At 37.4% G+C, this 71,425-nt stretch overlaps 7 protein-coding genes, 1 long non-coding RNA gene and 1 pseudogene across 8 annotated transcripts in view; 4 read left to right on the forward strand and 5 right to left on the reverse strand.

The window, feature by feature from the left end:
- Positions 1-14,609: 14,609 nt before the first annotated feature.
- On the reverse strand, positions 14,610-16,229 carry LOC131427026 (uncharacterized). Its single transcript, XM_058589899.1, has 4 exons — positions 16,041-16,229; positions 15,621-15,980; positions 14,897-15,565; positions 14,610-14,843 (listed from the first exon to the last, which is right to left on the reverse strand). The coding sequence occupies exons 1-4, from the start codon at positions 16,203-16,205 to the stop codon at positions 14,787-14,789; spliced, it is 1,251 nt and encodes a 416-aa protein (XP_058445882.1). The 5' UTR covers positions 16,206-16,229; the 3' UTR covers positions 14,610-14,786.
- A 10,183-nt stretch (positions 16,230-26,412) lies between these two features.
- LOC131430177 (proteasome subunit alpha type-1-like) lies at positions 26,413-27,858 on the forward strand. Its single transcript, XM_058594913.1, has 3 exons — positions 26,413-26,563; positions 26,689-27,309; positions 27,366-27,858. The coding sequence occupies exons 1-3, from the start codon at positions 26,561-26,563 to the stop codon at positions 27,573-27,575; spliced, it is 834 nt and encodes a 277-aa protein (XP_058450896.1). The 5' UTR covers positions 26,413-26,560; the 3' UTR covers positions 27,576-27,858.
- LOC131430178 (uncharacterized) lies at positions 27,846-28,598 on the reverse strand. Its single transcript, XR_009229495.1, has 2 exons — positions 28,498-28,598; positions 27,846-28,142 (listed from the first exon to the last, which is right to left on the reverse strand). It is a non-coding gene; the product is annotated as an uncharacterized LOC131430178 (long non-coding RNA).
- An 885-nt stretch (positions 28,599-29,483) lies between these two features.
- LOC131427028 (zinc finger protein 268-like) lies at positions 29,484-30,969 on the forward strand. Its single transcript, XM_058589901.1, has 3 exons — positions 29,484-29,700; positions 29,777-30,492; positions 30,565-30,969. Exons 1-3 carry the CDS (start codon positions 29,584-29,586, stop codon positions 30,839-30,841), a joined length of 1,110 nt encoding a protein of 369 aa, XP_058445884.1. The 5' UTR covers positions 29,484-29,583; the 3' UTR covers positions 30,842-30,969.
- Positions 30,970-31,415: 446 nt separating this feature from the next.
- LOC131430179 (large ribosomal subunit protein uL14) lies at positions 31,416-32,319 on the reverse strand. The gene is made up of 3 exons (XM_058594914.1): positions 32,197-32,319; positions 31,930-32,013; positions 31,416-31,848 (listed from the first exon to the last, which is right to left on the reverse strand). The coding sequence occupies exons 1-3, from the start codon at positions 32,207-32,209 to the stop codon at positions 31,523-31,525; spliced, it is 423 nt and encodes a 140-aa protein (XP_058450897.1). The 5' UTR covers positions 32,210-32,319; the 3' UTR covers positions 31,416-31,522.
- A 3,605-nt stretch (positions 32,320-35,924) lies between these two features.
- On the forward strand, positions 35,925-47,356 carry LOC131430180 (coatomer subunit alpha). The gene is made up of 3 exons (XM_058594915.1): positions 35,925-36,193; positions 36,254-38,216; positions 45,512-47,356. Exons 1-3 carry the CDS (start codon positions 36,114-36,116, stop codon positions 47,150-47,152), a joined length of 3,684 nt encoding a protein of 1,227 aa, XP_058450898.1. The 5' UTR covers positions 35,925-36,113; the 3' UTR covers positions 47,153-47,356.
- Positions 47,307-59,738, reverse strand: LOC131430181 (mediator of RNA polymerase II transcription subunit 16). The gene is made up of 7 exons (XM_058594916.1): positions 59,552-59,738; positions 58,863-59,482; positions 57,791-58,807; positions 57,537-57,724; positions 57,169-57,477; positions 56,880-57,109; positions 47,307-47,445 (listed from the first exon to the last, which is right to left on the reverse strand). Exons 1-7 carry the CDS (start codon positions 59,614-59,616, stop codon positions 47,412-47,414), a joined length of 2,463 nt encoding a protein of 820 aa, XP_058450899.1. The 5' UTR covers positions 59,617-59,738; the 3' UTR covers positions 47,307-47,411.
- LOC131430184 (aldo-keto reductase family 1 member C23-like protein) lies at positions 47,460-49,393 on the forward strand (annotated as a pseudogene).
- A 4,476-nt stretch (positions 59,739-64,214) lies between the features above and the next one.
- Positions 64,215-71,425, reverse strand: part of LOC131430182 (uncharacterized) — a 14,606-nt gene continuing 7,395 nt past the window's right edge. Inside the window, exon 2 of the mRNA XM_058594917.1 lies at positions 64,215-66,150. Coding sequence (XP_058450900.1) covers positions 64,215-66,150 — 1,936 coding nt within the window. The remainder of the gene's footprint in view (positions 66,151-71,425) is intronic.

The following is a 71,425-nucleotide window of genomic DNA, read 5'->3' on the forward strand; positions in this document are numbered from 1 at the left end:
TTGCTAAAACGAATCTATATGAAACGTATGTTCTATTCGATATTAACATTAGGCGCTTGCTAATCGTTAGAGAACTTTCACAGAGAACAACTCGAGCTTTTATTCTCTAGCTCAAGTAACGGGTCTCAATGCTTCGAAAAGTTTGTAGTTTTTGTAAAGTATTGGTTGAAATTAAAATCTCATTAATATTAGATTCAATGTGCGAACGTTTCTCTTAGACATCATCGAGAGGAATGATCGCTAGTGAGCTTTTCACTACTGATTTTGAGACATGTGAGAGCAGTTTCAGTGAGAATCGCGTTTGCAAAAAATAAGTAGTGTACGTTTCTTTAGTGAGTTCACAATTCGCTGATTGAAAGTTACCCAATAATACCCAAAATAAGACACTAATTAGATGACTACTGTGATACGATATAAGTGCAACTAAACACTTTTTTACACCATATACAAGACATACATACGCATACATATACAATACAATAACATAATATTACCCAACGGTTGCCGATAAAAAACTCTTCGATTTTTAATTTCTTTGTTCCGGATTGAAAATTTTGAGATTTTCAGTATAGGTCCTAGTTTCTATAACTATATACTGTGCGCATCAAAATGGTATGAACGTAGCTTAACCTACTGTTGACAACAACGCCACCAAAGTAAAATACGTTGGTTTCAGGAACCAGATTCCATAGCAGGGAGGTGATAAAAAGTAATATTGAATTGATTGTGGTATGTACCAAAATTAGGCCTTCAAATTATTTCGAAAGAAATCATTTCACTCGTAAAAACAAAATAAAATGAATAATTTTAACAAACAAAAGCGTGAGTTGAATTACTAATAATTTCATGTCTTATCATTCATTTCAACTGCCTAGTTTATAAATTCAAAGCACTAAAAATATTACTTTTATCCAAAATTAGTTCATTTTAAACTGAGTTTGCAAGTTGAATTTACTATGCAATTGTTTGTCAAGAAATTGACAGGAACGCACAAGTGAAATGTTTGTTGGTATTATCAAAATATTTATTGAAACAAACTAATCCACTGAGAAAAATCAAATATCTAGTTTTGTCACTATATCAATGAAATAAATCGTTACGTGAAACCGAAATTTAGTTACATTTACAATATTTTTCTCTGCGTGTGAGGCAATCGAATTCTGAAATTGTAAAATTAAAACCATTGACAATACCGGTCCCCGCTTTCCAGTTCCAGAAAAAGAAATGAAAAACTCCAGAACAGAACTAATCGGAGAACCCAACTAATCGGAGATGGCTGCATCTTTTTTCACAAACTGAAAAGTCATATGATCACATTTGTTGCGATTTAAAGGATGATTTTTTAAAAGGTATAAGATTTTTTTTTAAATTCAAAAATTAGAGAAAATTGATGAAATCTTAATTTGAAAATGATTTCATTCAAATGTTGTCCGCGGCTCCGCTTTAGACCTAGCCCATGCGCAAGGTCCTATTTTGGCACACTCTCTACAACATATCGGCCGGTATTTCACGAAGAGTGCCACTGGTCCATAAGCCACACCAAACAGTGAGCTACCACTTGCAATGCCTCTGGCTGGTCTTCACTCCATATGTGACAATTTTGCTTGTTGAAATATTCATTCAACCAGAAATGAGGTTTGTCACTGAACACAATTTTTCGATAAAAAAAAGTTTCTTCCTCCAACTTTGCCAGCGCCCATTCATGATTTAATTATAGACCAAACGACGATTCATGATTAAATAACTGAACAAGTTTGACAATGACACAAGATACGATTCATACTTGATCTATTAAAAACAGTGTTAACAAAAGGATACCTGCCTAAAAATCGCCCTTTAATTTCATCCGGATGCGACTTCTGGTGCCGAAATTACAGGGTTTAATATTGAAAATATCATTTATTTTTGCTGACATTTGTTTTTATTCTAGAGAAAATGAAAAGTATTTTGAAGAATCTGACAGTAACTTTGATGAGAATATCAATGAGAGAAACATAATTACACCGTTAGGAGGTTTAAAATATCTATCTTCAAATATTAAGCAAATGTCAACGGATGATTACGGTTCCACATTCTATTGCAGTGCCCAGGAAACATTGAGGAGAACAGTCCGGTCCACAGAGTTACACGTTCCACCACCAGTAACCGCAATGTTCATAATTAGCCTATCACCCGTCAGGATCGACTGATGGTAGGTTATCTAATCGATCGACCAGCTTCATTGACTGGAACCTTCCCAAGTTATCGACAACCTTTACTATAAGGTTCCTTGTGTGTAAGGTCTAACTGAATAGTCTAAGCATCTCGTCATTACTGACTGTGATGAGGGACCGGTGTTTCGAATGTCCAAATCAAGCTGGGTTACCCCGAGAAGTGCTGCTTAGCCACATCATGTCAGCATTCGCGAAAGTACATACCAAATGATGCTGTCGAGTTCGGGTAGCTCGTCGGGCTGAAGAAAAAGTGAATGTAATTAATTGCTTTATTTTATGCCTATTACAACAGAGTAGCGATGCCCTGAGCTAAGAGCCCTCCCAACATCTCAAACAGTTTAATGCTCAGCTCGAGGCGTTGGATGGTAAATGAAAAAATAAACTTTGCGGCAATTGGCTTGGAGAGGTAAGCTGGCACCGGCTCAAGGCATATAATCAAAATGTGGGGCACTGGGTATACGAAAAAATATAGGATCCGTATGGCTACAAAGCGCAATCGAAGAAGTATTTTGGAAAAAGCAACAATACGCCACCGGAGCCTTAAACGACGTTGACTGTCCAAGTTTATGCGGTTGGTCGCATTTCGCCGGCAGCGATAAAACTATTGTGTCGACCGTTGTCTGGGCGTTATAGTCAATTGGAGGGACTATTATTATTAATTGGTGAACGACTATGTGGTTGAGTGGGTTTTGAAGGGCTGAAGAGGTTTTTCGAATGGTTTATGATCGCCGATACTTGTGCTACTGACTGTGTGTGTCTGTTTACTCGCGGAGGCTGTAAAACTGATCGTCTGGAACCATTTTGTGCATTGGGTATTATAAAGTCATACAAAAAGTATGGGAAGACAACATCGGGCCAAATAATAACAGAAAGACAGACAGTGGCTTTTAAGTAATAATTAGTGAACATCTAATACTGATCAATCATCACAAATCGTTAATCCCCAAACGATGTTCCTAAATAAACACAGCATTTCGGTTGAACTATAGACAGTTGCAATCATTGGATTAGATAACTTCATTGCATTTGATCACGGTATTTAATGAGAAGATTACACCAACGCTAAGCAATTCACCAGGGAAATGATGAAGATGATGAGAGCAAAAAACAGTTAAAGCAAAACAGCTATATTAGAGCGGCTGCAGACAAGTCGTAATAAATTGATAGGAGATGTCAAATCGTGCCACTATGCGGACCTATGTTAAGACTAAGTATGACAGAGCAGTTATTTAACACGTTGTTTATGCTGTTCATGTTTATTCAGAAAGGATTACAATAATTCTAACGGAAGCTATGTGTTTTCCAAAACTGCAGCTATCAGACCTTTTTGTAGTTTTTATACGTTCGATCCCCAATCTTCAAAGATTCTTAGTGTCTATAGCTTCCTAACGTTAGTCATGCAAAGGATCTGTGCGCAAAGAATAGGCTGCGAAGTCAACTGAAATTCCTCAATTGGAATGTAGTATAGAGACTTTCCTTCGGCTGCAAGTTGGAGAAAACTGAATTAAAATCAAAAGTTGCTTTTTCGAACGATTAGTGAAATGAGATGTGTTACTGGATTAGTGAAATGAGATGTGTTATTGGAATTGAAATTCCAATGATTTGATCGGTGTTAACATATCTAGCAACTTGTACATTGCAATAAACTGAATCAAATTGAAACAGTAACACTAAAAATATAACAAATATTACACCAGGCTTGTAATAAACTAAAATAACACAAATAATACAAAATTACAAAACTCGTGACTACACTTCTGTTACTAAGCACAGCTGCAATAGATCTGTTCAAAATGAAACTAATAATTAATAAAACTATGGAGGTTTTTAGAGCAATCATCTTTTCGCGATAGACGGCCAAAAGGAACAGATGATCAAAACAAAATTGTGTTCCCGCCTATACTCCACATAATGATGCTAGCGAATTAAAGTTAATCACTGTCGGCAATCTAATTTTGTGTGGCACCGGTGAACCCAAAAAACTGTTTGATTAGAGGTTATATAATGTCAAAAATTTTCCAAATCACTTTTGTGGTGTATTTCTTTTGCTAGTTCATCCATAGGGTGTTGAAAATTTGCATCATTGCACAGTGGTCCCAATCATAGCACGTGGTGTAATCACGTCTTCAAATAAATCTGTGTTAATCCACCTAGTGGTGTCATGATGCTTTTCTCATTTTACTCTTATTCTTATGTATAATATGTTTTAGGTCGATATAGATTTTAAACGGTTTTGGCATCGTTTAAAATTTTTAACACTTATCATCGTGTTATTCTGGAACCGAAAGTCGCATCCGAAAAAAATTGAGGAGTGTTGTATGGGACCATAAGACCTTTCATTTGAACTTATGTTTGTGAATATCGGTCAAGCTGTCTCTAGGAAAAATGAGTGAGATCCATTTTTGAGTATATGATCACTATTTCCGGTGCTTCCGGAATCGAAAATCGAGAACCAGGATAATTTTAGAAACGTTTTCCGGAAATATACTGAAAGCTATCGGAATTTATTTTTTAATGTTTAATCAAGTGAACTTCAACGTACCAAACAAATATTCCTTATATTCCTTAGTTTCCTTATATTACATTTTGGTGGGGAAAGGGTTCCAATCAGCTTTTTACAGCCCTGTCCAAAATGTATTGCCCTCCCCGTTAATTTGTATCAGGCCGAATTAGCGCATGCGCGCCATATAAACGCCTCTTTCAATATGAGGAAATTACATTGTTACCCAGCAGTTTCTATTATTTCTTCATGTTGGTTTTCTTACCTTTGTTCATAGTTTGTATTCTGTTTTACCTTAATTCCAGTGTTCTATTCAGCTGTGATTCGTGTCTTTTGTTGTCATTTTTCACTCCGTACTTTTGCTGGCATGTTATGTTGCTTCCAATATTCCTTTCTAATTCTTTCAGCATTTTCGTATTTCTTGTTCCTCATCCAGTCATCCGTTTCCAAAAAAAAAAAAAAAAAAATTAGTGTTTCATTGATCTTTGTAGGGCAGCTCATCATGGTTTGACGGATAAGAACTGAGGACATGCGTTTTTATTTAAATGATAATAACACTTGGGTTTAATAGTATTGCTACAGCATGTTCACATTTCGTTATCTTCGGTTGATTCTTGACAGTATATTACCATCCGCTCAGGCACTTTTGAACATCTGGTACACTGACTCGCAATCGAAATGTGTCACAACCAATTTGATACAACACACCCGAGGGAACGGTATAATGTATGTTGTACACACAAAAACACTTACATACACACAGGCACATACGCATACACACATGCATACATACCTACATGTATTCCACAAGCAAGCATCACAACATTGAGTTACTATTTCTATTCTAATAGATTCTAACTAAAATTTGTGTGCCAATAGTCATCTCATTAGTAGAGTCACCATGTTATTTTACCGATTACTCGACTTTCAATAAATTTATTGAGATAAAATCGAATACAAAATCTTTGCCTCGTCTGTAAGAAGCAATGGAACATAAAAGTAGTTCAGAAATGATTCAATACTGCTGTTTTAACGAACAAAAAAAAAAGCTCCAGATTTCATGTTATTCTTGAAATTAATCTATCAAACAGAGATAACAGATCTCACTCTAACTAATGGTTTTCGTACATGAAATGACTAATGGATTTGAGATGAATGGGGGTACCGTTACCCAATTTCTATCTCTTCTATTGGTCGATCGTTAGTCCTGAGCTGAAACGGTGGCCTTTATTACCGTTCTTGCATGCACTCACTCTTACATTTCATTCACACATCATCTCACCCATCAGGTCCCAAACGATACATCCTCACAATATAAACTGGATGAACATCGTTTGACAGCTATCAGTGGTTTGCTCATTGGTTCGGTCATTATTATTTTATTATATTCTACAATATTCTATTTCATTCCACAGTATTCCATGGTACACAAACCACCAATAAACGTCAAAGATGGATTCGATTTACCGTTCATTTATTGTCATCGTGTGAAACCCAATTGGGATACATTTACTCTACTTAATTTTCACTTCACACTGGTAATAAGGGCCGGTAGTATGAAAATAAAACATAAAAAAGAGCTCAGTTAAGCCCTACCGGCCTCTCCAACCCCGGATGTTGGAGCGTAATGCAATCAACATCTTATTCAAGTCGTTCCATATATTATTCATTTAATTCAATTATGAAACTAAAAACTGTAACGCATATCTTTATCAAATTGTAACGCTAATTGATTGTATGTGATGATGTTTGCAATACCGTCAAGCCCACCAACCAAAGGGAGGGAACTTCAACGTACCAAACAAATATTGTTACATAATTCTGATAAAAAATAGCCTCTTCATGCGGTCATGCTGCGACGAGTTATCCGGGAGGTCCAAAACGAGCGAACCGGCTGTGTCTTCAAATTTAACGCTGAAACAAAAATCAATGTATTTTTTTAGTGTATATCTTAAACATAGTATACCACGTAGGGGATTTTGAAATTTTTTTTCGAAATACTGTAAGCATATAAGTGAAAGTTCAATTTTATACATGAAAATTCCATGTTTTATCGTTTATAAAAAACATTTCAAGAAACCCCTACCTTTTATACTAGATAATGTGTTAATAAAAGTTTCCTCAAAATTTGGAAACATTCGATAAAGTTTTTTAGCTGCTATAAGTTCGCCCGATTTTGAAGATCGTGTTTCGAGAAAAACGTTTGAACTCGTTTTTCTCGAAACACGATCTTCAAAATCGGGCGAACTCATTATCTCAAGATGCATTAAACGCGGCGCGAGGCACCTTCGTAAACAACTCACAAAAAATGATTTTTTGAAAGTTCTATGATGGCCTTATCCCTTAAATCCAATTCATATAAAGCGTAAGAAATTGCCAACACCCCAACATACACTCAGTCATACTCACATTTTCTGCATGACACGCAGTTTTGGAATCACCCTACTGGTGACCAAGAAAGTGCACCTTACACGCTGACAGAGTATATTTTTTCATCACACTGTTTTCGATGTCAATCAGCGAGTACATGTTTACAATATAGATGCGTCAACAAACGATGCAGATAATATCAAATTTCACGATGTTTGCACGCTGTGAATGCAATTAGTCACGTTGGCAAATACCTATAGTGTGCAAGTATTTGACTTACGCTGGTCGATAATAGTAGCGCCACCTGCCGGTCAATTGATGAATGAATGATGTAAGGCAAAAGTGACTGGCGCAGTATGCCGTGACATAGTGTGTTGAAATATTCCGACCCAAAACTCTGAATACAGAAACTCAATAAAAGCTGAACTGTTTTTTCCGAAACAAATTTTATTCTCTGCAAGAAAACTTTAAATGCTAGTACCGGATACAAACATTTGTTCCCGAAAAACCGTTTAAGTTTTTATTCGGTTTGTAAATTCTTTTTTTTTACCGAATCTTGTAGAAAAAAATGTTTTTAAACGAGTCAACGATGATCATCGTGCTTTCCCTCGGCTTTAAATGTATTTCAGGTATCTGAAATTAAATCAATTTTCTACTTCTATAAACTGTTGTCATCGTTGTCAAACAAATGTCATCGAAACAGTTTACGTCATTTCCAGAATCAAAATATCGTTTTCAGTCAATTTAATCAAATGTGTTTAATCATAACGGTTTAATTGTTGTCTGCTGCTAACCTTGAATGCTCACGGTATCAATGCTAAATAGTTTATGTAAAAATGCGCGTATACAGTGTTTACATAAATTCTCCGCCAAATCAATCTAAATCGAAGTAAAATTGGAGCATGCAAAAAAAAGCTTTCAGGTTAACATGTCAGCTATTTGTCATATCAAAAAACTGCCAGATATGTTTTGCTGTTCACCAAGTCATTTTCGTGCGAAATCGACTGATGACCAGCAATTTCAATAGCTATTGCACAACTTCATTGATGGTTGTTGAAGCAGAGGCGCCAAAAATATGTTTTGACGATTGTGTTTTTACGACTGACCCCTAAAGCTCAGTCAATGACTGCTCTGCAGCTCATGTGGTTGCAAAAACAGCATCAATGTGTGGCTTCGTCTGTTCAAGAAGTAGTCCACTTGGGACAGTTTTATCCTCAAATGAACAATCAAATGTTTATGCCACACTTCAGTAGATAGAAACACTTTGCTGAAATACTAATTATTTTAACGAATTTCGCTCAGTAATTCTCAATTAACTAATTCGATTGGATTACTTTCCGTTCTTCATTGATGTTATAACAAAAAATCAATTCTTAAACTTGTGCCTCCGGAATGTCCAAACTAAATCTCTTGGTCGAAACAAACTATAAATGCAAATTGTTCGAACTTCGTGTGTTTCATAACGGTCGGCAAATCAGATACCCATTGACCCAGCAAACGATCCAGTTTTGCTCCTTCGACTGTCTTCATAACAGCAAGCAACCGGTATGAGATTCGTAAGATTAATCGTAATATATACCCATTTCGCAAAGACAAATAAATATTCCACAATCGCGAACATAAAATTGGCCACAAACAACATGAAACTCGTGCCAACGGAACATATTCACGTTTTCATAATCAGTTAAACCCGATCGACCGCTTGACTGGACGAACGAATAGAGCACAACAAACAATCCCTCAGGGACTTAATCAGAGCAATCAACCAAAATACTGACTTTACACCGACTACTATGCCAATACTTTCACTGTCGTCGAAAATAAATACTCGCGCGTCAGTCGGCTATCACATAAGGACCTGTGTGTTTGCTTAGTATTTGACTAATTAACCAAAAGCAGTTTGTTTACTTTTGCTCATATCGGGTACTCGTATGAAGACTTCGTTATCTAATACACGCAGAAAAAATTTTAATAGTTTTTATCGTCCTGATTTTAACTCCTTCAGTTCCGGATTTAGTTTATAAAAACCTGTATTGATTTGTTTTTAACCCGGACATATTTTTATTTCAGGTTTTTATTATTTAAAACAATTGCTATTGCATTTCATCCAGATCCGACGTCTGGTTTCAGTGTGGGAGAAATTTATCACAGTTGATTGGTCTGATTTTCACTAACTTAGATTCAAATGAAAGGTTTTGAAGTTTTATCTAGATCGGACATCCGGTTCCGAGACTACACTGTGGTAAGAGGAAAATTTTCATTTGATTTCTGTAACAGAGTACACGCAGAGAAATTTATTAATTTTTTAATTTATTTATCTATTTCTTTCCATCTCACCTGGATTGATCTCAATGGAGTTTTTGGTGGAGTGGGAAAAACCCATTTGAAATTCATCAAATGCGCGTAAAACCCCATCATCTTTTTAACATTTTACATATTTGTGTACCTCTTTCAATATGAGGAAATTATATTATTACCCAATAGTTTCTATTATTTATTCATGTTGGTTTTCTTACCTTTGGTCATAGTTTATATTCTGTTTTACCTTAATTCCAGTGGTTCTATTAAGCTGTGATTCGTAAGTGTCTTTTGTTGTCATTTTTCCACTCCGTACTTTTGCTGGCATGTTATGTTGTTTCCTTAAATGTAAAAGTTAGCTGTATGCAGTGGTGTTCATGTTCTTACCAATATTCCTTTCTAATTCTTTCAGCTTCACATCCAGCGGGTTCAGTATTTTTTCGTATTTCTTGTTTTGTTTTTAGTCCGTGAATTTCTTGTTCCTCATCCAGTCATCCGTTTCCAAAGAAAAAGAGGATTAGTGTTTCTTTGATCTTTGTAGAGCCGCTCATCATGGTTTGACGGATAAGAACTGAGGACATGCGTTTTTATTTAAATGATATTAACACTTGGGTTTTATTAGTATTGCAATAGCATGTTCACATTTCGTTATCTTCGGTTGACCCTTGACAGCATTGCCATCCGCTCAGACACTTTTGAACATCTGGTGTACACTGACTCACAATCGAAATGTATCACGACCAGTGCGGTAAAATTTCATTTTCAATCGAATAATATAAGATGAAGATGATATTTATGGCCGCTGACCGTCAGCATATGCCTACTAGTTAATTTGACTTTTGCTGCCATTTTCAAGTGAAGCTCCCGGAATTCATTGTCAGTTGAATAATCGTACCTAGTCATTTGAAGTTTTGCTTGGTCGGTTTCGAGTGCCAAGTAGTGTAGCTTCTTCATTGCCTTCGCTCTTGGTAGTAAGCAAGTTCGAACGAATAGAATTATAAATGGAGTAAAGCATTAAAAATGAAAACTGAAGGAGGAAACAATTAATTTATGTGTATTCTGTAATTGATATTTCAGCTAACTGGTTTGTCTTTCATAAGTTATCTTGAACCAATTCGAATGTTTACATGAACCCCATTTGAAGGCCGCTCTCACACTATTGAAAGAGATATTTTGTTACTTCAAGATATCAACTGACGGTGGTTAAACTGAGCCTCGATTGAAGAGAAACGAGTGATGAACTGCATGCTGCCCGTTCGGGCCGTCAGTAAACATTGTGTGTGTCAGAGAGTGAAGTTTACTGCATTAGAGAGATCGTCAATGTTTTCCACATTCAGTTTCAATTGAATGGAATGAAGTTTTACTGCACTGATCACGACCAATTTGATACAACGCACCCGAGGGAACGATATAATGTATATTGTATTATTACCGTTCTTGCATACACTTACTCTTACATTTCATTCACACATCATCTCATCTATAAGGTCCCAAACGACACATCCTCACAATATAAACTGGATGAACATCGTTTGACAGCTATCAGTGGTTTGCTCATTGGTTCGGTCATTATTATTTTATTCTATTCTACAATATTTTTTTCATTCCACAGTATTCCATGGTACACAAACCACCAATAAACGTCAAAGATGGCCTCGATTTACCTTTCATTTATTGTCATCGTGTGAAATCCAATTGAGATACGTTTACTCTACTTAATTTTCACTTCACACTGGTAATAAGGGCCGGTAGTATGAAAATAAAACACAAAAAAGAGCTCAGTTAAGTCCTACCGGCCTCTCCAACCCCGGATGTTGGAGCGTAATGCAATCAACATCTTATTCAAGTCGTTCCATATCTTATTCATTTAATTCAATTATGAAGCTAAAAGCTGTAACGCATATCTTTATCAAATTGTAACGCTAATTGATTGTACAGAGTCCGGCACTCGAAGTGTAACCAATTAAAAAGTCCATAAATTCAGTTTGGAAAATTACTTTTACTTAATTCAAAGTACAAAATGTGTAAAAATAATACAAAATTCAGAATCAATTCACTTTTGCTCGATATGGCCACCTTTTGCCTTGAATATGGCCTTGAGACGGTCAAAAAACGAATCGCAAGCTGCCCGAATGTGACTTGCAGGTATTTTGGCCCACTCGCGGACAATAACTGTTTTCAGCGCCTCGAGACTGGTGTATCTTTTAGTTCGGACTTTGCTCTCCAAAATGGCCTAAAGAGAATAATCCATTGGATTCGCATCTGGTGAATTCGAGAGCCATTGTGTGGACGTGATGAGGTTCGGAATGTTGTTTTTCAGCCATTCTTATTTCACTCGAGCTTTGTGAGACGGTGCCGAGTCCTGCTGAAACGTCCATGGTCTGCCACCGAAATGTTTGTCTGCCCACGGCTTCAAAGCAACCTCCAGAATACTTTCCCGATAATATGTCGCATTTACCTTGACGCCAGGCTCGAAGGTCTGAAGTTTGTTACACTTCGAGTGCCGGACCCTGTATGTGATGATAATTGCAATACCATCAAGCCTACCAACCAATGGAAGGAAATTCCGCGCTCTTAGCGTTCTTGGTGGGACATTAATACATATTTGCGAGAGAATTTCATTAACATCAGTTTGTCCATTAAGGAATTTCGCTATAAATACAGCTCTGAGTATATTTCGTCGTTTGTCTAGTGTGTCCATGTCGAGCAAACGACAGCTCTCAATGTATGGTGGAAGCTCTGACGGATTACACCATGGCAGAGATCTAAAAGCAAATCGTAGGAATCAATTCTATTGATCCAAACACTGGCGTAAGGACACTAAATATGCACTGAGGCTTCAAGGGTAGACCGTACTAACGCGTAATATAACGCTCGCAAGCAGTATGGATCAGTTAACTCTTTGGCGATCCTCATGATGAATTTTGCCTGAGCAATTATATGCGAGTAGTGATGTCCGAAGGAGAGCTGAGTATCAAGAAGCACAGATTGTTTAGGTGCTGCTGAAGTTCCATGTCGATTGCACAACAAGAAACAGTTTCAAATTGTCCGCATACATAAGTCTGCATCCTGATTCATTAATGAAGTTGTGTGACTCGACATTTCCTAGCTTCACTGATAAAACTCGGCCTACGAGATATGAATGAAGCCACTGAGAAAAACTAGACGATGCATCTAGACGCTCCAGTTTCTTAATAAAAAGCGTATGATCTACACGGTCAAACGCATGTTTAAAATAACAAAACAGTTAGTAGATTTTTAAATTTAATTTATGTTGATTTCGTACTAGAATGTGATTCTACTATTCGTAGCCTTTCTTCTTCGACTCTGCAGTGCAGAGCAGATCAAATTAAACTGCTTAATGCAAACAAACAGTTCAACGTAAGTTAGCTTCTTTCAATTCCAACGGTTTTTTTAACGATTCAAGCGTATGTATTGATAAGCATAAATATTTTTGAAAATTGCATAACATTATACAATACATTTTCTGCACAAAAAATATTTGATGCAGGATCTCTATTGTGATCCGACTGATGCAGCACCGAATCGTTGGATACTATCAAAATTGAGGCTTGATTGTGGTATGTGAAACATTCGATCGTTTTACAACAAAAGGTCTAAATTTCTTAAAAGTTTCTAATTACAATCTAAGTAGAATAAAAAATTATTTGCAAATTAGTTTGAAAAAAAATCATTTAATTATTAAAAACAAAGAAAAATGTATGATTATAACAAACAAAAGCGCCAATTGAAATAACTAAATTAAAGTTAATTTATTTTACCTAGTGTTTATGAATTTAAATCGCTACAGTTATTAACTTGATCTAAAGTTCGCTAATTTAAACCAAATTTTTCAAATTTAATTTACTGTAAAATTGTTTGTCAATAAATGGACAGGAGCGCACAAATAAAATATTCGATTGAACAAACTAATCCACTGAGAAAAATTATTTATTATGTTTTATAGTTTCAAGCAGCAATATATGCTATATCAAACTAGATTGTGTGCGTGTGCCTGTTTTTATGTGACAAAGAATGACACTAAATTTTCTCGGAGATAACTAAAATGTTTTTCACAAACTCACAATGGAATGCTATTGAATTTTACTCCGATCCGACTTCCGGTTACGGAACGAAAAACATTGTCACTCACTTTTTCCAGAGATGGCTGAAATGATTTCCACAAACTTATATTCAAACGATAGGTCTTATGATCCCATAGCTTGCTATTGAATTCTATCTCTATCTGACTTCCGGTTTCGGAATTACAAGGTAATATGTGCAAATTGATGAGAAAATGTGCACTCAATTTTCTCGAAAATATCTTAACGAATTTTTACAAACTTAGATGCAAAAAAAATCTTGTAATTCTATTAAAAAGCACCCGAAAAGTTGATCCATTCGGTTCCGGTATTACAGCGCGATAAATGAAAAAAATTCATTATCATGAGTATTTTTTCACAAGTGATGGCGAAACGAGGTGCAAATTTTTATAAAACTTTATGGTATATTCATCTAGTTGGCCGACTTTGTTAGTTAATGGATATATAAACTTACTTTGGGGCAACTAGTCCTCTGTTTCCGATTCAGAAAGCAACGATAATAGTGAAGAAAAGCTCCAAAAACGGAACTCACATCGATTTCTCAGCAGCAGTTAAATTGATTTTTACAAATTAAAGTTCTCAATGTTTCAAAAGATACTGTGCAGTTTCATCCAGATCCGATGCCGGTTCCGAAATTATAGGGCGATGAGTGGCATTAAAAACGTCATTCAAAAAAACGATGCAAAACCAGTACGCGTCGGTACGTGCTAGTACGGAAGAAGAAAACACCATTGACTTTGATCCGTTGCAGCAGTGCATGGTTGCCATATTTAAATCTAAATTTTTCAGGTGAAAAATCTGTAAATCTACGTACATACTTGTTAATATTATCAAAAAATGACGATGACAATTCTTATTGCCTTTCTCATATTGAAAGTTTATGTTATCAAATAAAAATTGAAATATTGACCAATGAAAATTTGCTCAGAGGGCTAAGTGTTCTTATCCATTCGACACATATTACACATAATGAGATCTCTACTTTGATGTCTGTTCTCTGTGAATTTGGATTGTTGTAATAATTAGCTAAAGACGAAGTGAGCAGGACAGAAAGCAAATTATACGCCAGACGATTGTACTGCTATTATGAATTAGTATATTTCCAAAAAAAATCTTGTCGAACAAATACATCAGCTTTCCCGGTTCTGTTTAAGTTAAAAGTAGCACGCTTTTCGTATGAGTATAAATAAATCTTACACTTCATCAATTCATTATTCATTTTGTTTTCGGGTAAAAGTTCAAGAAGCAACGAATTGCACCATTGAATAATAGAGTGCAGATTTCTCTTCACGATTTTTTTTTTCAATTCGGAAAAATTGAAAGATTATTACAAGGATCCGCTATCGAACTGGCCTTTCTCTGAAAAATTCCGATAGTATGTACAAATTTCATTATTGAATAATATTTCGTACCTTTTTGGAATTTTTGTTATCTTTCCTGAAAACTATTTTTTCTTCGCGATGATTATGTTTGTAGATGCACGAGACACGTTGGAAATCACCGAAAATATTAACATACGATTTGCATCCATCTTCTTCGCAGGACCATACACTTTTTGTGTTGGAAACTTTTTGTTCGAATCGGTAGCGGTACGCATCGTTGTAGATAAAACATTGTCTTCCATTAGTTTTGACCAAAACGTACTGCATGGCTCTGCGATTTTTACCATTGAAAATGGTACCTTCACGAAGTACCTGCGGTCGATGTCTATGTAATTCTTGGTGTACCGATATTGCACCTCTGGTATCTTTTTCAAGTCTCGCGGGGCAATATACCAAACAACATGACCATACAGTGTTTCCGTTGTGACTTAGCTTAGGTCTGCTGTATTGAAAACCTTCGAAATATATTGTTGCTTTTCTTTTTGTTGACATTGGATTGATCAGTAACTTTGGTTGTTGAGGCTCCAATGTTTTCTCCGACTTTTCCGTATTGAATACATTTGGTTTGATATCAAGCATTTCAAGAGATATGTGACAACCTTCTTTTTGTTTAGCTAAGGCAGGTTTCTGACGCTCGAAGGCTTCTTTTACAGACCTCTTAATAAATATTCTAGGAGATCGGCGGGCATAACTCTCAAGCTAAAAATGTACAGTTAACAAGTAATCTCAAAAACATCATGATTTAAAACTTTACCGGAAAACCACAAAATGTTTCACTTGTACTTTCATCGCAGGTTTGAACTTCTTTATCCAAACATTCAGGAACATCCTGTACCGCAACAGCGATAGTTTCTTTCTTATCTGGAAAGAAAACATCTCGTGTTTGGTTAACCAAGGTTTCATTATCTGGCTCCACAGTGTGTTCGTGGCAGTCTTCCTTTCTATCGAAATCTGGAAGGCACTGCATTCTTTCAAAATCTGCTCCAATATTGCTTCGTTTTCTACGAACGTAACTATCATTTGACTGACACTGCTTTTTAAATGTGTAGAACGAATCTATCTTTTCTCGACATTCCCTACAAATAACGGAGCAAAAATCTTCCAGGAATGATACCTACGAAAAATTAATATTTTTTAAAACTGTCATCTAGGTGTCAGTTAACCAAACACTAACGTGAATTTCGAGACAATCGTAAATACGGCTCAGCCGTTCGTTAGCGGTGCAGCTTACTCCAAGCGGAAAAAGTTGTTGATGATCGGAGTCCGTCGATGAAAGACACAAACGACACCAGAAATCGTCCCGAGGACAGGGTAAATTTCTGATGGAATCCGTTTGCATTATTTTTGTATTAAGCTGTACTTTTTATATGAACTGTTCAAAACAATACAATTTAGTAACGCTTCGCAATACCAGAGATGCCAGATAACAATTTCTAATATTTTCAGGCAGGGTTGCACACGTGTGTGAATCCGAAAAAATGCGGGTTGAAATGGCAAACGGAGTGGCCATTTCAAAAGCATGTAAATTGTGACGAAATTCTGCTAGACTGCAAAAATGTGTTCTACAAAAAAAATCTCCAGTACTGAAACTAATCTAAACTACCTTAAATTAATCTAAACTACCGGCACGGTTCTGTTGACTGCTTGCATAAATTAAATAAACATAGATTTCCCAGTGCAATACTAATGTAGTTGAGAAACCCGTGACAGCAAAAGCACCGTCTGGTGGAGAATGGGTGCGTAAATGCTCCTAAAATGCATGCATAAAGTTGTCTGCGCATTTAACGAAACCACAGTAGCTAATGGAAAAAAGTACACCCGTTTCTCACTAGAGGTGCTGTTAGTGTCACCGTACAGTCGGAAATCTATGTTTATTTGATTTATGCTGCTTGTCTGAATCGCACTGAAAACCAGAGATGCCATATATTTTCTTAGGAAATCGGTATTAATCTCTATAAAAAAAATCTGTATTCTGTATCAATATAACGAGCCCAGGAGGTGTTTGACTAAGTGTTTGACGCTCTATTTCCTCCTTCTCGTTCTGGATCAATATCGAGTCGGCAGAGTTCAGTGAATGAACGGAAATATTTTTCAAATACTTAACTTGTGAACACAATTATCCGGGTCAGTAACGACACAACACGGTGTTGTACAAATTGGAAAACAGACATTGAAATATGTTGAAGAATATAAGCGCCAGGAACAGAGACGAACTGAAAATTATAACAGTTAAAATATAGTGAAATGAGTAATCTTTGTTTTTAAATTATTAGTTTTGGGATGTTTTTATTGGCAAAAACTGTAAAAATATTTGAAAGGCCGTGAATGAATTGAAAGAAACATTTAGGTTGTTTTTATCTTGGAAAATTACCTTAGAACTAGAGTCCAAGCTATGTAAAGTTAAAAAAATTGAAATATAGTTTCGGGGTTTCTAAAGCGTTTCAAGAAAGCGATTTTTGACGAGGATTGCTTGGGAATGTGTTAACGCAAAAATTTCAACATTCAACAAAATATCAGTTGTTCCGTTACACATTAGTGGAAGACAAAAAACTTATGTTGCTCGCAAATATTCTACTGGTCGAGGTATCAAACCAAATACAAATACTGTTTGATACCGCCGTTTTGGTCCTTGTGAACAAACGTTGGACTTCTGATACGATTCCACATTTGACCAGAAACCATTACCAGGCAGAAACTGACCACCAGAAATCCCCACATTTGTTTATCGTTGTTGCGTCGCAAGTACAAGTATCCTCCAACGAATGCGGTTAGCATCAGAACAGCGAATATTGTTATTTCAATATCGGTTTGCTCCTGTATCCATTTGCCGATCACTTCCGCAGAAACAGCTACTCGCTGAATATCCATAGTGTCCGCCGGTTTCGGTTTTCCTTTTGCCGAAAAATGAATGAACACTGGCCCTGTATTCAATCAAAGCATTTGGAACACATCAGATCCTTCGTCGAAATCGACGAACAGCTTATTCCCCTAAATAAAAACAAACTAAAATCAGGATGATAGATAAAGGGTGGGAGCATATGCGTATGTGGTGGTGTGGTTGTCAATTTTTCGGCAAAATTATAAAAAATACAACAAAAAATGTGTCGTCACAACAAATTTTCATCACAGAAGTGTTCATATTTAAATGATGATAAAAAGTTCTAAAACGTGAGATAATACCACTGACAAAATGAAATGTTTTGTGCCAAAATGTGCATCCAATGGAAAAGAAACAGCTTCTACCTCTGTTTCGTTTCACCGGGCCCCGAAGGAAAACTATCAAAGAAATATTTGGTTGCGTTTCTGTCGTCTTCCTTCGTACACGAAAAGCTAATTTTCATTTGCTCCAAGAATGTTTACGTTTTCAGTTCTAGCTACCATCCGAGTACCGGATCTTGTTTCGATGCGCACTAAGCGTGCTGAAAGAAGACATAAGAAATTATTGATTGCAGATCTTTTGAATGCATCGTGTAAGGAGCAGAAAGAAACTAATATTCAATTATCCGTTAATGCATTACCACCTCCATCACAACCTTTTGCTGGTTTCGATGACTCAAATTTCAGTCATACTTCGGAAAGATTTCCATTGACAATTCACGGTAGTGAAAAAAGTGAAGAGTTTACATTCACCAATGAAGAAACGGACACTAGTGAGCTTCTACAAACACTAGCATCACCTCCATTGCATCATTCTGTTCGCCCCAAAAATCTGATCACACATATTCAGTGAAAGCGCCCGATCAATCAGAAAAGGAGAGTAGGGACTATTCGCAGCATCCAACAAGCCCAGCTAGCAATGCAATGTGCAGAAATATTCCAGCTTCAGAAACAACTGAAGGAACTGAATACGAGCTATGATCAGGAACAAAAAAGTCATCAACTTTCTATGAAAGCAGTTCGCCTGGAAGTGCATGAAAAAAATAAGGCGATCCTAGATCTTCGTAAAGCTTGCGATTCGCATCAAGAAATGAAAGAGGAAGAAATTATAAGGCGAATTAGGCTTGAGCTGATTAAAGTATTTACTGCGAATCAAATCGATTTATTGATGGGACGTAAGCAAATAGTTCATTGGCCGTCCGAAGAAATTGCGCTATCGTTTTCAATTAGGTACACTCTTCAAGATGATTTTTAAATTTTTTGTCGAAATTTACTATCTATTTTCAGATAACATGGAATAAATGTATGGAATCTACTTAAAAAAGAATTTAAAATACCTCTACAGTGTATTCAAACGCTTCGTAAGTGGAGTAGTAGAATTCGTATGGACATCGGATAATTGGATGACGTTTTGAAACTGATGAAGGTTGCTGCAGGAAAAATGAGCTCAGTGGGAAAAATAACAGTTTTATTATTTGATGAAATGTCCGTTGAAGAAACTGTTGAGTATGATTCTAGAAACGATCGTATGGTAGGTCCATACAAAAACTTGCAAAGTTATAATGGCCCGCGGTTTGTTTGCGAACTGGAAGCAACCAATATTTGCTGCTTTTGATACAAAAATGACTCGTGAAATACTGAATAATGCGATAATTGAGTTACATAAACAAGGATATACAGTTGTAGAATGTGTATCTGACTGCGGTGGATCAAATCAAGGCCTCTGAAGAGAATGTGGTATTGATATAATGAGAGATCATACACATACGTCGATCAAACATCCTATCAACGGTGAAGACATATATTTTTCCGGATGTTCTTCATTTACTCAAACTGATACGAAATTGGTTGTTAGATCACGGTTTTGTTTATAATGGTAATTAAACAATGAACTAACCCGAAAAACATTACAATGAGTATTCATTTATGAAAACCAATCAATTAATTACCTTTAATTTTAGGTAAATTAATTACTAGAGGGTTACTGGATAAACTCATATCTAAGGCGACTGATACGAATCCATCCGTCTCGCATACGTCAGATTATAATTCTCTGTTTAAACTGTCTATGCGCCATGTTCATTGCATCGGAACAGAGAGGCAGAATGTCAGACTCGCTGTCGAGCTTCTTAGCCACACTACCGCCGTTAATGTCAGACGACATTTCCCACAGCATGAAGATGCTTCATTACTAGCAAACGTAATCGATCTTATCGATTCGTGGTTTAATACAGGGTGATTTTTTAAGAGCTTGAGAACTTTTTTAAACAATAAAACGCATAAAATTTGCAAAATCTCATCGGTTCTTTATTTTAAACGTTAGATTGGTACATGACATTTACTTTTTGAAGATAATTTCATTTAAATGTTGACCGCGGCTGCGTCTTAGGTGGTCCATTCGGAAAGTCCAATTTTGGGCAACTTTTTCGAGCATTTCGGCCGGAATAGCCCGAATTTCTTCGGAAATGTTGTCTTCCAAAGCTGGAATAGTTACTGGCTTATTTCTGTAGACTTTAGACTTGACGTAGCCCCACAAAAAATAGTCTAAAGGCGTCAAATCGCATGATCTTGGTGGCCAACTTACCGGTCCATTTCTTGAGATGAATTGTTCTCCGAAGTTTTCCCTCAAAATGGCCATAGAATCGCGAGCTGTGTGGCATGTAGCGCCATCTTGTTGAAACCACATGTCAACCAAGTTCAGTTCTTCCATTTTTGGCAACAAAAAGTTTGTTAGCATCGAACGATAGCGATCGCCATTCACTGTAACGTTGCGTCCAACAGCATCTTTGAAAAAATACGGTCCAATGATTCCACCAGCGTACAAACCACACCAAACAGTGCATTTTTCGGGATGCATGGGCAGTTCTTGAACGGCTTCTGGTTGCTCTTCACTCCAAATGCGGCAATTTTGCTTATTTACGTAGCCATTCAACCAGAAATGAGCCTCATCGCTGAACAAAATTTGTCGATAAAAAAGCGGATTTTCTGCCAACTTTTCTAGGGCCCATTCACTGATTTGCAAGCGTTGCTCGTTAGTAAGTCTATTCATGATGAAATGTCAGAGCATACTGAGCAAATAATTATGCATGAAAATCATAACCTCAAAAAATCTGAGCAAATACTAATGCATGAAAATCCTAACCTCAAAAAAATCACCTTTTACAATGAACTCGTATAGTTTAAATGAGTCCATAATTTCTAAGAAATGTTTTGGGGAAGCTATTCAAGAACAAGAAAAAATACTGAATAATATGGCATATTTTATATCTTCAATGAGATTGTTAAAATCTCATAAACAAGCAAAACGATCTGTTCAGGTAGGGACAAACTATTCGATTTATATGTAACTCTAATCATTTTATATTCAAGCAGGCTTTTATGTCCTTGTATTTTGATTACATGGCTCAGAATATTAATCCTTCTTCGTTTGTTTCCAACCGTGCTCATTTCTTGGATACTTCTGATTCTACTGTGTTTTTCGACACATCCATGAGAGAAGAAATTCATGGAATTCCGGCTCACGTGCGCCCTCAAGTGGCCCCAAATATTTTTTATAATAAATTTAGAACAGTCAACTGTGAAAAGGTGTTTTACACTGACGGATCAAACATTAACAAGTCCACAGGCTTCGGCATCTTCAATCAAAACATCACCGCTTCTTACAAACTCAGTGATCCGGCTTCAGTTTACGTCGCAGAATTAGCTGCTATTCAGTACACCCTCGAGATCATTGAAACCTTGCCCAAAGACCATTACTTCATTGTCACGGACAGTCTAAGCTCAATAGAAGCTCTCCGGGCAATGAAGCCAGGAAAGTGTCCCCCATGTTTCCTGGGGAAAATACGGGAACATTTGAGTACTTTATCTGAACGGTCTTATTTAATATCGTTAGTCTGGGTCCCTTCGCATTGTTCCATTCCGGGCAATGAAAAGGCAGACTCATTGGCTAAAGTGGGCGCATTAGAAGGTGATATTTATGAAAGACCAATCTGCTTCAATGAATTTTTCAGTATTTCTCGTCAGAAAACTCTCGAAAGTTGGCAAACTTCATGGAGCAATGACGAACTGGGACGATGGCTACACTCCATTATCCCTAAGGTATCGACGAAACCTTGGTTCAAGGGGATGAACGTGAGTCGTGATTTCATTCGCGTTATGTCACGACTCATGTCAAATCACTATACATTCAACGCACATCTCCGGCGTATCGGGATCGTGGAGAACGGGCTCTGCACCTGTGGCGACGGTTATCAGGACATCGAGCATGTCGTGTGGTCGTGCGTAGAGTATCGCGACGCCAGGTCGAAGCTACTGGAATCCCTCAGGGCCCGAGGTAGACCGCCTGAGGTTCCGGTTCGGGATGTGTTGGCGAGTCGGGATAGTTCATATATGCTTCTCATATACCAGTTTCTCAAACACATTAATATACAAGTGTAATCTGTTACATCTGGCTTAGAAAGTTCCTCCTATTTATCGACGTTGTTTCAACTGTGGCTAAGAATTATTTCTCAACTGCAGGTTCGACACTAACTTCCGCCGATTATCCCGATTCCTCATCTGTCCACCATCTTCATCGGAACTAACAAGATCTTTTTGCTGTCACTAACCTTCGCTTCCCCCCTCCCCGTCTTTTCACCATCTCGATGTCAACTAATTAGATCTCTGTCGTTTTAGTCATTTCATTCCCATATCCCCATTTTACTTCGTTTTCCGCAATATTTACTTCGCTATCTTTTTTTTTCATTTTCTTCTGTAACAACACCATCATCGCCCACGGAAACTTATCAACAGCATGCGGGCCACCCGCCGGGTATTCGTAACCTGGGGGTGTTTCCCGCGGACCCACACGGACCGAAGAATGCGGCCAACATGAATATTCACCAACGCCATATGGAAGACTCTCATGAAATATTCAGATCACCGGCCGATCACCACATGAAGGCTGGATCTGCCAAAGTCAACCACTGCGACCCAAATATGACATTACTTAATGATACAACCCTAGTTTTAAGTTAGTCGTAAATTTTAAATTAGTAAAAGCCCTTGGCATCTTAGAGCTTAAGCAGTGTGCCTTAAACATTATATTCTTGAATAAAAAAAAAAAATATTCAAGCAGGTTTTTCAAAAAGCAGTGCTAATGTCGATCAACTCAATTAAATGTCTTTTTAGCGATATGAAATATTGGTATGGAATACGCTTCATCATGACCAACAAAGTCAATCAAGATTGTTTGGAAAATTTGTTTGGACAAATACGTCAAAATGGAGGACCAAATAATCATCTATCACCGTTGACGCATTAAACCGCTTAAGACTCATAATATTATGGAGAGGCTTAAAGTATCAACTTAGTAATAATTAAAATTTCCAGGAAATACGCATTTGTTAAGAAAATGGGGAATCAGACGATGTCGATATTTCAAGTTATCTTCATAATTGCAGCCAAGTAGAAAAAACTAAACATCGTACACTCGAAGAAGAATATGGGTTTACATATGCTATGGGTTTCGTAGCTCGTTCGCTCAAACATACCCATCCTCAGATTGGATCATACACGTACAAAATAGAAGAATCACAAGGCGAATCGAATGTGAATGACTTCAAACACTCTTACGTAACTGATCTGTCCCACGGTGGGCTGAAACAACCAACAGAAAACTGGTTAGAATTAGCATGAAATATGGATTCAGTATTTAACAATTTACACGACTCTCAAAATTCAGTATTTCGCGAAAGAAAAATGTTAGGCAAGTTAGTACTAAAGTTTTGCAAGCAGAATTTCCCAATGTTAATAACCAGGTCATCAAGCAGTTTACTAAAACTAAGATTAACATTCGTGTGAGAAATTTGAAACGTAATATCAAAGAACAAAAGTTTCTTAAATCAAAAATGAATCGAAAGCAAACGGATAAACGAAGTGCAGTGGCTCGTAAAAATATAGAAAAATTGAAACATTTTCGAACCTAATGACAAAACAATTGAAAATAAATACTTTATATGATGCAAAGCGGACTGTTTCAAATTTTAAAAAATGAGCCATTGGTATTTTTCAATTCCTCTTCGAAAACTTACTTCAATCCTTAAAATTATATGACGTCATATCATTTTGTCTCTTTTCTCTCCGTTCACTAACACAGGTAAAAATTCGTTACGCTCCCACCCTTTATCTATCATCCTGAACTAAAATCGTGTCGTAGCAACTACAGTCTTCCGTGGTTTCGTTGCCAGATTCTTTATATTTCTTCACGGTTATTCTGTCATCTCCAAACAGTAAATTAGGCTAGACTAACTTGCTCAATCTATGAACCAAACATTGGCGATGCGTTTGTATGGGACCTAGGGGTATTATTATTTGTATTTGGCTTAACTAATCAAGTGAATCGAAGAATTTAATCTGACAAAATTCACTGAATGAACATCATTTGTCATCTGACGGTGGTTTGATCACATATTCATTCTATTTCTAATATGTGTTAATAGAAATTAAAGCGCCCTTAACCTGAGTGATGACAATTCATCCGTAATGATGACAACAATTCGAAACATTTCATCCAAAATGTTGGCAATTTCGTGAGCTTTACATTGTATTTGACAAAGCTGTCATTCCATGTTTGGTTATAGGTACTCTAAAGTAAAACAGTGGTGTTTATTGTCTAAACTCTTGAGTAATGTAGAATAGATAAGTGGAGGTAAGAGTTACTATAATCACAGCTAATGGATATAGAGGCTCGAACAAAACTTTTCAACATCTTGCTTGAATTATAAATATGTTATTGGCAATCTAACTCAAAACTAATTTTACCTGACGCGCCATCTAAGTTCCATTTTTTGAACCTTCCTTAGGATGACTCAAATAATTTCAATTAAATTGTAGAATTTTAAGATCTGTTACAAGAACTATTCATTCGGAATTCGACACACATTCGCTTTATCCCAAATGGAAACCACCAAAAATTAATGTAAAGATACTTCTGTTAAGCAAAAGTTGGGCAAATGCACAGATTGTCATCTCATCCTTTGAATCAATGCATTGAACAGAGATCCCTCTCTAATGGCTTTGACATAATGGATATAAGGTGCCACGTTTTCTCTTCCAGGTAGGATTCTTGCTTTCACTAATTGATAAAAAAAAACTCACTAACCAGAATTTTGTATTGATAAACTTAACACAATGTTGAAGAGTTTCTCTTCTAGAGTTGTTCATTCGGAAGAGTAGGATAAATTTACAATTTTTATTTAGCCCAAGTGACCGAAAGCTCGTAAGAAAAGATTTGGCTTAAGCAGCATACAAAGTATTTGAATGTTAACCCGCTGTACAGCTTTTAAGCAGTTAGAAAGTTTTCTCGGAACTTTTTCTGTGCATTCAAGTTGCCAAAAAGTGCCACACGTACTTTAGAGCTCTAATAAAGTGGATTTTTTTCATGTACTGTGGAACTTTTGGTAGCTTGGGGAGACAACGCTTAAATTCTAATTTGATATTGATCTTACCAATTTATACTTTTCTTCACAGAATATGAAAAATAGAATGGCAGTCTCAATTTATTATGGTAATCATCTTGAACATTGATGTGATTGCCACTTATTATGTGCGCTTTGTGTAATCTAAAACATTCGAAAGCAAAATTCAAGGAAAATCTCTTAGTTTGACCTTAGAGCTTCTACAGCACAATCTTTTCATTGCTTCTTTCACAAATTTTCTAATTTGTGAACTCACGGTAAATCGCTCACAGACACTTTTTATCACACATTAATTCGATCGATATATAACATAAATAAACTTGTGATTTTAGCCAACATCAAAATACAAATTTAGCATGCAATGAATGTAGCACAAAAAAGGGTGCCGTGATGTGAATAGTGTCGATTGCAGTGACATTTGCAAGAATACACACAGTTCATTTGTGAGCCTGTATATATTTTCTGCGTGCTACAATTTTTCCTCAGTGTACTTTTTATTATCTTTCCATAAAACTTTTTTTTTCAGTGTATGACAGATCAGTGAATTGAACAATCCAATCAGCGTGGTCACCACGAGATAGCGTTATGGTGATTGTTTTGACATATCCCATGTATTTAGAAAAATTTTTGACGAATTTTTCAATTTACTTGAGTTTGAAAGAATGCAGATGGCAAAACCTTACAAATATGGGTAAGAAAAACGATTATTCACGTGTTGTCATTAAACATATGATTTCAAATTGTCCTATACTCTTGACAATCTCGGATGAAATTTAAAATTTTCAGTTCACATACAGATTTGATTTAGATGATAAAACACTAGTAAATACACTAGTCATAAAACTTTTGATCATAATTTATCAATTAATCTCAAAATCCAACCCAAAAATCAAAGAATATCCCAGATATGAAAACAGAACCTAACCTCATTTCTTCCAATTTGGTATTTCATGTTACGATTTCTCCATAAATATCAATCAAACATACCACGGAAAGTTACTGAATCATAAATGATCGATTTTTTTACCAAATTTTCACACGTTTTGGTATGTTAGTATTCGAATCGTAAGAGAAAAAATACAAACCCTGCATTTTGTTCGAATCTTCAAGCAAAATCTGAAAATTATCACCATCGCTTAGTTCAAAGCTCGCCACTCGAGCAGCGCAGCGATCGCAAAAGAGTTGGTTGGATTCTTCAATTGAATTCAGCATTAAAGCGCGTACAGCAAATTTTTAGCTCATATGCGGTTCTTGCTTGTCATTGCCGTCAAATTAAGTACATACTGTGTAAAGCGAACAGATTCTGGGTATAGTACCGCAGGTATCTTGGTGACACAGCAAATCCAATAAAACTTAGAAAATGGTAAGTTTTCGTTTATAATCTATAAGTAAAACATTGTTGGTAACAACAACGTATTTAAGTCCTCAAAGATACGATCACATCTTATTTAATTGCCTTTGTACGCCATATCTCTAACCTTATTTCAGTTTCGAAATCAGTACGACAGCGATGTCACTGTATGGAGTCCACAAGGACGGCTCCATCAAGTAGAATACGCCATGGAGGCGGTCAAACTTGGTTCAGCCACCGTTGGTCTCAAGAACAAAGATTACGCGGTCCTTATCGCACTAAAGCGAGCTTCTTCTGAGTTATCATCATATCAGAAAAAAATTATTCCCATCGATGACCATTTAGGGATATCGATTGCCGGTATTACTGCCGATGCTCGTATATTAAGTCGTTATATGAGACAGGAGTGCCTTAACTATAAGTACTCGTATGACGACCACTATCCTGTGGGTCGACTGATCGCCAATTTAGGAAACAAAATGCAAGTTTGCACTCAACGCTATGATAGGCGTCCCTACGGTGTTGGACTTCTGGTTGCCGGATACGACGATCAAGGACCACACATTTATCAAACTTGTCCCAGTGCAAACTTTTTCGATTGCAAAGCAATGTCTATTGGATCCCGTTCGCAAAGTGCTAGGACCTATTTGGAGAAACATTTAAGTCAGTTCCCGGACTGTAGCAAGGATGAATTGATTCGTCACGGTGTGCAAGCTTTACAGGATACTCTACCTAACGAGGTGGAACTGAACAATAAGGTAAGTTTCAAGTTGATTGATAACTGTTGAGATTGTCATTTGTTTTTTTGTTCCAGAACATCTCTATTGCAATTGTTGGAAAAGATGAGAATTTCCACATTCTGGAGGAGAACGATAATGCTCAATACTTGACTAATATTGTTCGCCGTGGCGGTGGAGGTGGAGCTCAGGCTTCCAGTGGTGGACAGCCACCAGCAGACGATGATCAACCGCAGCCCCCAAACGAACCAGCCGATCCGATCCCAGCAGTCGCGATGGAAACTTAGAGCGAAGTAACTCGAACGAAACGTTGAACATTGATCAAATTCCACTTTGCTTTGTGCGTGAGATAAGTCATTGTGCAACGTTAGGTTATTTTGCATATATGCCCTGTCCGAGTTTTAAGAACTACATTTTTGTTAGGGTGGGAGTTTGAAAACACTTTCAAGCTCCCACCCTAAAACGAATTTAAAAAATCAGCAAGCACCTTTTTCGATTGTTTGCTTATGGATCAATAATGATTTGCATTATATGGAAAACTCTGGTTAATAAACTACTACTTATCAACAATACACTCTATTAGTTCAATGTATCACAGTGTTCTTGGTATACATTATTCTACATATCAAATGAACAGTAATCTTATTAATAGCTATGCGCAGTCCTAGAATTTGGTTTTCAATAGCTGGGCCTAGTTGGTTGATTTTCTGTTTTCTCATCAGATGTAGGAGGCAAAATTAACGGTTTGATAATGTAGAAACTCACATGTAGTCCAACAACGGTTCCGATCAGTAGCTTTACCATGATTTTGCGGTCCATGTTTGGTTAGAGGTAAATTCGGTAACAATCACGAACTAAAAATAAAGCAATCCGCATTAGCCTTACACACTTAAATACCAATTTTATGATCCTCATATCTACATAACTTTCGAATTAATTATATTAAATAAATTACAATTTATTCAATAAGGAAATGAGACGAAGAACGATTAAAAATGAATTCCATTACATTACATTCCATAGGTACACTGGTATATAACAAATTCCAAAATTAAGAAATTTTAAATTGTTCCTAATTCAACTAATAGATAAAACTTATGATAAAAACAAGAAAATTAATAAATTTTATGAGATAACGAATGACGAAAATGTCGGATAATACGGGAGCGCCTCAAAACGCCGAATTTTCTTTTTAACCAACCGAAATACCTTATGATAGATTGTTGCATTAAAAAGTTCATCAAAAACGAATTGAATTGTACTGTACAATAATTATTGTTATTTCGAGTTATTATTGTAAACAAACACGGTAACAAAAAAGTACTAAATAATTTAGTTTAACTTTAAGGGCGTTTTAAGAGATTTGTGTTTTTTGAACTATGATCAAATTATTCATTTTGGTTACCGTTACCACCAAATATCCTAACTGCGCATCTAGGATATTCAAATGTAAATTTGATCAAAATATAAATTTTGAAGAATATTTATTTTAAAACCTTACCGAATAGCAGTTGAAACCTCTTAAAATCCTGCAATAGTTCCTATTTATCTTATATTTAGAATGAATTTCATTTTTAAAGTAAAGCGGCCCTTACACGATCATTAAAAGTGTCATTACTAAGAAGTAACGTCATTTTTAATTAGCGTGTAAGTAATTTGGCTTTAAAATTCTAACATCATAGATTCACGTTGAATTAGTGGGATTTTGTGAAAAATAGATGCAATGAAACTTACGTTTTACACAAAAACAAAATTCTTAAATTTGGTTTATAGGCCGTTTTAAAAAATGCATGAAATAATTCTTTTTGTGAATTGCTTGCATTCTCTTTCAATTATTACAGTGTAATCCCTGATTTCTGCATAATTTTGTCAATAAATATCGATGTTTATTTAAGTATGCTGTTAAGAAATAGAGTGAGAGAGATATTTACGATTAAGTACTACCCATTCTTGTACAGGGTAAATTTTGAAAAGGCGCCCCATGGTAAAGTAGGTAGTATTTTTTCTACCCCCCTGAACACGTTGCGCCCGGAGCGAGTATCTTCTCCTCCTTCTCCTTGGTGAAAAATAAACATGTCAACATCTGCTTTGCGAAGGAGTTTCGTTTTTTTTGTAACATTAATCAAAAATAAATAAATTATTTTGGTTTAGCTTCAAAATGAATACTCGCTTGGATGTAATCAATCTGGCACCACTGGCATCCAAAGTTCGCGTACAAATATTTTTCCGTCGTGATTGAATTTATTACCGATTGAGGCAGCGAATATTTGGCAGGACAAGGGAAATGGTATTAAAATGTCATTGAAACCCCGCACACCACGCTGTCGTTTGTGCAAGAATACTTGTGAACCGAATAAGCTACTATGGGATCGTGATTTCCGTGAAAAAGTGCAGGATATTATTTGTCTCTGGGTATGTATTCGAATCATGGAGAGTGACAATACAATATAGCTATAAGCACTGTAAAAAATATGCCCAACTGTTGCAGATAAAAGTTGTGCCATCGGACAGATATCACATTTGCAGCTCTTGCCAAAAGACGGTCGAAGATTTTTATACTTACAAAACACAGAGTCGTAAAATACTACATGGAGAAATTAAAAAAATATCCCAAAATACTTGCGAAGAAAACTCTTCACTAGAAGCAGTCAAAATAGTTGTAAACAATGAGAATAAACTAGCAACTTTGGAAACGCTTTTGGACGATTGTGAGGATGAGATCGAACTACCCGTTGAAGCAATAGAAGTTATTGGCTTACAAGTCGAATCGGCCGGAAGGAAACCACATAATCGTAAGCCTGATGGAGAAGTACGAACGAAACGACCGGCTCATCGTAAAACTGAAGAGGAAAAGGCTATGACACCTGCCGAATATCGGAGGCACTGGAACCAAATGTATCGCGATCGTTATAAAGTGGTGTGTGACATTTGCGGTAAAGCTATTCAAAAGGTTCTCATTGAGAGTCACCTGAATCGACACCGAGGCATACAACCGTATGCCTGTGATCAATGTGGGCTTCAGTTTCACTGTAAAAATAATTTCCGCAAACATGTCCTTCGGAGTCATGCAGTCAATGACGAAGTCCAATGTGAAATGTGTAACAAAGTTATCAAAAGCCAGATTGCCTATAAGCAACACCTAAGATCGGTACATCAAGAGAGGAAGTTTGAGTGTGTTGTTTGTGGGCTCAAAATACTTACCAAGTATGTTTCATGGTTCCGGCACCTGGATTGTAGTATTTGTTTATTAATTTGAATTAACGTTTTCTTTTTCAGGAATGCTCTGGCACAGCACATGGCCATTCATAACCAAAAGCGCGATTTCGTTTGTCCACATTGTGGTAAAACTTTCTATCGTCAGTATGTGCTTAACATTCACCTAAGAACTCATTCGGGCGAAACACCCTATGTGTGCCATGTCTGTAAGGCCGCATTTGTCCACCGTAGAATCTATGTCATGCACATGCAAAAGTTGCATCCGAACGAACCAATGATGCGTATGGATGGTGTCAAAACGCTCAAGGATTCACTAATGAAACGAGTCGACTTCTAGAGTTATCAAATAAATAAATTGAATTGAACAAATGTTTGACGTTATAGTATGTGTAGGCCTCATCTAGTTTTTCGACTCTGGGTAGAATTCATATAATACGGATAAACCGTCTATATCAACATTTCAAACACTTGAATTTTTCTCGATTATTAGAAAAGGTCCCAAGCGCAAATTACAGTTTCTCTTTGTTTACTTTCTCCTGCAATATTCCGGTATTTTGCAAATTATTCAGTACAGGTCGAAAGTAATTGATTTATGTAAAGCGCTTGAGGGAATTAGAGTCGAGTAAGACCGTAATAATCCAAAGAGAAACTGTCATTTGAACTTGGAAACTTGTCTTCATTTGTCTCGATTCATCTTTCGATATATACTGAAATGTGAAAAATGTTAATGCATGTTCTTTTCAAAAATTCTTATTGCCAAGCAAACCGGCAAAATTTGTTTAAGTAGAACTTACCAGTTTGAAAAACATTTACCAAGTTACTCACGGCCGTCGAAGTGATATCTTAACTTATGAAAAGTGAAAGCGAACCGTGCCGTAGGATTGATTGTCATCGCAATTTAGAACACACAATTGATTAAACATTTTCTTCTCACCGTGGTTTTATTCCGTACGATTCTCCCTTGATCTTACAATTCTCTGACAGCACATCCGTTAATCCAGGAAAAATAAACTAACAATTACGCTATCGAACCCGCGTTCGATGCAATACGGGGCCACAGGTCGGCACATTCTTTCGCCACGGGGCCGGTGATAGCAGAGCCTTTCATTTCGCCCTTATTGTTTACTATCACTCCTGCATTGTCCTCAAAATAAAGGAACACACCGTCCCGCCTGCGGAAGGGTTTCCGCTGCCTGATCACCACCGCCGGCATAACCTTTTTCCTCAGTTCTGGCTTACCTTTTTTGACGGTAGCCACGAACATATCTCCGACACCGGCGGCAGGTAGACGGTTCAGACGACCACGAATTCCATGTACGGCAATGACGTACAGATTTTTGGCTCCTTGAATGAGTTAAACGTGACGTTACTGTTTGTTTACTATCAAGTTGAAAAGCAACAAATCGAATAATTACGGCCTCTTACCTGTATTATCAGCGCAGTTGATAACTGCCCCAACGGGCAGACCGAGCGAGATGCGGAACTTTCCTCCCGCGGATCCTCCACGTCCTACATGGTGATAAATGTAAAAGGTTTAGTTTTGACAGTAACGCATCAGAAAAACGTTCGGAAATTTCTGGGTTTATAAACCAGGTACGATGGAATTTCTCAAAACTTAACACTGCGTTGAATGCACAGTTATTGTAGTTAGGCACTAGTCACAGTATTCAAAAAGGATTCCTTTTTATTTACCTCTTTTAGACATTGTTTAGATCACTACAATATCGAATGTGTGCTCGACACTGGTAGAGTTGCCGGAAAAAGAACGAAAATCCCTGAAGTTTGACAGCTGCATAACTTCCGTCTCGCGTAAACGTCAGCAAATTTTTAACTCTTAAAATTATTCAAGATAAGGTTGCCCAGTGGTTTTGCTGAAAGTTTTAAAGCGCAAATACACTAAATTTAGAGTCACAGCCATATATAAGAGACGCGCAAAGAGAAAATATACTTGTGTTCTGGCCACTAAACATTTGTTTTTCTTTTTCGCTTTGGCTTTTCTATCAAACTTCAAATAATTTTTGATTTGCTTCCAGTTTTTGTTACAAGAAGAGTAAGAAAAAGTGCAGTTTGAAAGGTGCGTTCTTTAATGAAGAAAAAAATTCATTTGGTTTTAAAGCTTGGGTCTAATTTTGATCACGTTTTTAAACGATGTTAAACAAACATTTGGTTGACTCTTCGGTCACGGATGGTATTGAAAGTTTATCCGAGCTTAAGCTAACCGCTGTAAACTGTTACTTGATTATCAAAACAATAAATTAATTATTGCATGCAAAGAATTGACTCTATATTAAACAACATAAGTAATTATTAAATTATATTTAATTAAATTCCTCTGTTAATTGTTAACAATACTCCCTTGAATTTTTCAACTGTGTATAATGTTTATTTTGCTGGTTTGGTTCAACGCTTGGCTGTTCATCTGGTTATTTTTGGCTTCACACTTTGCGCAACTCTTATTACATCAGAGACTCACTGCCCATTATTCACTCTCATAATGCAAATTATAGATTTTTTTAAACACTCTCTCTTAGGTTGTAGTTCTTCCAGTCTCATTGTGTTATCGTTATACGCGCATCTTTCTCGATTGCACAGTTCTGCAATTAACGACTTCATCGAGGTTCTCTACTGAGCATCAACATAAACTATGAAAACCTAGATTTATGACAGCCAGAGAACAAGGTTGCAAAAGTCCGTGAATTCGAATAAAATGTCTGAAGGCTTCAACCTCTCTAAAAAGCATGATACGCTAAACTGATTTGACGAGCAAAAAAAAACGTCGTGGCGATTTCAAACGTCTGCGAATTTTGATGAAAGTCTGCGAACTCAAATCTGCAGACCTGGAATCTCTGCTTTAGCATAAATTAAGTAAACCTAGATTTCTCACTGTACGGAGACACTGACAGCACCTTTAGTGAGAAACGGGTGTACTTTTCCATTAGCTAATGTAAAAAGCCTTGGTATTACATTCCTGTAGTGGAATTTGACCTTCTGTTTCAACAGACTTCGCAGCCGCTTCAGAGTGTAGAGAACCATTGCATGGCTAGTGCTACGACTCTACTGACACTACGAATCCTTCCAGGTTGGGACTCGAACATACGACAACTGGTTTGTAAGACCATTAGCTACTGTGGTTGTGTTAAATTGGGAAGTATTGAAATGACATTTTTATTGCTGTTATTTATCCGGTTGGGTTACTTCAATAACAGCTCGTTAAAAAGAATGAGAATCTTTCTTTGTTTACTTTCTTTCGGTTATTATGGAGTTACTAAAGAAATTTCCATACAATTTCTAATATTATTTGATAGTTTGAATGAAACCATCATTTTTACTGAAATTGTACTTAAATAAGTAAGTAACTTTACATTAAGTAGTTGGTTAGATGCTTGCACAATGAATTTAGAGATTACGATTACAAAACATCAACATTAATTGTATGCATTTCTTCTTTCAACATTACCATCTCGCATAATCAGAAATGCTTACTGATGCAGTTCAAATTATATGAAATCTTGTGTTGTGGTAGTTTCTCTTAATTTTTTATGGTAGGAGCAATGGTCGTATCATTTACTTTCATTCTGCACACGGTTAATTGGTAAATAGGCCATTTAGCATAAAGTTATTTGACATCGTTTTGCGACAAGTCGATTTACTTAAAAAAACAGTTACCGTAACCTTTTTTTCGTTTATATTTTTGTGGACAATTCTCTTGAAACAACAAGGGCTCTGAAGGGATATTATGACCCGATATCATCTCCGGTTAAGATTTAGCAGATCCTGTCAGCTTAAAGCGAAATCCAAAATAACGAAATATCTAACCTCAAACAGTTTTAAGTTCAATTCAGACGATCGGTCGGCTTCCATCAACGTTAACGGGAATTCTTCGTTAGTTGATTCGCCTGGGTTGGCGGTTCAATGCATAGGAGACAATAGCCATGCAACGATTATGTGCGCTAAGAATCGGCTGCGGAATCTGTTGAAACAGAATGGCCTAATTCCACAAAAGGAATGTTATGCCAAGACTTTGCTTTACTTGAGATTTGTTGAGAGCTTTCATTATTGATACAATTGTGGATTGTGAAAACGTTTCACGAGGTTGCCATAGTGTGTTGATAAGTGGTACAAATAGCTCCTTTTCATTGCTATTTCTTACCCGTAATGGTCAGTATTATTATTATTATTATTATTATTATTATTATTATTATTATTATTATTATTATTATTATTATTATTATTATTATTATTATTATTATTATTATTATTATTATTATTATTATTATTATTATTATTATTATTATTATTATTATTATTTTAGATGGTTTCCGAATTTTTTACTACTAGAAATAGTAAATGAGACAAAATTACCCGCGGATTTGTCTTAGTCGCGAAAACCAGCTAATTTTACAAAATTTTACGCAAGGGCGTAACTCACACTCACACAGGGAGCATAGAGGTAAACAAATCGAAAAAGGACGAAAAGCTTTTCATGTTGATTTATTCAGTGGATATAGAGGAGAAGTGAAAAAAAAATTGCATACCTTTTAAAAATAAACCAACAGTTCCTCGATTTATCAATTTTTTAAAATTTTCACAAATTTAGCCTTCAGCACACATTCTCAGAAAGGGGCTACCACGTTTGGCATAAAGTCGTTTGGCATAATACCGTTTGGCATAACGCCGTTTGGCATAATGGTCATTTGGCATAACAGATGAACATGCTGCTTAATAGGAATTGTTCTAATTTAGTGCAATTTTGAAAGGTTTAATGCGGCTACTAGAATATTGTGCTGGCACTAAGCGAGTTGCTTATATAAAAAGGTTTCACATATTTCGTTCGAGTTTTCCTTGCAGAACATCAATCGATCGAAACACATACGAAAATTTTCATTAGATTAAAATATTGCAAATCCAATTATTATTATGCCAAATGGCATTATGCCAAATGGCATTATGCCAAATGGCATTACGCCAAATGGCATTATGTCAAATGACCATTATGCCAAACGGGCCGCCCCCCTCAGAAATTGTTGAAAAGAACTCTCGGTTGATTTTTCAGAAGACCGTAAGAGTAAGTGACAGTTTCTTTTTGTTTACTTTCTTTTTCGATTATTGTGATGTGATTATAAAGATTTTCTTAGGTTTCGAAATTTTTTTTGAAAGTCGAAAGTTTTGAGTATCATTTTATGCCAGTTGAGTGATAAACGTGGAAACTGCTTAGTAATTAATAGAAGAGCAAGTAAACAAAGAGAACTGTCACTTGCTCTTACGGCCTCCCGAAAAATCAACCGAGAACTCTATAACAAGTATTTTTGTGTTAACGTGCAGAATACAAAGTAAACAAAAGAGATGGTGCCACTTCTATCGAACAACCGCTGGGGCAAACTTCTCTAGATCTGTTTTATTCTTCATCATGTACTGACAGTTTTTGTTAGACGTGTCAAAAGAAAAAAAAACGTAAAGCAGAGTTGAATATTTTTTATTTCTCTGTAACGTTGCAGAAAAATATTAATTTTGTGCCGGAGACTACTGGCAATACAATACAAAGTTTAATTTATTGCTATATTTACACGAAACGTGAAGTGTGAACATAGGAAAAGCTTTCCGGAGCCGTAATGTTGACTAATTTTGAAACGAAATCTGCCCGTGTTAAGGGCCTCTCATTCCACCCGAAAAGGCCATGGGTTTTGGCAAGGTAATTGGTCTACAATATTAAAAGGATGAAAAATAATTTATTGTTATTATTTTAAAATAGTTTACATAGCGGAGTAATTCAGTTGTGGGACTATCGCATTAGCACCTTAATCGAGAAGTTTGATGAACATGACGGCCCGGTACGTGGCATTGCGTTTCACAGTCAGCAGCCGCTGTTTGTATCCGGTGGCGATGATTTCAAGATAAAAGTGTGGAACTACAAACAGCGTCGGTGCATTTTCTCATTGTTGGGCCATTTGGATTACGTACGTACGACTATGTTCCATCATGAGTACCCATGGATTCTGAGTGCCTCGGATGATCAAACTATTCGCATCTGGAACTGGCAGTCGAGATCGTGCATTTGTGTTTTGACTGGCCACAACCATTATGTCATGTGTGCCCAGTTTCATCCATCGGATGACATCATTGTGTCGGCATCGTTGGATCAAACCGTTAGAATTTGGGATATCTCCGGGTTAAGAAAAAAGAATGTTGCACCCGGTTCGACTGGATTAGACGATCACTTGAAGAATCCAACGGCAACGGATTTGTTTGGTCAGGCGGACGCCGTCGTGAAACACGTTTTGGAGGGCCATGACCGTGGGGTGAACTGGGCCAGTTTTCATCCGACATTGCCGTTGATCGTGTCCGGAGCTGACGATCGCCAGATCAAGTTGTGGAGAATGAATGAGTATAAGGCATGGGAAGTTGACACTTGCCGAGGACACTACAACAACGTGTCATGCGTTCTGTTTCATCCGCGGGCAGAGCTAATTGTATCCAATAGTGAAGATAAAAGCATCCGCGTGTGGGATATGACCAAACGTCAGTGTATTCATACGTTCCGACGAGAACACGAACGTTTCTGGATTATGGCTGCCCATCCCAATTTAAACCTGTTCGCTGCTGGTCATGATTCCGGAATGATTGTGTTCAAATTGGAGCGTGAGCGTCCTGCCTATGCTGTCTACGGCAACTGTCTTTACTATGTCAAGGAACGTTTCCTGCGAGAGTTGGATTTCAATACAAAAACTGATACGGTGCTGATGACCATCCGAGGTGGCGGAAAGACACCAGTGTACAATATGTCGTACAATCCGGCTCTTAATGCTGTACTGTTGTGTACCAGAACATCCAATCTGGAGAATAGCACCTACGATCTGTACAGTATTCCGCAAAAGGACAGCGGCTCTCAAAACACTGAAACCGATAGCAAGCGTTCTTCGGGCGTGACTGCCGTTTGGGTTGCGCGTAATCGATTTGCCGTGTTGGACCGCTCCAATCAGTTGGTGATCAAAAACTTCAAGAATGAAGTTACCAAAAAGATTCAAACACCGGTTTGTGATGAAATTTTCTACGCTGGCACTGGAATGTTGCTGCTTCGTGAACCGGAACACGTTACTTTGTTTGATGTTCAGCAGCTTCGCACTCTAGCGCAGGTCAAGATTACCAAGTGTAAGTACGTGGTTTGGTCGGCAGACATGAGCCACGTGGCGTTACTGGCCAAGCATACACTCAACATTTGCAACCGGCGGTTGGATTTGCTCTGTTCCATTCACGAGAGTGCTCGTATCAAGAGTGGAGCTTGGGACGATTCGGGGGTGTTTATTTATACCACCTCCAATCATATAAAGTATGCCATCATCAATGGAGATCATGGAATCATCCGCACTTTGGACCTTCCGATTTATATTGCTCGCGTAAAAAATAGCCAGGTGTTTTGCTTGGATCGGGAATGCCGTACTCGGGTATTGAACATTGACACTACCGAATACAAGTTCAAGCTGGCACTGATCAATCGCAAGTACGAGGAAGTACTGCACATGGTACGCAATGCGCGTCTTGTCGGACAAAGCATCATTGCTTACTTGCAGCAGAAAGGCTATCCGGAAGTGGCTTTACACTTTGTCAAGGATGAGAAAACTCGATTTGGACTAGCGTTGGAGTGCGGTAACATCGAGGTGGCTCTGGATGCTGCAAGAGCACTCGATGACAAGCAGTGCTGGGAGCGGTTGGCACAGGTGAGTTGACTCTGATTCACGCGACAGTTTTTTGTTTTATTCCTAGGTTGGTACTTAAAACTGTAGATGTTTGCTTTGAATGTCGTAAGCGCGGAGACTTTCACGTTGCCTGCTATCCGGGTCGCAATAAATGAATGTCGCGCGTATCACACAGATGAATGTCGCATATGACAGTCTTAAACCAGCCCCAACCAGGGATGCCAGGCCATTTTTTCAAAAATCTGTGATCAAGCCAAAAACCTGTCTGTGAAAATCTGTGCACGTTTCCCGTACCATAATAGCCGATCAATTTTTTTTTTTTAATTATAGAGGTTTTAACATTAATGTCATTCGCCTCTTCGGGCCAGAAAAACTTTCTGACCCTATGTGCGGGGTTGGGAATCGAACCCAGGCGGGCTGCGTGAAAGGCATCGACTTACCCATCACGCTATACCCGTCCCCCATCCGATCAATTTGGTGAGCAAAAAAGAAAGGTCTCTCTACCAACACGCTCTGTACCTTTTTACTCAACCGCACTGTACTGTTTGGTGGTGGTAAACTGTGCTCGATTTCCGATTTCCTGGCATCCCTGGCCCCAACTGAATGTAGCGATGACTATCACGCGTAAATATACATTTTGTTTTCGATGCGAAATTCATTATTGTTAACAAACTTGTGAAGAAATGCATAACGGCGTCATCAGCGATTGTTTTCATCTCGATACTTTTTCATGAAATGGTCATTAAAATATCGCGGGTTCTAACATTTTAGGGTGCATAAAATTATCCAACAAACGAAAATTAATAATTTTTGAAAGAAAATTGAATTGAATGGAAAAAGAAGTCAATATTAATATACAGAATCACATTACAGCATTTACTGTATAATTTGCAACTAGCAAAAATTAACAGTTTTGGAAAAAATGTCGATAATTGAAGGAAAAGGCAAGACTAAATTAATTGACGGAAAGTTTCGGATCCGAGCTTCCTTACTCAATCCCACTTTTTTAGGGTGCATAAAATTATCCAACAAACGAAAATTAATAATTTTTTAAATAAAAATTGAATTGAATGGAAAAAGAAGTCAATATTAATATACAGAATCACATTACAGCATTTACTGTAAAATTTGCAATCAGCGAAAATTAAAAGTTTTTGAAAGAATGTCGATAATTGAAGCAAAATACAAGGCTACATTAATTGACGGAAAGTTTCGGATTCGAGCTTCCTTCCTCGATCGCACTTTTGTCAATGATGAAATAATAAGACAAAATTATGATATTTTCACTTCAGAGACTATTGATGAAATATATGAGGTGAATAATTATACCATGCATAGAAAATTTAAAAAATCTTGACTTCTTAATGAAATTGATTTCTCTTTGGTTTATAATTCATAGTCTTATGAAACTTTTAATTGCTTTTTCCTAAGTGTAAGATTCATGCACTTTAAAAGTGGATAGAATTGTCAACCAGCAAAACAGCGAACTTCTTTTAAAAAACTTGTTTCAATCCATCTAGTGGTGCTATAATAGCAAAATTTTGGCATTACATTCCTTGAAGTACTCGAGTACTTTTTCTGGTACTTCCGGAACCAAGAACGATGATCCGGTCTACTCGGTCTACTACTGTTTTTTCCGTGTCATGTATAAAAACACGCTCCCGAAAATGGTATTTTTATACTTATCCGGCCTGTAATTCCGGAACCGGAAGTCGAACCCGGATGAAATTTGGTAGTGTTATATGAGGTTTTAAGACATTTGGTCCTAAGCTTAAGAAATTTAAACGAGCGGTTTCTGAGAAAATCGAGTGCACGTTTTTGTTTCATTTTGCACATTTCACTTCGTAACTTCCAAACCCGTAGTCGGATTTAGATGAAATTGAGTAGCACGCTATGAGACTACATACAGCCTACAGCCTTTAATTTGCATCTAAGTTGAGGAAAATCGGTTGAGTGATCTCTGAGAAAATAAAGTGCAATTTTTCTTCCTTATTTTTCACATTTCATTCCGTTACTCCCGAACCGGAAGTCCGATCCGTGTAAAATTCAATAGCAGCCCATGGGACCAAGAAACTTTTCACTTGAATCTAAGTTTGTGAAAATCGATCGAGCCATTTCCGAGAAAATCGAGTGCACATTTTTGTTACATATACACGTACTTACACACACAGAGACATTTGCTCAGTTCGTCGAGCTGAGTCGAATGATACATCACACTCGACCCTCCGGGCCTCGGTTCGAAAATCGGTTTTCACAGTGATTGCATAACCTTTCTAAATGAGCAAGTCAAAAAATCAAATATTATTTGAATGAAAACTAATGTCAGTATTGAAAAATTTGCTAAAATTCAACTTTTTCAAGGCGTACAGAATTTTCAACCAATAAAAATTCAAAATTTCATTAAATTCAAGCATGAATTGATTGGCAAACAACGTCAATTTCGTCACAACTTAACATTTACTTTACAAACAATGTTAAAACTGTTAGATTCAAGTACAGACACCTTTTAAGGTGACCGTGGACAGAAGCCAAGTTAAATAAATGTAAAAGTATTGGTGAAACAATACTTTTTCATATAGTAATAGTATTTGTGAGTAGAGAGGAATGAAATAATAATATTTGTGTGCTGAAAGGAATACAGTTGCAAGAACAAAATGTAAACATTGAAACTATTCAAATCACCTAACAGAATAGTGTGGACTTATCTCATCTTCATGCTCATTCTGGAGTTAACAAACTGCAATCATTGAATGATTGCAATGATTGATTGTGCCAAAGAAGATAGTTTACAATTTGCCTTCGTTTGGTTCTTGGCATTTTTCTTACATTACAAAGTAAAAAGGAAGCTGTTACATTGATGGATTAAGTATAGTAACACCACACGAAATCAGAACAAACTCTGTTGCAATGGCTTTTTGTATTAATTTTAATTTTTGAATATGAAGCTCACATATTCAAAAAATATGAACCAACAAATTCTACATTTTCCATTTTGTCGACAACATCATCGTTTTCGAATAGGGAAGCAACCTCACCCAGAGAACAGTCAAGTGGCACTTGACGAGAGGGCTTGATGATAAATCGGCTATTTGCTCTGAAAAGATTTATCATGCAAATTTGAAGATATAATTTCATATGTATTGACGAAAATATCTTAGAACTTTACCTATTGATACCAAATTATTGGATCAAGTACAGTTTCTAAATTCTGTGGTTTTGAACCGGCACTTCTGGCAGTTCTTCCACTGTTTGAACTGATGAGTCCCGCACATACTCGCTACCCAAAACACACTCTATCAACGTATTCCATCTATTTTTCGATTGATTTTCGCGAATGACGCTGCTTTCTTCTTCTTATATGGACGAGGCATTTCGAAAAGATTGCAATACTTGAACTGTTTGTTTATTTTTTGCATTCCATAGCGACGGTAAATAAGACAACAGGGTTGCGGGTAACTAGGAGGGGAAGCAGTATTTGAAATGGAAATTAGGCAAATGTTATCGTTTTTATTGAAATTTTACATGGTGTCGCACGAAAGTAGTTTTGATCCGTAATTTTAACTATATCAATGTGCGACTAATTAAAAATATTGACATTTTTAGTGCATTGCAAGGTTTTTTTCTCTAATTATGTATGGCATCACTGCCAATATAAAAGGGTGGTATTACCAATACTAAAGCAGGCCGGCAAACTTTTTATCATGGATTTTCGGAAAATTTTCAAAACCAGAAGTGTGAGTTATTCAAAGGTTTTATAATAAAATGTTCAGAGCAGATGATAAATTCACCAGTGAAGAACAACTCAAAAGTGTTTCATAAAGCTTCCTTATGTCACAGAGCTATAAACAGCAGTTGAAATCTTGAGGTGAGTTAAAAATAATAACATTCTAAGAAGAAACCTTATAACGAAGGTCCGAAAAAGTTTTGCACAAAACATTCTTCAGAGTTGATAGTTTATCGTAAACATATATCAATACGATGAGTGATTATGTCACCAACTAGCAATTCTACGCAGCATATTTAGCCCTACGAGTAGAAAAAATGTGTTTCATGGTTTGTTTACATCAAGAGCAGGGCAAAATAGCGGAAGGTGGAGTGGGAAGGTAGGCGGTTTTTTGGTTGCCATTTGTGACTCGCTTCCATGGTCACCTTAAATGTATCAAATTCGCAATTTTTTATCAATATTGACGCACTTTTTTATTCAGTTGATGTACAATTTTTTTTTCGAGCATTGATAATTTTTGTTGGTTGACATTCGTATGCATCTTGAAAATAGCTAAATCTTGTGATTTTCTATCACTATTAAAATCCCTAATAATAAATTTTCGTTAGTAGACAAATCCATGTTTCTTGAACATACTTAAGCGGCAAGGCAACCATGGAACTTTCAAAAAATCAATTTTTTGTGAACCTAAAATTTTCCTAAACCATCTAGAATGAGAAAAAATGTCTTGAGGTCAAAACAAATCTCGAATGATTGTTGTTTACAACAGTTTGCGAAGGAACCTCGTGCCGCGTTTTATGCATCTTGAGACATCTTTAAACGCGTGTTTCTCGAAACACGATCTTCAAAATCGGACAAACTCATAGCATCAACAAATCTTGTTTCGATTGTTTTCAAATTTTGAGGAGACTTTTATAAATACATTATCTAGTATACCACGTAGGGTTTTCTTGATATGTTGTAAACTTTTTTTATAAACAATATGAAATTTTTATGTAGAAAATTGAACTTTTCTTATAATTAGAATTTTTTGAAAAATTAGGGGCTGGGGTCCACTAGGAGATTGATAGTACCTATTAGCTCTCTCCGGACTGTACCAGCCTAGATGCCGTGTGGAATCCGGCGGAAAAAAATGAACCAAAAATAGATCCACTGGGTTCCTGCTTCTATGTCGTAAAAGGCGACAATTGCAGGAGTTTCTTTTTCCTTTCAGTTATCAGATATTTTCAATGTTTTACTTCTGATTACTCTATTTTACTAAATCATCTCTTTATTCAACCTATCAATTTCCGTTTATCTTCGGAGAAAAGTTTTATTAGGAATGATTTCTTCTTCCATGTTATTGATTGTCTTTCAGTATTATAAAATGAATGATAAAAATCAACCATTGCGCAAATCCGTTGATATTACAAAGTTAATAACAGAGATAACATATATCGGTATATTGAATACATAGTAAAAAACACTTGATATTTATATTTCAAACAGTAAATTAATATTTTTCTCGGTAGCCGGCTGCCCAGATCAACTAATATAACCAATTAATAATTTTAATAAACAATTAAAATAATAAAGCGGAAATAATAAAGAATCAAGACGCGTGTGAAATCTGTTGACCTTTGTGTGGTGATTTAAAATGATTTTATAATAACTGTTTAGAATATTTCAATGCAATGAATCAACTTTTTTGTCTAAATCCTATTCGCTCGTTTATTTTGTATCACGTAGTTTCATTTATAAAAACATGCTTAATCCATCTAGCAGTGAGATGATACCTTGTTTTTTATCAATCCGCATGTGTTTTTTTTTGCATGACTAAAAAAACGCGAAAGGTAGATGCATAAACGAGTGACTGCATACTCGACAGCCGGCTGTCCGGAGTTTTGTCAATTTCGGAGATTGACTGTTTCGTGCATTATATTGCCAGCACAAAGTAACACATAAAACGATAATACTTTTAAACATTCTTGGTAGCCGGCTACCCAGAGCAATAAACACATGATAACATTATTAAAACATTTACTAACAAAGTATCCTCTCCTGTGATGCATGTGGGAATGCAGAGGGTTCCTCGGTTCTTAGTAGCAACATGCATCGAACTAACAATCCTTTCCCTCCCAAGTAGATCTGCATTCGGACGTGGCCGGCGTCGGTATTGATCAGCATGCATGGTTCAATACAGTTTGCACAGTGTGAAACAATGTGTTATTCCCAAACATGTTACTTCAAAAAATCATTTTGCAATCTCAATTGGTCCAGATCAATAACGGAGTAGCAACACACGGGCGGTCTCTAATGCTAATGCTAATGCTAATTAGAATTTTTTGAAAAATTAGTATTTTCGAAATTCCCTACGTGGTATACTAGTTTACTTTGGTTCTTGTTCCTGCTATAAATTTGAAGAAACAACCGGTTCGCCCGTTTTGGACCTCCCGGAAAACTAGCCACAGCTACTTGGTCATGAAGAGGTTATTTTATATCGGAATAATGTAACAATAATTTTTTTTGTACGTTGAACTACACCTGATTAAATATTGAAAAATAAATTTCGATAGCTTTCACTATATTTTCGGAAAACGTTTCTGAAATTGTCCTATTTTTTGACGAGCTTGGTGGCTTTATCCCTTAAATCAGGTTATTTTCGATCAATATTGACGTCCTATTCGTTGATTAAAACCTTTAAATTGCGTTTTTTTTATCGCTCATAGCGGTATGAAATTTGACCATTTCTTGGAACAGTATCGAGATGAAAATAGTCACTAATGACGCCGTTATGAATTTATTCATTAAGGTTTGATTTAACGTTTCGTCTTTGACTCATCAGCAGAGATGCCAGGTAAAAATTTCAAATATCTGCAGACAGGGTCTGTAAATCTGAAAAAAATCTGCAGTCAGCAAGGATGTCTTGCTGGCAGCAATTTCTCTATAAAGTATGACACGCAAAACTGACTTGGCGAGCAAAAAAAAAGGTCGCGGAAATTTCAAAAGTCTGTAAATATAGAAAGTCTGCAAAACTTCTGCGAGAATTTCAAAAGTCTGCGCAACAAAAAATGTCTGCAGCACTATAACCCAAATCTGCAGATTTACAGACAAATCTGCAGACCTGGCATCTCTGCTCATCAGTGCGTAACATTTTATGTTGAACTGCTAGCGCGACCTGACGGCTCAACAAAAACCGCTAGGCAGACGTAAAATTAATGCTATTTGCAAAACACTTTTTACTATTACACCGAAGTGTCTAAGTCTAAACTGACGTCTCGGTCGATACAAAGTTCGGTTTGCTAGTTGTACAAATTATGGTAATTGTTACCAGCAATAAAATTCACACTGAAAACAAAATGCAGTTAATCATCTTGTTGTTGACGATCATTCTTTCGTTACAATCATCGCACAATACGAGCGTGATAGTCGTCGCTACATTCATACCGGGCTGGCTTATGACTGTCATAGGTGACATTCATCTGTGTGATGTGCATGTATGACTGCCCGTATAGCAGCATGCACACGGCATTCAAGAAAAATGTCAGCAGTTTTCAGTACTGGATGCAACAGAGTAGTAGAGCAGGATTCTGATTGACGTTTTACTTTTCAGGCGGCGCTCATGCAAGGCAATCATCAGGTAGTGGAAATGTGCTACCAACGCACCAAAAACTTCGATAAATTGTCCTTCCTCTATTTGATTACCGGAAATCTGGACAAATTGAAGAAAATGAATAAAATTGCCGAAATTCGTAAGGATGTATCCGCTCAGTATCAGGGTGCTCTGCTACTGGGCGATATCAAGGAACGCGTTTCCATTTTGAAGAATTGCAATCAAACATCACTGGCTTACCTAACTGCCAAAACACACGGTCTGGAAGAGGATGCCACTCAGCTGGCTGAGACTATTACGAGTGCTGGAAAAGATTTGCCGGAAGTCAACGAAAAGGCCAAATTTTTACGGCCGCCGGTACCCATTCAACAGGCTGAAAGCAACTGGCCCCTGTTGACGGTTTCCAAGGGCTTCTTTGAGGGTACGATGATGTCACGTGGAGCAGCAACCGTTCATCAGGCTTTGGCTGCTACGGAAACCGTAGTCGAGGCTGCCGATGAGGACGGTTGGGGTGTGGATGATGATCTGAAGGATGACGATAAGTTTGAAGATGCTAAGGAAGATGGAGACATTAAGGCTGAGGGCGGTGAATCTGCTGGCTGGGATGTAGGTGATGACGATTTGGAACTTCCGGAGGAACTTATGTCGAAAATATCGGCTAGCACCACCGGGGACAAAGGATTTTATGCGGTGCCGCCGAAAGGTTTACCACCGTCACACTTTTGGACGATCAATTCCCAACTGGCCGCGGATCACGTTCGCGCTGGGTCATTCGAAACTGCATTCCGATTGCTGCATGATCAAATTGGAGTCGTTAATTTTGCTCCGTATAAAAACATCTTCATGGAATCACACATTGGCTCAAAAACCTCGTACACATGTCTGCCAAATATTGGCCCATTAGCGGCATTTCCCAATCGTAACTGGAAAGAACTGAATGTCAAAAATAGTCACCCCACATTGGCATTTAAATTGAACGATTTGGTTCAGATGCTTCAAACTTGCTACCAGTTGACTACAACTGGAAAATTCACGGAAGCCATCGAAAAATTGCAGCATATTATTCTTTGCATTCCTCTGTTGGTTGTTGAATCCCGCCAGGAAATAGCGGAAGCCCAGCAGCTACTGACCATCTGCCGAGAATATGTTGTTGGTCTTCAAATGGAAACGCTTCGTAAAGGGTTGCCGAAGAACACTTTAGACGAGCAGAAACGAATCTGCGAGTTAGCTGCCTACTTCACCCACGTCAATCTGCAGCCGGTGCATCAAATTCTTACCCTCCGAACGGCACTGAATCTATTCTTCAAATTGAAAAACTACAAAACGGCCGCCTCTTTTGCACGTCGTCTGATCGATTTGGGACCACGGCCGGAGGTTGCGGCACAAGCTAGGAAAATCCTATCCGCCTGCGAAGTGAACGAAGCCGACGAACATACGCTGCTGTACGATGAACACAATCCATTCACGTTGTGTGCCGTCACGTACAAGCCCATCTACCGGGGAAAACCGGAAGAGAAGTGTTCGCTTTGCTCGGCATCCTATCAACCGGCGTACAAAGGTGTGACCTGCATCGTTTGTCAAGTGGCTGAAGTGGGCAAGGACGTCATCGGGCTGAGAATCAGTGCATCGCAGTTCAAATAAAGTATTGAGACAGGCTTTCGGTAGTCTACAAAACGTACGCATTTTAGAATAAAAACTATAAACCTCTTATTAAGTAATAAATATGCTATGGTCAATACATGTATTCCATTACGATTATCTTGTGAAAACTGAGGTTGAGCAGTAATGTATGAAAAACGATTCAAAATCAATAAATATAGCCAGTCCATTGACATTCTTCTGCAACGTGCTTTGTGGAAACTAGACTTCTGTCGATTTGTGATAATTCACCTTACCTTAGCTATGCAACCTCCAGTCTCCAGAATCCATTACATCTGAAAAAAAAAAATACAAACAAACAAAATAAGGTTAGGTTTAATTTTACGCGGGCTATCAAAATTTTCGTTTGTTTTATTTATCTAGGAAAGAATTTTGCTGTCCAAATGATGCAAACATTAAACAACGGTCATCAAATTCCATCAATCGGATTGGGAACGTACAGCATCACCGGAAACGATGGAAGAGTTGCTATCAAATCGGCTATCGAGGCAGGATATCGAATGTTCGATACCGCATTTGCCTATGGAAATGAGGCAATCGTGGGTCAAGCGATTCGAGAACCGTCATATCTAAACTCGGACCGTGCTACCATCGTCCGGAAAAGGTAGATGAAGGGTGCCATTTGTCATTGGATCGGTTGGGATTGGATTGTATTGATTTGTATTTGTTACATACGCCAGTCGCCATGCGATATAGGGACAATGCAGACGAGAAGAGCTCAGTTGAACTTTCCGGGAAGATGCAAATTGACGATGACGTAGATCCACTGACCACGTGGCAAGCCTTGGAAAAATGTCAACAGAACGGTTTGGTCCGTTCTATCGGAGTCGCCAACTTTAGCATCGGACAACTGCAAACAATTATTGACAATTGCCAAATTCGTCCAACAATCAACCAAGTTGAATGCTCGGTTGGATTCAACCAGCTCGAGATGAGACGTTATTGCAAGGATCAGGGAATTCTTCTGATGGCATTTCGTCCACTAGGAAAACCGAAACCACTCGAAAAGAGACCTACATTCTTATACACCGATGAACTGGAAACGATTGCCTCGAAATATGAGAAATCTGCTGCTCAAATTGCGCTACGATATTTGGTAAGTCTTGGTTGATATTATTTGCGCGTGATTCATCAAACAATTTATTTATTTTAGATTGAAATTGGCACTGTACCAATACCCAAATCAGGAAATCATAAAAGAATGAAGGAGAACTTGGACGTATTAAATTTTGTACTCGAACAGCACGACATTCAAACGCTAGAGTCGGTAGGAGAACAGAAACGATCTGCACTTTTAGAGTGGCTCAAGGATTCGAAACATTATCCTTTCAAAGTTTAATTGAACCAAACTTCTATTTCAAATGGAAAATGTTGTCCAAGTTTCTTCAAAAAGTTACTATATCCTAAATGCATCATTCAATCACTGTCAAAATGGAATAATTGTGGACAAGTTGTGTTTAAAAAAATACCATCATCAACTCTAATGTCTCAGTTGGTTGGTTACACTATTACTTACTGTCAAAATATGTAAAAGTCATTCAGAAAAACATGAAATAAAATTTTTAAATAATAAAAACTTTATCATCAATTATTATGACGTCGCACTTCACGCGAACGAATGTTTGGAAATAATAAAATCATGAAATACGCACGAAAAGCACGATATTTTGAAATTCTGCCAGCTTTTTTCGGAAAAATTTTCTCGTGCATTTACAAACGAAACCTTAAGCCCGCAACAAGTTACACTCGCCGCGCTCAACGTTCCAGAATCTAATAATTCTTTGAATCTCATTCATATTGACGAGGATTCGATTCGGACGGCAATCGCTTGCATGAAGTCGTCTACCTCCTCTGGCCCTGACGGCTTACCGGCAGTTATATTGAAAAATTGCTCGACTGGTGTAATTGCTCCCCTTTGTCGACTATTTCGGATGTCACTCTCTAAAGAAGTTTTTCCCAACTTATGGAAATCTTCTTTTATGTTCCCAGTGTATAAGAAAGGTGACAAAAAAGACGTGAACAATTACCGTGGCATCACATCGCTTAGTGCAGTTCCTAAACTGTTTGAAAAGGTTATTCTGGCACCGATTTTCAACCACTGCAAGCAATATATTGTTGACACTCAACATGGTTTTATGCCCAAGCGCTCCACAACCACGAACCTATTGTCATTCATGTGCTACGTGACTGATGGTATGTCAAAAGGCTTACAAACAGACGCTATTTACACTGATCTCTCTGCTGCCTTTGATATAATAAATCACAATATAACAATTGCTAAATTGGAAAGACTTGGATTCGGCTCTAACATCCTTCGGTGGCTGCAGTCATATCTTGTAGATCGTCGTTTAGCAGTGAAAATCGGCGATCACGTTTCCAATGAGTTTATCGCTTCGTCCGGAATTCCGCAGGGTAGTCATCTCGGGCCTTTAATATTTTTACTGTACTTCAACGACGTCAACTTTACTCTAGAGGGCCCTCGTCTATCGTTTGCCGATGACGTTAAGATCTACTATTACATTCGAAGCCCAGAAGATGCAGGTTTTCTTCAACGACAGTTGTTGAGCTTCGCCGAGTGGTGTAAAGTAAACCGTATGAAATTGAATCCTGACAAATGCTCGACCATTACGTTTTCGAAGAAGAAAGAGCCATTTCATTTTGATTACTTTCTGGAAGGATCGCCGATAGCCAGAACGACGTGTGTTAAAGACCTTGGTGTCTTTCTCGATGAGCAACTGACATTCAAGCAACACATTAGCTATATCGTGTCCAAAGCTTCTCGCAACCTAGGATTTGTAATGAGGATGGCTAAACATTTTACAGACGTGCACTGTTTAAAATCTCTGTTTTGCTCGCTTGTTCGTTCATCCTTGGAGTACTGTTCTGTCGTTTGGAACCCTCACTACATAAACGGAGCTCATAGAATCGAATCGATACAACGCAGATTCATTCGCTTCGCCCTACGGCGCTTACCTTGGAACAATCCTCACCAACTACCAAGCTACGTAAGTCGAGGGTTATTAATCGGTCTCGATACACTACAAGTTCGTCGAGATGTTGCACGTGCTTTATTGATAGCAGATGTTCTGACCGTTAGGATCGACTGCCCTGCTTTGCTCCGCGAAATTAATATCAACGTCCGACCCCGGGCTCTTCGCAACAGTGCATTTCTTCGACTTCCTTTACGACGAACTAACTACGGTGCTAACAATGCTATTATTGGCTTGCAGAGATCATTCAACCGCGTTTCATCAGGATTTGACTTCAATCTATCACGCAGTAAGATACTTGGAAATTTTTTATATATTACTAGAAATTATCATTAGGACCATATTGTGTCTGTTGATTATACCTAAATAAATAAATAAATAAACATTTCATTCCATTACCATTCGCCATATTGAATCTTTTCATCAGTATCAATAACCAGCATGAAATTTAGAACGATCAAAAATGCTCAAGCTTTTTCAGCAAGGTTGTGTGTTCGAGCCAGTAGAATGAGACCAGCATAAGTGTAAATGGGACACAGATACATACACTCAAAGACATTTTTCGAGCTCGTCGACATGAATCGAATGGTATATAATATGAGTTAAAACCGGAGCTAAATATCGCATATGGTTAATCACAAGAATTGGACTGATTACATCAAGGCTTAGCATTTATTCGAATATGTTTACTGGTATTTGAATATTTTGTTGCAAACGAGTCGCGTTCGAATTCATTTGAGTGAAAACAAGAACGGCTTATTCGTATTCGTTCGAAAGCATCCAATCGTCGTATGGTCGATACGGACGTAAACAAGAATGAGGGTGATTGTTTTAAAGAAAATAATGTTTCATAAATCATCAGGAATCTCCGGGGCTTTGGCTTCTTTCAGAGTGGGCGGTTCAGAATATTCGGCGTCGATCTTGCAAGCCAGTGGTCAAATGTTTCGAATGCAGCGACTATGAAGTAGACCTGTGCGACGAAAAATTTAAGAAAAAGATAATCAGCGCCGATTATCTCATTTTAATCATGCCGCCGAAACCTTTTACCATCTCTATTCACAACGTTGGCTGTGCCCGCCGCGGCCCCACGCAAGCAAACCGTTTGCCCGGTCTGTCCGTTGAAAGAATCGTTTCGGCTTTCTGAATTATGCATGAAAATCTTCGGCTTAGCTGCCTGACTGTTCACAGTCAACAAAACTGAAACCAATTCTCAATTTTTGATAGCTGCTCATTTCTCTAGGTGTTTCTAATACAATTGTAACACTAGTAGACGAAACAGTTTTTTAGGTCGCAATGAAATTATTTTCTAAATATACTAAACGTTAGAATTCTTACCAAATACTTTGTACCACAATAATAACACACAACTCTAAAAACTGGCAAAAAATTAGATCAACGAAAAAGAACGAACAAAGGTGATCACGAAAGACAGTTGTTGGTAGAGGAATAATGAAAAAATCAGCTGTTTTTTAAAGTAGGGCGAATCTTACAAAAGTAAACAAATCGAGTTCCTCTCTCCTACCAATAAATGCTTCAAAATCCTACAATTTTGCCTAAAAATACGGTTTCAACAAAAATCTCAATTTTAGTAATACAAAGAACTATAAAGGGCGAAACTGTCATTCCATTTGTTTATGTTAGTTTCGCCCTCCGTGTTCCATGCCTACAAACAGGGCGATACTTTAATTGCTAGTAAGGAAGGCGAAACTATTTATTTTCTTTATTTTAGATGGTTTACGAGCCTTTTAATACTGAAAATAGTAAATGAGACGATAAAATTACCCGCAGATTTATCTTAGTCGCAAAAACCAACCAATTTCACGAAAAATGCGCAAGGGCGTAACTTCATCATTCACACAGGAATCATAAAAGTAAACAAATCGAAAAAGAGCTAAGCTCTTTTTATGTTGATCTACTCTGTAGACATAGAAGGAAAGGATGCCAGATTTAAATAAATATCTTTTCTACTCAAGTAAAAGAAATCAATTTTTTATAACTAATATGTAGTTTAATTATAGACAACAAGTGGATTACCGCTAAAAATGTAACTTTTTCGTGAGAAAATTATTGTAACTCACTCACCATTATATATATTTCGGCCTGTTATGCTTCGGCTTTATGTGGTAGATAAGAACATCGTCGGCCTTATGTATTTCGGCCTTTCGTTATTCCGCCTTTCGTATTTCGGCCTTTTTTTAGACTCCCCTCCGCCACCGATATTTTCTGGAAATGGCGTCACGCCGATTCGCCGCCGCCGCTGGTCAAAAAGACGCTTTAGCCGTCGATGTTAACAATTTGGATCGGCACACAGGTCTACTTGGAAGCATTTTAAATATCAGACGAACAATTCTACTGATACTTAAAATATTTGCAAGTCAAGGCAATTTTTAAAGAAGGTCGTCCAAAATCAGTTGTTTTGTCAGAACACATTTATGCTGTGAGAAATTTGATGATGGAACTCAACAGCAGTCGACTGTATGGGTGTTCCAAGAAGAATCAAATCCAACAAAAGTTGTTAGTGTTCAAGCACAATAATGGCATGTTTTTCGGTATAAACGGGCAAATCGCTACTGTTGTTTTAGAGCAGGGGTTCCCAAAGTGGTCGATAACCTTTTTGTCGGCGTAAACGAAAGCTGACTATATGGGTCGACGAGGTCTAGAATTCGACCCCCGATTGCTTGATATAAGTTGTTATTTGAAATATTTACGCTAAAAAAGTTCTGTTTATTTGACCATCCGCAGAACATGGTAAGTATTTTACATCAATATTAAAAAACAAAAAATTGAATTTTCAAAGGAATTTGTTGATGAGGGTCTGAGGCCTAAGTTAATTTTAGTGAAAGGGTCCATGACCCAAAATAGTTTGGGAACCCCTGCTTTAGAGGATCATAAGACCGTCAATTCTGTTTGGTATACCACCATTAGTTTGCCTGAAGTTTTACGTGAAATAAGGTAAGCAAACACAAAACGTTGCATTCTTCATCACGATAATGTTCTCACAAATCGGCTGAAACAACCTAATATTTGAGCACTCAAAACGTCGAATTGGGGACGGGTATAGCGTGATGGGATAGTCGATGCCTTTCACGCAGCCCGCCTGGGTTCGATTCCCAACCCCGCACATAGGGTCAGAAAGATTTTCTGGTCCGAAGAGGCAAATGACCTAAGATGTTAAAGCCTCTATAATTAAAAAAAATAAACGTCGAATTGATGGGCCACCCGCCGTAAAGTCTATAGTCCTGACTTGGCGACCTAGCGACTTCTATTTGTTCCCTTCTTAGAAGAATGAACATTTATTTTAAAAATTGTGACGAAAAATCTAGATTTGTGATTTTTATACGATAAGTTTATTGTATTATCTGTAAGTTGTGAAAGTTTTATTTAAATATGTTTATGTGTTAAATAATGGTATATTTTTTTGAAACTTACATTTTGCAATAACTTTAAGTAAAGATTTTTTTTCAATGTCATTTTCATGATCAAATGGAACCAAATGATCAAAACACACTTGAACAAAAAAAAACAGTCATTTTTTGTGAGATCTTTCGAATTCAGACCCATATGTGTTAAAAACATGAACATAATGTTACTGAATCTTTATCTGTCCTGTTCTGGAATCACGAGAATTTACACAAAAATAATGAAATTCACACGACATGTGAATCAATGATACTATGAAGTAGACATCAGTTGAATCAAAAATTTGATTGAGAACCATCATCGATGTAAAAGTAAATTGGAATGTCTTAATTTTTCAACGAATAATATAGCATATTTTAATTTCCGCTTAGTTTGATTTTACAATATATTGAAAAATAATGACCTAGAAAGTAATGTAATATTCAATTTCCTCCTCCAAATATGTGAATGAAAACAGATGCAAATATTTTTATATGTATTCTATCCGGTTGCGTAAAAATATTTCAGTTTCAAAGGTGTATTTTTACGTAACGATGTGGAAAAGAGTAAAAGTACACTGAAATCGAAAATAGAATCTAGTGAGCAAAAGGTGTGCGAGAAAGTTGTACAGAGGTTCTTATGGGATATGAAAGATGCATCCCCATACCTGACGGAACATACTTGAAGCTAACACATGGGCTGAAAAGTCCCGGGCCTAACACATAGATGGCGCTAGTTTTATTGCAGTCACCTTTTTTCAGTTAATACTAACCTTTAAAGGACATCTGTTAAAGTTTCATGATATTCTATTCAATAGTTTGTGAGTTACTGTGCTGAGTTACGCTACTTTTGTGATTTTCAGAACAATGTAGAAAAAAAATATTGTGTTTTAATTTTACACTGCTTCTTGATGGAAAAAATACCGTTCAAGAGAAGCAATGGTTTGAAAAGTGTTATGGGGACTCCGCTTCATCAGAAACAATAATAAAACGTTGGTTTACTGAATGAGGCGGTAACACCAGAAAACATAAAAAAATCCACAAAATCGCTTTGAATGATCGAAAAGAGAAGTTGCGTGAGTTAGCTAACATCATAAAGATAAGTAAAGAACATGTTGGGATTTTATTGCACGAGCATTTGACTATGAGAAAGCTCTGTTCAAAGAGGATCCCGCGTTTGCTCACTGTTGAGTGTTTGGCCATGTTTAAACGTAACAAACCGGAATTTTTGCGTCGATATGTGACAATGGAGGAAACATGGATTCAACACTTCACTCCGGAATCAAAACAATCGTCATCTGAGTGAACAACAACTGGTCGTCAAAAGTGCCCGAAAGCACAATAATCGACTGGAAAGGTCACGGCCTCGGTATTTTGGGATGTGCGTCGTGTGATATTTTTAGACTTGCTTGAGAAAGGAAATGTCATTAACAGTGAACGTTATGTAGCGTTATTGGGGCGTTTGAAGGCTGAAATTGCAAAGAAACGACCACATATGGCAAAGAATTTTTTTTTTGTTTCGTCAAGACAACGTGCAGAAGTCGTGAAGGAAAAACTCGTCACCTTTCAGGCAAGCCTTCACGTCAGCGTAAACGCGACGAGCAATAACAAAAATGTCTTTTCACGGGCACCGGTCACTGTCATTGACATTGTGGCAGTGGTTTCGGTTCGCGGCTCTCGGAAAATTTCGATAGAACTTCGGGAGAAAGTCGGATGAACTTTCTACTTAAAATCACAAGCTTGGCTTGAACTAATATCTTCGGGGTTCACCCGAAAGTAAATGTTAGGAGCTTAAAAACCCATAGTTGGGAAGAGTTAGGAGGCAGTTCAGTTTTACAGAGTGCGCGGTAAATAGCCGTTAGTCTCGGGCGTCGCCCCGTAGACAAATTAAGTAGTCGGTTAGTTATTCGATTCCAAAGAGTGTTAGTTAGTAGTTAGTAGTGTAATACGCGATAACCGATACAGTTCGCCGATTAACTTCTGCTGTAGGTAGATTACGGCAGAAAACAGAACAGAGAGTTACAAGCTCCGATACGAAATTGATCCACGAGTGTACTCAGTTAATTGAGAAATACAAAAGGTTATTGACACAGAGAGTTACAAGCTCCGATACGAAATTGATCCAAGAGTGTACTCAGTTAGTTGAGAAGAAATATAGAAAAAAAGGTTTATTGACACAGAGAGTTACACGTTTTCATTCAAAATAGAAAGAAACATCCCTTTTCGTTATTCTTCTCCCGCCACCGCTCGGCCGATGAGATTGCAAACGCAACGTGTCACAAGTCAACCAAAATAATAGCAAAACTACATGAATTCTGTATGAAATGTTCTAAACGACGAATGTAACAATGAGAGATTCTCTTTGTTTACTTTTTTATTCGATTATTACGGTACTGTTAGCAATCCTTCACTCCAATTATTAACCGATAACAATAACTACAGCTATCATCTTTGAATCTGCACTGAAACAATTACCGAAAAAAGCAGGAATGTCTCGCAATAATCGAAAGAGAAAGAAAACAAAGAGAATCTCTTATTGTTACAATCGTAGTTTTGAACATTTTATGCAGAATTGGACTTCGAATTGCTCCCAAATCCACCGTATTCGCCAGATTTGGTTCCCAGCGATTACTGGCTGTTCGCAGACCTGAAAAAAAAATGCTCGCCGGTAAGAAATTTCGCACGAATGAAAAGGTTATCGCTGAAACTGAGGCCTATTTTCAGGCCAAAGGTAAATCGTTCTACAAAAGTACTATTGAAATGTTAGAGTGTCGCTGAAATGATTTCGGCGCTCTTAATGGAGATTACGATGATGAATAAAGTTTATTTTGAACCAAAAAAATCGTTTTCTCTATGCATTGAACCGCCAACCTGGGCTCCAAATCATATGGAGCCCAAATTAATTGTTTTTCAATCCTTCTCAACGCATACAGTAACTTTCTGAATCATTCTTAATGCTGAAGCCATCTATACACGTGAACTATCGTCAACTTTACCGTTCGTGAAGCGACGAAATCAATCACGAAAAAATGTTTTGCTAAATTAGATTATCTGAAAAGTTTTATAAGCTATGCAAACGTTTTCTCGAATGGAAGAAAATCAACATTTTCCATACAACCAACGATTGTACATCACAAAACTGAACGTTTTCAAACAATTAAAAGTATGAAGAGCAAACAGAAAATTTCTAACGACCCAAGCGATCACTAAGCTTTGGCCTATGACGTTTTTTGGTATATCAAAATCGATCTGCTCTCACCACTCGTGCCATCTTTTGACAAACAGTGAAAGCTTATTACACTAATGCAAAAATTAACCTACCGACACTTGTCAATCCATCGTTGTTCCCAGGCTTTCATGGCAGCCGTTTTGGCTACACTGATGACACTACTGCACGAACCACAGCGCGTGCAACGGCGCAGCGAAGGTGGCCGTCGGCCCAGCTGCAGATACATAACTGAATCGATCACGTTATCGTTCGACAGTCCGCCCTCAACGATTGGAACCTCCGGGCAAAATTTGAGCGATTCGTTCTCGACGCCGTAATCGCACTGTAGATTGTAAGAATTGAAATAAATAAAAGTATATTTCCAATATTGACAATTCTTACCATGACTGGTAGACTGATATGCGGCAACAGAGGTGAGGCTATCATCGTACGCGAGGGCACAAATTGTAGCTGTGGAATGAGAACCTGGTTCGGAAGCAGACAACACTCGTCCAGTAGCAAATCATCCGGTTCGTTTGGGTTTATAGACAGCTTCGTTAATAGACGGAACAGAGTTAGCAGAATGTCTAGATTATCTGCTGAACGGGAGAACACAGGAAGGCATTGCGGATTCAGGAGACCCCAAATGCGAATCATGACCAATAGCTCACGGATATTCGTCAAGGCAACTATGTCCTTACTAATGTCATACTAAAATGTAGTAAAAATTTTATATTTGTTAAAAAATCATCTGACAGTGTTAATTTTACCCCTTGTGATTTATTGGACATAAATGCCCGGTTTTCAGGCAACTTTGCGAGTATGTTTAGTGCTAAATCCGCCACCCATTGAATTAGTTGCTGCAAACTTTGTAGTGTTGATCGTTCCATAGTGAAATCTTTTGCTTCCAAATTCAACAAAACTTTGTCGACATCTGGAACTGACTCTGACAGAACCACTGTAAATATAGGAAATTATATAAAAAATACTCTCTTTTAAAGCACGTAAAAAAAGTTCTACTCACTTGCTAAATTCTCAGCTGGACCTTTCTCGTGCGATGTTAGATCGGAGGGTCGGAGTAAACTCTTGAAAGCAGTCAGGATGGAGTGAAGAATAAGCAAATTTGATAAATCGTGAGATCGCTGCTGTCCGGGGATTGATAATCTGTACAATGCAATTTTCATTGTTAGAAAATTAACATAGTAATACTGTTGAACATTGGAGGGCTGACGGTGGAAATTTTCCGTCAAGCGCTCTAGAATATTCTCAAGAATTTGTGGCTTTAGAGTGAGAAAAATGTCCAAACAATCGAAACCGGTTACCAAACTGTACTCCAGCAGATTCACAGTTTGTACAATCAGTGCAGGAGTGCCCAACTGATCCTGACACATAAAGTTACATCGATAAACGTACAGCTGACCAAATGTATCGAGGACAATGAACAGATGTCCCAACTGTGTTATGTCGATGGCTCCAATCTTAACTCCAAGGCGCATCTGTTTGCTGGAATGGTCGTTTGGATCTCGGATCGAAATGATATTTGCACATGTCAATCGCTTGAAGGTGTCCCTTTGCAGACAATGAATACTGTTGTCATTCATAGCTAGGTATATGAAAGAACAGTTCGAAAAATTTAATCTTGTAGTTGATACTTTTATTACTTTTGTGTTGAAGCGGTACTGATTCTTGCTTATCCAAAGCAGTGTCTTGAATGCCTCGTTTTTGTTGCTCTGTAGCAACTTATGAATCGGAGTTGACTCTTCAGTAAGTTCCCATTGTTCTACAAAGCATCCACCACCAGCGTGATTCGAAGCAACAATCAGTGAGTCTGCATCCTCATTGAACACCCATTTCACATATGCCACCCGTAGATCCCTCAGGTCTTTACCCAAACCTTCTGCTACAAAAAAGCTGGGTAACGCAGCACTATCAATGGCCAAATTTTCTCCATTTTGCTTGACCGTCACCCGGAAGCACTGTACCATACTGGAGTTAGCTGATTTTATATCACCGTTTCCAACTGCTATCATGAAACTCCCATCTGCAAAAAAAATAATAAGTTTCCAATCTATTTATTTCAAAACTACTAATCTTACTTTTAGAATAGCAAATACTTGCAGTCGTATAATAATTTCTCGTCACACCCAAACTCTCCGTCACCGGTGTCAATTTAATCGGCTCTTGTAATTTCTGTATGTTCGCATTTGATTCAGACGGTATGATGAACGCCCCCAACATCCCAGTGGCGGATATGATCAATACTCCATCCACCGGGACACCTCCGAAATGCCTCACACTGGCAGCAAATTTCACTTTGTGGAATTTCTCCATGTACAAGTACTGGTCCTTCTTGTCCATTTGCAGAACCATTTTCCGACCGTTGTGGAAAAAGGCCGCCCCGATAATGTTTTCCCCCGGAAATCGTACGTTGTAAATGGGTTTCCATTCCGAGAGCAAATTGTCTTTTTGAATGTAGATCTGCACATCTCCGTTACGGTCGCCAACCAGGAGAAATCTACCCAACACATCCCATTCCAACGTAGACACAGGATACTTATTCGAACACACTTTATACGGGAACCATGGCGTGTTTAGATCCACCACGTAGATGTGAAATCCCCAGCCTTGAATAGGTGACTGTTCCGTTAGTTCGTTGGTTGTTGTAAATGCGAGTACGTTGCATGATGATGTCGTACAGAATAGTTCGAAGTTTTGCCTGAAGCAAAAAGTTCGTGAGTAAATAAACCGGTTTTCTACATACTGCAACACAAGCTACTCAACTTACTGTGTTTCTGCAAAATTGAAACTAGTGGAATTAGTCTTACGGTGAGTTATATAAAGCGGATCCATTTCAAAACAGGGAAATTATATATAACTCAATAACTTGAACACTTCCCTAAACTCAATAACTTGAACACTTCCCTAAATAGAACACTTTTTTTTTTTTTTTTTTTCCTTTGTGTTGTCTGAAGTAATCAGACTGGCTAAGATCATGGTTGATCCATCTCGCCTCTGTCGTCTTTTGTTCGGTTTTGTACCGTTATTATTTGTTTGTATGTCAAATTATCATTTGTTTTTATACTTGTAGTTTGATGTCCTTTATGAAATTGCAGATTTGTTTCATGCTCTCTTCGCAATTTTCTAGAAAGACTGTTTCTAGTGGTTTCATGTGCTCTAATACTGTGTATTTGGCTCTAGTGTTGTTGTATTTTGGGCAGATTTTTTTTTTTTTTTCATAAATACGTTTATTTCATAGGCAATATACATAAGTTTTTCTTCGCCGTGGCATCCACAATACATAGTAGTTTAAACCTAATACATTTCGAATATCATATTAGTATGTTGGTACTCATTAGTTAATCTAAACACTGTTTTTATCAAGCGAGTTGCTATTTTAATTACATTAAATAAAATACATTTATTTTGTACATGATCTTATAACTATTTCAGGATTGTTTGTATCAGTTCACCACTTATATTCAATATCCTATAGTTGGCTATTGGTTGAACTCATGGAAGAGAAAACAGTTTAACATAAAATAAAATTTAAATTGGAACTCCAATGGATTTAATGAAATGATAAAGAAGTTTCATGTATGGAAGGTCACGACAAGCAAGAATGTCGCGAACTGGGACATTGGATAGTCTACCTTGGGTACGCAAGGAATTTATTAGTTGAGATCTGACATCACGAAACTCCACGCATGTCCAAACAACATGGTCAATATCGCGGTAACCTTCGCCGCAAGCACAATGATTAGTCTCGGAAAGTCCAATTCGAAGGAGATGTGCATCTAACGTGTAGTGATTGGACATGAGTCTGGACATCACACGAATGAAATCTCTACTCACATCCAGTCCCCTGAACCATGCCTTTGTCGATATTTTAGGAATAATTGAGTGCATCCACCGACCCAGATCATCTTTATCCCAAGAAGCTTGCCAGCTGGCAAGTGTTCTTTGGCGAGACGCGCTATAGAATTCGTTGAAAGCAATCGGTCTCTCATAAATTTCACCCTCAATAGCACCACGTTTGGCTAAAATATCGGCTCTTTCATTGCCTGGAATGGAGCAATGAGCCGGAACCCAAACTATTGTGATTAGATAATTATTATTCAATATGTCGTTCAGACACTGTTTTATTTTACCCAAGAAAAACGGTTCATTTTTGCCAGCAGCGTTTGAGCGAATGGCTTCAATTGCACTCAGACTATCTGTGAAGAGGAAATAATGGTTTGGAGATAATGTGACGATTACATTCAAGCTATAATGAACTGCTGCTAACTCTGCTATATAAACAGATGCAGGTTCTTGAAGCTTGAATGAGGCCGAAACATTATTGTTGAACATACCAAACCCTGTCGCTTCTTCCATTCGCGATCCGTCCGTGTAAAACATTTTCTCAGAGTTAATATGCCTGAACTTACTTGAAAATATTTTTGGGATTTCCATAGAGCGTAGGTGGTCCGGGATTCCACGCACTTCGCGCTGCATGGATGTGTCGAAAAATAAAGTTGAGTCAGGTACATTTAGGAGGCTGACACGGATAGGAATATATCTTGAAGGGTTGATTTCCTGTGACATATGGTTAAAATATACTGTCATGAATTTTGTTTGAGATCGAAGCTCGACTAGTCGTTCGAAATTATTAATTACCATGGGATTCAGCACATCACATCTTATTAGCAGGCGTGATGAAAGCTCCCAAAATCGATCTTTTAATGGAAGAACTCCCGCCAGAACTTCAAGACTCATTGTATGTGTCGAATGCATGCAGCCTAAAGCAATTCGCAAACAACGGTACTGAATTCGCTCAAGTTTGATAATATGAGAATTTGCAGCGGAACGAAAACAAACGCATCCATATTCCATCACTGAAAGTATCGTTGTCTGATACAATTTTATTAGATCTTGCGGATGAGCACCCCACCAAGACCCTGTTATTGTTCGAAGAAAATTTACTCTTTGTTGGCATTTCGTTATCAGATACCTAATGTGTCCTCCCCACGTGCATTTGGAATCAAACCACACCCCGAGGTATTTGAAAGTCAAAACCTGTTCGATTATTCTTCCCATCATATGAAGCTGAAGTTGCGCGGGATCATGCTTTTTTGAAAAGACGACCAGCTCTGTTTTCTCCGCAGAGAATTCGATACCAAGATGAACAGCCCAAACGGACAATTTATCTAAGGTATCTTGCAATGGTTTTTGCAGATCAATAGCTTTGGATCCAGTAACTGAAACCACGCCATCATCTGCCAATTGTCTTAGTGTACATGGGGTTACTAGACAGCTGTCAATGTCATTCACGTGAAAATTATAGAGGAGCGGACTGAGGCATGAGCCTTGCGGGAGACCCATGTAGCTAATTCTGATTGTTGCCAAATCGCCATGTGAAAAATGCATGCGTTTCTCTGACAAAAGGTTGTGCAAATAATTATTTATAACCGCTGGGAGTCCATGTTGGTGGAGCTTGTCTGAAAGAACATCAATGGAAACTGAATCAAATGCTCCTTTAATGTCTAAAAATACAGATGCCATTTGTTGCTTTTGAGCGAAGGCAATTTGGATGTCAGACGAAAGTAATGCAAGGCAATCATTCGTCCCTTTATTTCTACGGAAGCCAAACTGAGTATCTGACAACAAACCGTTCGTCTCGACCCAAGTGTCGAGACGTCGTAGAATAATTTTTTCGAACAATTTTCTGATGCAGGACAACATCGCAATGGGTCTATATGAGTTGTGATTGGAAGCTGGTTTCCCCGGCTTTTGAATGGCGATAACTTTCACTTGTCTCCAGTCAGGTGGAACAATATTTTGCTCAAGAAACTTGTTGAACAATTCCAACAAACGTCTTTTTGCGAGGTCGGGCAGATTCTTCACCAAGTTGAATTTAATTCTGTCCAATCCAGGAGCGTTATTGTTACAAGACATGAGTGCTATGGAAAATTCCATCATTGAAAAGGGGCTATCAATGGAATCATCATTTGAAGAAGACTCCCTAACAATGCTATGCGTAGGAACGGAATCTGGACAAACTTTCCTCGCAAAATCAAATATCCATCGATTCGAGTACTCCTCACTCTCATTTCCTACGTTACGATTCCTCATTCGTCAAGCCGTATTCCAAAGAGTGCTCATTGAGGTTTCTCTTGACAAACCTTCCACAAAATGTCTCCAATAGCTGCATTTCTTAACCCGAAGTATGTTCTTGTACTTGGTTTCTAAAACCAAGAATTTTTCAAAATTCTGAGGAGTTCCTCCTCCTCGTTTTAAAAACGTCTTGAAAGCATTTTGTTTCGCGTGTTTAGCATCTGAGCACTCTTTGTCCCACCAAGGATTTGGAGGTCTTTTGTTAGACGATGGACCAAGAAATCGTTTGGTTTGGGCTTGTTCTGCGGCCTCCAGAATCGAACAAACGAGGAAGTCATATTCTTCAAGTGGGGGAAGCTCTTCCATTGAAGTTAAGACACTTGAAATATTACTTTGGTATTTAATCCAGTCAATATTTTTTGTCAAATCATATGGAATATTAACTGAATTAGCAATGCCTTTGTTACTGCTAATTGAGATGATGATTGGTAAATGATCGCTACCATGTAAATCAGGAAATACTTTCCAGGTGCAATCTAGTCGAATTGAAGTCGAACAAAGAGATAAATCTAATGCACTTGGACGTGCAGGAGGTCTTGGGATCCGTGTCATGCTACCCATATTTAGTACCGTCATGCTAAAATTGTCGCAAATATTATATATTAGAGATGATCTGCTATCATTGTAAACGGAACCCCACATCATTCCGTGCGAATTGAAATCTCCTAAAATCAAACGTGGAGCAGGAAGGGCTTCGACAATTTCATTAAGCTGTCGTTGTCCAACTTGAGCTCTTGGAGGAATATATACCGAAGCAATGCAAATGTCCTTTCCTTTAATGTTTATTTGACAAGCAACAACTTCTATACTAGAAGTCGAAGGAATGTTTAATCTATAAAAGGAATAACATTTCTTAATTCCTAAAAGCACTCCACCATACGGGGAGTCTCTGTCGAGACGTATAATGTTAAAGTCATTAAAATTTAAGGCTATGTTTGATGTAAGCCATGTTTCGCACAAAGCAAATACATCACATTTTTGACTATGCAACAAAACTTTAAATGAATCAAGTTTTGGCATGATGCTTCGACAATTCCACTGCAGGACAGTGATTGAATCATTTGCGGCGGATGATAAATTATCCATCAAATGATACAAAACCTGAAAGAGCTGGCCATTGAGCTGATAACTGTTTCAAAAAAGTTCTAGCTATTGGAAGGAATGCTGTTATGATGGTCTTTAGAGGTTCAGAAATATTGAATGCAGCGAAAATCCATTCTACAATTTCCGAAAATTTCAGTAATCCTGTTGGTGAATGTGAAATGGAGCCCACTGGATTATTGTCTTTTCTTGAGCTAGTTCCTGTATTTTGGGCAGATGTAGAGTGCATGTTTTAGGTCTTCTCGTTCTAAGCAGATTTCGCAGCAATCATCATCCTCGAGGCGCCACAACGCCCTTCTTTCTTTCGTGAAGGTATGTCCAGAGCGAATTCTGTTTAAAATTTTTATTTGATTTTTCCTTAGTGTCAGATCCTTGAACCATATTTTCCTTTCAGGTGTTTTGAGTATTTCGTAGTGCCATCGTCCTTTAGAATTGGATAGTGCCTTGTACGCTTCCGACCAATCATACCAGATCTCCTTCTGGCTTAGAGCGAGTGCATCACCGAGTGTTATACCAATATGTTCCGTTTGTTTGTCATACGTTTTAGAGACTGCCGCTTGATCAGCTATTTCGTTTCCTTGAATGCCGGTGTGGCTGGGGATCCATTGGATTTTTAACGCCCCTCTTCGCATATCTTTTATATCCTTGTAAATGTTATATACAATAAAATTCTCAAAGAGTGACGTGTTGTTCATTAGCGATTTACATGCACTTCTTGAATCAGTGAAAACGACTGTCTTTCCATAGTTTTTCATTTTTGCGTGTTCAATTGCTTTGGCTATAGCTTGCAATTCTGCATTCATAATAGAATAGTTGTTGTTGATGTTCTCCGCGATTACTGAACGATCTCCTTCGTCATATATGGCCCATGCAGTTCCTCTGGGCGTCTTCGAGGCATCTGTATATATACGTTTGTGGTCCTTATACTTGGTTCCATTTACTTCCTCAAAAAGTTTTTGCCATACTAGTCTACTATGTTCAGTTTTTTTGTAATCGTTTTCACTAATGGTAGGTTGCACGATATCCTTCAGGTCGAAGTTGTGGAAGAATTTCATTCGCGTTTCCCACGCTACACTTTTGTCTGAAGGATGTACTTGGTAGAGAACGTCCATGTGTTTGATTGCCAATTCAGAGAAGAAAGATCCATTTGGCATTTCCATCGATAATGTTTTGCTGATGAAACGTATCAGTGGTGTTTTGTGGTACATGCTTCTTATCATCTCCTTTTTGGTTAGAGCTTCAATTCTATGCTTTATTGGTAACTGTCCCGATTCCGCTAGAAGCACATGGACAGGGGTGCTTCGAAGGTATTTCATTGCTATACGGATGTAATTGTTTTGGAGAACTTGGAGTTTGTTCAAAATGGTGTCCGCTGCGTTGCCATAGGAAGAGGCTCCATATTCGATTCTACTACGGATTATAGCGTTCCCGACTTTTATCAATGTTTCTGGATTTGCTCCTTCGGTGCCTTTTGCTAGCAGTTTTAGCAGGTTTAACTTTTCGCTTGCTTTTCGTATGACGGCCTCGATGTGTTTCCGGTGTCGCAGTGTGCGGTCCATTTTGTATCCAAGGTAGAGGTGTGTATTTACTATTTCGACCGTTTGTCCTCCAATTTTTATTCTCAAATGGTCAACACGTTTGCTTGTGAAGGGTACCACTGCGGATTTTTGCGGACTTATATGTAGGTCAAGTTCCTTTAGTCGGTCAGCCAATTTATTGAGGAATCTGTTTAGATTTTGTTCAGCTAGTTCGAGTGTGTCCCCTTTCGCGATCACAGCGAAGTCGTCTGCGAATTGTACTAGCTCGCATGAGTCATCGCTTAGCTCATGCAAGGCTGCAGTGTAGAAATTGTATAGAATTGGTGATACAGGACAACCTTGTGGGAGCCCTTCTGAAACTACTCTTTCTATTTCACCGTTTTCAGTTTCCAGACGCATGACTCGATGTCGGAGATATTCGTAGAGCCATGAAATGATTTTCCTGGGTATTTGTAGGTTCGTCAAGATGTTCAAAAGTTTTGTCGTGTTGACAGAGTCATATGCCATTTTGACATCCAGAAAGGCTACTATGGCTTCGTTGCCCTGTGTTTTGGTTTCGCAGATGGAGTTTATGAACACTTTTTCAGTTTTGCTGGAATAAAAAGTAAACTCAAAATGTAAACAAATTTCGTCTGAAAAATTTTACACGCAGGTGTAAATTTAGTTCAAAATGCAATAAAATTCAGATTGCAGAGTTTGCACACTCTGATGGGAAAAATGCCACTTTATGTATTTTTTTTTACTATATACTCAGTGGTTGAGTTATACAAGACCCAGTCAGTTTAAAACCAAATCCGAAAAATACAACCGACGACATGACCTGCCACTCGTCTATCAAAACTGTATCGTAAATTCAACTACCCCTCAGTAACTGGAAATGTCAAATCGAAAACGCTAGTGTATTTTTTAAACTGGCAGCACAAGTTTATATATTTATTGATTTTAAATAACAGTCACCATAACCTTGGTTACTGCATATCGAAGGCAAGATGAATGTAAACAAAATAAATTTCAGATCGGTTTTTATATTACGGAACATTTTAATGGATTTACATAACTCGAGCGGAATGTAAAAATTGAGGAGTATGAGTTATGTCTTTTATAAAGCCAAGTTCAAAATTCAGGTCTTGACTTGAAACCGTTGTGTGAGAAGGAAGACATGGAAATGACCGACAACGAGCTGAGCGAGACTAGTGCTCTGCGGTACCTGCATAACGTACGGTAAAATGATTTCTTTGTGGAATTCCACTAGTAATCCTCGAATAGTGGCCAACAAGGTGAATTACTGTTTCCACTGCTGCGTAATCAACCGACACAAAACAATTTTGACACCGGCATATTACACCGAATCCTACTGACCAGAAAAGCTAGCAGTTGAAGTGTACGGATGAATCGCTGGAAGCAGATCATTGTCTTCGTTCGTTGGTTTCATCCATAGTTTCGATTAAATTACGAAAATCGAGTCCATTTAAATGCATTTCTGCTTAATTTGGACAAAGTTTAACACTAATAGAACTATTCCACCGCTTTCAAAACATGTTTATTTGTTTTGGGGTTCCTTGGTAACTAGTCCATAGCAACTTAAACCACAGACTAACAGACATGACAATATGAGTAAATTCTTATATAAAATAATTTTTCGTGATGCGCTAGCTCCACCTATATTGTACTGCGCGAACTATTTACTATCTGTACACCCCTTGTGTTATGTAAAAGTTTTTTTACTAGTTGGTTTCCCCTCGTTTGTCAACACCGATCAGCTGCTTGCAGGGATGCCTGATTTCATCAAAATATTTGAAAATGAATCGTCACAATAAATTATTGGATTACGTTGATAATATATTTAACTTTTTCGCGATGTTTGAAGGTAACCATTTATTTGACTCAACGTTGTTCATCTAGAATATTTTTTATTGTTTTGGTAGTTTTCACCCGAAATTAAGTGGCGGCAGACCAGAAGCAAGTAAATATTGTAACAAAACGGGTTCGATTTTGTATTGCGTTGGAGGATGAGAAGTAGGCACAATTATGTATATTTTTGGCAATATGTATTAAATCTGTATCCTGCATGAAATTCGCATGGACGTATACAAATCAATACATTACAGGTAATTCTGTATGAATGGCAACTCTGTTGGTGAATGAAAAAAATAAACACAGTCTAGATGACAGACAGGATGTTTTTGATAGGGTAACGTGGCGCCATCATGACACATGTGAGTACTGTCCCAAATAAAGGAATATTCGAAATGACCGTTAAAATGATTGAAGAATCTAATTTGAGTGTCCTGTCTGTTAGTCTGTGCTTAAACAGTGTTGCTCGAGAAGATTATTTTTATCATTTACAGGGGGTCGCTAGATTTGTGGTAACTGACGGTGAATCGTTAGCGAACAGTTTTAATGCTGATTTTTCTTCGGAGTGCCTGCTCGTGTCGTCGATACAACACTTCGTAAATTGATGATGGAATAATTCAGTTACAAATAGACTTATCGAATTTCTATTTCAACGGTTAGGATTGGATTGGAATGTTTTGTTATGACAGACAAGACATGTTCACTCAGGCAAAATATATATGAAATTTCATAATGATATTATATTGTTTTAGCCACAAGTATATCGTATGCGAATCAAATTTATATTTCAATTAAATGTCGTATGAAATTCATACAAAATTTTTAGGAACATTTTTATGACAAACATAACTTCTCCCATAACTTAATCTGTGCATATATTACGGAATTCATAAGTTATTCGTATGAAAACTGTAATAGTCATAAATGACATAAACATTAGAAAGCCTTGGTATTACATTCTTGTAGTGAAATTTGACCTTCTGTTTCAACAGACTTCGCAGCCGATTCAGAGTGTACAGAACCATTGCATGGCTGCTGCTATGATCCTACTGACACTACGGATCCTTTTAGGTCGGGGCTCGAACATACGACAACTTGTTTGTTAGACCACCCAGGCAACCAGAAATTCCTCAATTACTTAAAAAGTCCACTTTCTTGCTGCTTTAAAGTACACGCGGAACTTTTGAGAACTTGAAAGTACAGATCAAGTTCCGCGTGAACTTTCTAGCTGTTTAAGAAAACACGTGGCAATTTTTGACAGTTCGAAGTACAGAACTAGTTCCGCGTGAACTTTCTCGCTGCTTAAGAGTGCACGTGGTACTTTTAGCAACTTGAAAGTACATAACAAGTTCCGCGTGAACTTTTTCGCTGCATAGAAGCTGAACAATGTATTCTACAAGCAGCTTAGAAGTTCGTTCCGCTTCGTCGCGCGAATTTTCAAGTGTGGATAATTACTTAAAAAATGGGCTGCTTAGATTGCTATTGATTAACTTTGAGAGCTACTTAAGCCAAATCAGTCCCTTTTATCCGAACTTTTGGTTAGTTGGGCAGTGTCCTATGCATTGAACCGCCAAACCGGGACACGCCATAAACATTATAGTATAGTTGAATTTTTCATATTATTATATTGAAATAGTGATTTTTGGTGATCATAAGATTTGCCTTATGATTTTCACTACTCATTTTGCATGAGTGTTGATTCGGCATAATGTAAGAATAGTAGTTACTGATACAATTGAAGCTGCTTGAAATTCGCACTTTAAAGCAGTGTTGATAACCAAAACTGTAAAAAGTACTACGTGAAAGTTGGAATGAAAACTCTAATAAAAAATAACAATTAAAATTTCTCAATTTCCCATACATTTCTTCTTGGAAAACAACACGCAGAAAAATGCATCTTTAATATAACAAAATAATTAGTAAATTTAAAAATTTGATTTATGTTGATTTCAAGCTAAAATATGTATGTTTTGAACCAACTTCTCCCTTCAATGACAAAAATAATCTTTGTTTGATATGAATCAAAATTTGGGTCTACTCAAACGAAAAAAATATTTGTTCCGGACGATTTTATTGTTGAAATAAACTAACTATTTATTACATCGGACACGTCCATATTGATTCGATCCTGCTATAACTTTTTATCAAGAAAAAACTTATGAATATTTATTTAATCTACGATCTTATTTGTGTAATCAAGTAACTAAGATTACTGCTTAAATGAAAATATTGATTGAAACAAACTAATCCACTGGGAAAAATGTATACCAAGAGCAAATCACTCTAAACTTTGTTTGAACTCAAACAAGTTTTACCGGGAGTAAAAAGGTTTAGCAGGGATCTCGCTGGATTAGAATGGGATTAGAAAAGTTAAGCCGAGATCTGGAAAAGCATTATTTTGACATAAAAAGCTGTCAACGTAGTATTTGTTTCTTTTCTGTTTTTTTCTTTCTTTTTGCAATTGCTCAACGTAGGCAAAGACATCATATTAACAAGATATCCAGGTCTCACATTTTCCAAACAAATAATTGGCAACATCCTTTTTTGTGAGCATGGTGCCCTCAGGCGAGTCCGCATCGAATCTCGTACATAGAAGTAGAGGAAGGAAATATCAAATTCGTGCGCGCCAAATTAGCAGCACTGCGCATTTATACAATTGACATGATATGTTGAATGTGATACCGTACGATGGCGTTGCTGAACTGAAGATAGATTTCGCTCCAAGCTGACAGGGTCTGATGCAGGTCAACTCTTTGTTTACTCGTCATACACTTTTTTGCGAGCAGAGATGCCAGATATTTTCATAGAAAATCTGTATTGCTTTGTATAAAAAATCTGTATTTATCTGTATTCTCTAATCAAATAAAATTTTGGAAAAGTTTGTACTAGCTTAAATGTCTGTTCTGTATGAGCATGTAAAAATCTGTATAATACAGATATACTTCAAACTAGATTAGGCAAAACTAGGTTGGATTACCTTAAAATTACCCAGACTTATCTAGACTAGTTGGGAATAAATGAGATTAGAGATTATCTTGGAATGAAATGAGTTTATTAGTATGAGATTGTCTAAAGTTTAGAGTCATTTGCCCCTTGATGTATACCTTGTTTTGTAGTTTCAAGCAGCAATATCAAACCAAATTTTTTTGTCACTATTTCATAAAAAATCGTTATTGATTATTTTTAAAATATTTTTCTCTGCGTTCATAAAGTGTACAGTTTGTGTATTTTTTAGAAAACCACATATACAATCTGATTGTGAATCAAATGTTTCTGCTGTAAAATCAATGGTTTATTGTTTTACGGAATTGTTCCGCAACAGAACTGCCCACAGTTTGAATTGATTCAAGAGTGAAGAGATTTTCGTAAAGCACTTTCTTGAAATAAAAGCATACTTATTACTCTAATCAAAATGAGTGGTCCTTATGCCCTCGACACAAGAAAAATACAAAATTTTGATGTTGATTATTTGATTTCGGATTTGCATATTGCAGCGAAATGAAATATCCTGATGTTCTGCGGTCTCGAACATCGTTCGGTAGAGGAACCGATTAGTAAAAAAAACTTTTACATAACACAAGTAGTGAAAGTCAAAGTTGTGGCATTACATTCCTTTTGTGGAATTTGGCCTTTCTGTTTCAACAGACTTCGCAGCAGATTCTTAGTGTACAGAATCATTGCATGGCTTGCTGAACCGATAGTAAATAGTTCAATATAGGTGGAACTAGTGCCCCACGAAAAAACGATCTTGTAAACTAAAGAAAACAATCAAAAAGGGAAATAGTTATTAAGAAATCAACAGAAAAAAAGTTATTTAGAAGTCAAATCATTTCTTGGAACCTTTTTTGTCGTGAATATCTCATCTATCGGTTAATTTTTCAAAAGGGCGTATAAGCAAGTGACAGTTTCTCTTTGTTTACTTTCTCTTCTGTTAATTACCAAACGCCCTAATTGCTTATACGCCCTAATGAAAAATCAACCGAGATTTTTGCTCATCAAATTGAACTCTCCAG

This window comes from Malaya genurostris, chromosome 2 (genome assembly GCF_030247185.1).
Source record: "Malaya genurostris strain Urasoe2022 chromosome 2, Malgen_1.1, whole genome shotgun sequence".
NCBI lineage: Eukaryota > Metazoa > Arthropoda > Insecta > Diptera > Culicidae > Malaya > Malaya genurostris.

What these genes read in the sequence shown, in the direction of transcription:
- LOC131430179 (XM_058594914.1), bottom strand. An exon ending in CAACTGCGCTGATAATACAG is followed by an intron (nt 31,849 to 31,929) that starts GTAAGAGGCCGT and finishes AACTCATTCAAG; the next exon opens with GAGCCAAAAATCTGTACGTC.
- LOC131430180 (XM_058594915.1), top strand. Translation starts at nt 36,114, where the DNA reads ATGTTGACTAATTTTGAAACGAAATCTGCCCGTGTTAAGGGCCTCTCA. An exon ending in AGGCCATGGGTTTTGGCAAG is followed by an intron (nt 36,194 to 36,253) that starts GTAATTGGTCTA and finishes ATTTTAAAATAG; the next exon opens with TTTACATAGCGGAGTAATTC. An exon ending in GCTGGGAGCGGTTGGCACAG is followed by an intron (nt 38,217 to 45,511) that starts GTGAGTTGACTC and finishes TTTACTTTTCAG; the next exon opens with GCGGCGCTCATGCAAGGCAA.
- LOC131430177 (XM_058594913.1), top strand. An exon ending in AGGTGGAACTGAACAATAAG is followed by an intron (nt 27,310 to 27,365) that starts GTAAGTTTCAAG and finishes TTTTTGTTCCAG; the next exon opens with AACATCTCTATTGCAATTGT.
- LOC131427028 (XM_058589901.1), top strand. Translation starts at nt 29,584, where the DNA reads ATGTCATTGAAACCCCGCACACCACGCTGTCGTTTGTGCAAGAATACT. An exon ending in AGGATATTATTTGTCTCTGG is followed by an intron (nt 29,701 to 29,776) that starts GTATGTATTCGA and finishes CAACTGTTGCAG; the next exon opens with ATAAAAGTTGTGCCATCGGA. An exon ending in GGGCTCAAAATACTTACCAA is followed by an intron (nt 30,493 to 30,564) that starts GTATGTTTCATG and finishes TTTCTTTTTCAG; the next exon opens with GAATGCTCTGGCACAGCACA.
- LOC131430181 (XM_058594916.1), bottom strand. Translation starts at nt 59,616, where the DNA reads ATGGATCCGCTTTATATAACTCACCGTAAGACTAATTCCACTAGTTTC. An exon ending in TTCAATTTTGCAGAAACACA is followed by an intron (nt 59,483 to 59,551) that starts GTAAGTTGAGTA and finishes TTTTTGCTTCAG; the next exon opens with GCAAAACTTCGAACTATTCT. An exon ending in TCCAGCTGAGAATTTAGCAA is followed by an intron (nt 57,725 to 57,790) that starts GTGAGTAGAACT and finishes CTATATTTACAG; the next exon opens with TGGTTCTGTCAGAGTCAGTT.
- LOC131427026 (XM_058589899.1), bottom strand. Translation starts at nt 16,205, where the DNA reads ATGCAAACGGATTCCATCAGAAATTTACCCTGTCCTCGGGACGATTTC. An exon ending in AAACATTTTGTGGTTTTCCG is followed by an intron (nt 15,566 to 15,620) that starts GTAAAGTTTTAA and finishes GTACATTTTTAG; the next exon opens with CTTGAGAGTTATGCCCGCCG. An exon ending in ATAACAAAAATTCCAAAAAG is followed by an intron (nt 14,844 to 14,896) that starts GTACGAAATATT and finishes GGAATTTTTCAG; the next exon opens with AGAAAGGCCAGTTCGATAGC.